At 36.2% G+C, this 68,406-nt stretch overlaps 1 protein-coding gene across 1 annotated transcript; it reads left to right on the forward strand.

Annotated features, from left to right (window-relative positions):
* Positions 1-31,817: 31,817 nt before the first annotated feature.
* On the forward strand, positions 31,818-60,569 carry SERPINI2 (serpin family I member 2). Its single transcript, XM_066347075.1, has 9 exons — positions 31,818-31,935; positions 34,276-34,530; positions 39,636-39,866; positions 41,268-41,462; positions 41,542-41,734; positions 48,343-48,440; positions 52,594-52,680; positions 55,633-55,722; positions 60,314-60,569. The coding sequence occupies exons 2-9, from the start codon at positions 34,284-34,286 to the stop codon at positions 60,388-60,390; spliced, it is 1,218 nt and encodes a 405-aa protein (XP_066203172.1). The 5' UTR covers positions 31,818-31,935; positions 34,276-34,283; the 3' UTR covers positions 60,391-60,569.
* The last annotated feature ends 7,837 nt before the right edge of the window (positions 60,570-68,406 follow it).

Genomic DNA, 68,406 nt, shown 5'->3' on the forward strand with positions numbered 1-68,406 from the left:
GATGCGCTTGATTCAAAAACCTGGAAACTACACAGAAGTGTCTCTGGGTCAGGCTTCACCAGTAAATTCACATTGTATCAGTAAATCTTTAAAACTTTCAGTACAGAGAAAATGCTGCATTTGTGTTTCTTTAGGTGAACTGTCTTGGTGTTGCTCTGTCAAAGACAAAAATGAACGGGGCAATTACACAGGTGATTTCAATTAGGCTATTGCAAAGGAGAGAATATCATTAAAGAGGAACATGTCAAAGAAAAGGAAGGGGTCTGAGCTGTTACAGAGGCAGGTCAATGAATCCATGGGTCTTATTAGACTTGTGAGGAAGGGCCTTATTGCAGAATAAAAGAGAACAGAGTGGTCCTTTTCTATTTTCTATTTTCTGAACAAAAAAGAGGTGGAAGGACTTCTTAACTGTTTCTGCTTTTCAGTAATGCTCAATATTGTTGGTCCTCCTATTTTGTTCATGATGAAGGAACATCACGCATAACTAAGTAACTCAGAGGTGATCACACACCTGGCTGAGGCAAAGCAGGATCTAAGAAATTGTCTCATAGGGATTCCTGTTGGCATCACTCTTGCAAAAGCACTTGAACTCTATGTTGCAAGGTGGTGGTAAAGATATTTTTTTTGGAGTCCTGAAATCCTAAGAATAAGGACAGCTGTAAGGCAGCCTAGAGTCTGGATGATATTTTGGCTGTCAGCTTTGAGTTTTCAGTTAAGTCAGATGTGAGCACTGGAAAAGTTAGTTTAGAGGATTGCAGTCAGATACTGAAGGAGAGTGGAAGAATTGAAAATTTCATAAAGGCTGTCAATTGGTGCAAGGTAAGTTTTCAATCTAATTTGCAGGTATTTCCAAAGACAGGAAGGAAATCAACTGAAACTACTAAATGACACAGCTAAGACTTGATCACATATCTACTAAAAACCTGCAGTTTACAAAGAGGTGGCAAGGTAGTAGACTGTCTGACAATACTTGGTTTTCCATTGAAACACAGAATTTCTATCTATCGTTCTTAAACTATAGGTGAAAAATATGCATACAGGCTTTCAGTAAAATCTAGGTTATTATATCTTTGCTTTAGAATATCATCTTAAATCTAGTGTCAGAAAAGAATCATTGATATTAAAAAAACTTTCTTGAACAAATAGTTAAAACACAAGAGGAAAACATTTATAAATATATTCATTTTAAAGAAATGAGATATTGCAACACGTGGTTCACTCCAGGACATTTTAAATAGCTGAAGATCAAGAATGAGTACAAAGTTCAGAGACGTTTCAGATGTAAAAATCTTCCTATAATTTTACATCTGTGTTCACAATAGATAGCACCAAATTATCTTAAAAGTCACATACACCCATCAAAATCTGGGTTGTACAAAATAGAATTCATTAATATTTGAAAAACACTTTTTAAAAGGTTCAACAGATGTTCCATATCAGATTTTATCAGGGAAATCCAAAGCAAAACAACAATGAGATATCACTGTACACCTGGGAGGAAGGCCAAACTCCTGGACACCGATAATACTGAATACTGAGGACGTAGAGCAACAGGAACTCTCATTCATTGCTGGTGGGCATGCAAATCCTGTCGAAGTCCGTCTGGGGGTTTCCTACAGAACTCTTGCCATGCAATCAAGCAATCATGCTTTTGGTTTTTACCCAAAGGAGTTGAAAAGCCTTGCACATGGATGTGTATTACAGCTTTATTCGCAATTACCAAAACTTGAAAGGAAGGAAGATGGCCTTCAATAGGTAAGGAATGGATAAATAAACTGTGGTCCACCCAGACAGTGGAATATGCCTCAGCATTAAAAAAAAAAAAAAAAAAAGAGCTATTAAGTTTTAAAAAGATATGGAGGAATCTTAAATGACTATAACTAAGTGATAAAAAGTGAATCTGAAAAGGTACACATGGTGTGATTTCAACTATCTGAAATTTTTGAAAAGGCAAAACCATGGAGATAGTAAAACAATCAGTGGTTCCCAGAGATTGGGGGAAAAGAGATGAGTAAGAGGAACACAGAGAACTGTTTAAGACAGTGAAAATCCTCTGTATGATAATGTAATAAGGAATATATATTATTATCCTTATGTCTAAACCTCCCAAATTATACAACCCTCAGGTAAACTATGCCCTTGGGATAATTATGATGTGTCAATGTTGATTCATTCTGGTAACAATTGTATGAATCTGGTGAGTGATATTGATAATGTGTAAGAGCAGAGGTTTATAAGAAATCTTTGTAACTGCCTTTAAATTTGTTGTCAACTTAAAATAGCTGTTAAAAATAGTTTTGTTTTGTTTTTAAAGAGAAATAAACCTCAAGAGATCATGAATAACAACCATTTAAGAGACATATGGAGACTGTTGCCGGATTATGATTAATCCTCACCACATTGTTGTTTTGTTACCTGTTACTGGATGATGGCTGACGCTGAATGGCAGCTTGGCAATGTTGATTCAGAGTCTAGATTTAAGAATGAGAACCTGGATGTCAAAATGTGGCAGTGGGTAATGGCATGGGCATCACCCGGAAACATGTTAGAAATGTAGTTTTACTGGCCTCAAGTCAGATCTATCAAATCACAATCTGCATTTTAACATGATTTTTAAAAATGCACATTGAGGTTTGAGAAGCACTTATCTAAAGGACTTAGAATAACATGGAGAATAAGTATGAGGAAAAAAGGTTTTCAGAATACTGTATACTCAGAGACTAACAACAACTGGTCATTGCAGTACTATATTTATATAGTGGCTAAATTTCTTCTTGCCAGGGTGACTTTGTGACTATTTTTTATCTGATTAGTAGCCAATCAGGAGGCAACAGAAGAATTAGATGCCAGAAAATTAACTTTGTTGTATTAAAATTACTGAATCAAGATTCAAAGATGGCAACAGAGTAGGCTGATGTTCCAACTGCCACCTCCCAGGACCAGATTGGATAACAGCTTAATTTAAGAACAATTGTCTTGAAAAACCAACTTTGGACTAAATGAAAAGGAGTCTATAACCAAGGATCACAGAAGAAGCCACACTGAGACTGGTAGGAAGGGCAGAGACATGGAGGGGACTGTCCCACTCCCAGGAGTGAGTGACAACTGAGGGTCCAGAGGGACTCTCTCTGTGGGGAGGGTCACCCTGAGAGGTGTGGGTGCTCAGCGCCAGGCCCAGAGCCCCAGCTTAAGCTCTCAGAACCTAGAAGAGTCACTCAGACAGCATTTGACAGTGAAAAGAGCCAGGTTTTTGTCTGCAGGAAAGAGATGGAGCTTTTGGAGATGCATGCTCTGTCTTAAAGGGACCATGCAGAAAATCTTGTCCACAGCCATTTGTCTAGGGCTCTGGTGGAGGGAGAGCTGAGAAGACTAGAATTGCATGAGAAAAGTGTAAAGTTGGAGGCCCAGGGAGAGACACTGTTGGGGACAGCCACTGGAACCCCTGTGCTGAGTCATTCTCCAGTACTGCAGTTGCCATCTTTCTTCAGTGGAGTAATCCCCTCTGAGCAGCACCAGCCTAAGGAGAAGCAACTGCTCTTCCCTCAGGAGTCGCTCCTGCTCCAGTCATGGCAACTGGGTCATGTTGAGAAGCCAGGAAGCAAGGGTGTGTTAGTTTTCTGGTGTTCAGGTTGGAACTTTACCCCCCACCTCCATACTCCTGAGTTGAAGACTGATAATTCCACCTTGCAGAGACACAGTGGAAAGTGTCCAGAGTGTGGGCAGACCACATCTCAGGGCCTCAGAAGCCACACCCTACAGAGGTCTGTGAAAACATCTTGGACAGAATGACATGGGGGGCTAGGGGCAGAGCCACACCCTTCCTAATCCCTGAATTGCCTCAGGCTCTAGACCAGGGGTCTCAAATTCGGGCCCGCGGGCCGCATGCAGCCCACCCACCAATTTTGTGCGGCCCGCAGACTGGCCCGCAGACTAATCCACGAAATTTGATTAGTCTGCGGGCCGCACAAAATTGGTGGGCGGGCCGCATGCGGCCCGCAGGCTGCGAGTTTGAGACCCCTGCTCTAGACTCTACCAGAGGTTTTTTCAGTGGCTGAGCCCAACAAGCAGCCAGCAGACAGAGGCTGCAGGAAGTGGGACTCAGGGAAACTTGGCCTTTTAAGTAGACCTTCCTACAGGCCCAGTGTGGGTAAAGGGTAAAAGCCAGTGTAAAGCCAGCAGCCAGGGCCAGGGCCACCATCACAGCCACCTGGACCATGCAGGTTCGCATTGGATTCGGACAGTCAGTAAAGAAACAATGGACCCAAAAACTGATAGGCCATTTTCTTTAATTCTAGCTTGCACCCGGCAGGCAAGTAAAAATACACACTGGGCTCCAAAACCCACTCACATTCAGTGCTCACAAAGCCACTGACTTATCCAAGTTTCCTAGAATCAAAGGTTTCTAGCTCACCAGCCTTATTCTCCTCAGTTCCCCATCTCCTTCCTTCTCTCTACACAAACTCTACACAAACTGGCATCTCACTCAGCACTCCGCCATCTTGGCTGCTTCTCCTGGCCACATGGCCTCTTTCTGCTCTCTGCTCTGCTCCCTCTGCTCTCTCATGCTAATCATCCCAGGAACCAAGAGCAAGCTCCCGTTCTGCCCCTATTTTATAGTGTAGATTCAAAACCTTTAATCCAATATACAAAATAGGGAAGTCTCTAATGCAAAGTAACTTCTCTGAGGCATGATTGGATTGTACCACCCCACATCAAAAAGGGTAGGAAAGGCTTAATCCCAAAACCAAGCCCCAGGCTACAAGGATTCTGCCTGCCTTTAGCCCACCCCAACACACATTAATATCACCTGGGCAACAGCCTTTACGTGGGCAGCACCATCTTTAACAAAGTGAGCATAATATATTTTATCTGCCCAACAGCCAGCCTAGGTGTGCAGCTCAGTATTTCCATGTGCACCTTGGCCCAGCAGAGGCAGCCATAAATTCTGGATTGCTTTTAATTCCAAGAAGGTTACTGAGGGCCAGTCACAGGCAGTGTCTCCCTCCAGTCTGTGCTGGGTTCCTGCCAGGGAGGCCCAGGGATGGCACATTGTAAAGCCAGTATCCAGGGCCACCATCACAGCTGCCTGGCCCATGCAGGTTTGCATTTGATTTGAAGAGATGGTAATGAAACAACGGAGCCAAGAACTGGTGGGTCATTAGCTTTAATCCTAGCTTGCACCAGGCGGGCAAGAAATACACACACAGTGGGAAAACACTTCCCTTTCCATTCAGGGTTCCCAAAGCCACTGACTTCTCCAAGTTTCCTTGAATCAAAGGTTTTTACCTCACCAGTCTTACTCACCTCTGTTCCCATCTCCTTCTCTCTGCACAAACTGGCTTCTCCTTCAGCACTCCACTATCTTGGCTGCTTCTCCTCTCCTCCTCCACATGGCCTTTCTCTGCTCTTTCCTCTAATGCTAATCTCAGGAACTGAGCGAGAGCAAGCTCCTGGTCTGCCCCACTTTATAATGTAGAAATCAAAACCTTTAATCCAATATACAAATAAAGAAGTCTCTGATACAAAGTCACTTATTTGAGGCATGATGGGATTCCTCATGAGAGTGCACCACCCTACATCAAAAAGGGTGGGAAAAGCTTATTCTTAAAACTAAGCCTTAGGCTATAAGAATCCTGCCCACTTACAGCCTGTCCCTCCACATCTAATGCAAACTATAAGTGAGCAACCATATATATTATATTTACAAACTTATTTGACCAACATATATCCAGTGGTCAGTTGCAGAAAGCATCGGTTCAGGACCTAACAACCCTTCCTAGAGTGATATCCAAAGGAAGGGCACCTCACACCTGGCCCAGCCAAGGCAAATTTTGCTCTATGTGATCAGCACCAGAACAGTGGCTCATGTGCATTGAATAGGGTGAAGCTTCACAGTCAGCTGGCCTAGGTGCTGGATATCCTGCCCTTTTGGGCTAGATGCCACAGGGGAAAGAGTAAGAGGCTTAGAGCATGGACATTTAAAGTGTGAGTCCCTGTGAACCTATTGATGGATCTGTTTGAGGGGCTTAGCCACTTTCTGGGGGGGTACAGTCAGCCCCAGAAGAGGACTCTCTCAGTCTTCCTCCTTGAGACCAGGGTCTCACCAGCTGTAAGAACTTCTGCAAAGGGGACTGTCAGCTCCACTTATCTCTGAACCTGCTGCTCAACTTGTAGGGGAGAAATAAAACTTAAGTATCCAGCAGTGGCTGAGGGATTAAGGTCTGGAGTAGGGGCCACATTCCACATAAAGAGCTCCTGACCAAGAGACGCCTGAAGTAGGGGGTTCCACTAATGTTGTATTCCCAACCTCAGCTGCCCTAACCAAACAAGATTGCAATCTGCAGAGGGGTTGGTAGAGTAAGGTCAGTCTGGGCTCATACTACAGTCTTTCTACAGAAGACTCTGTGGGAAGACCAGGCAGTTGCAAGAGGAAGTAGAACACCTAAAAACTGGAGACAAATCTAATGGAACATGAGATTTTTATGGAGCTGCTGTCATCTCTAAGCGGGAGGAAGCTGGTCCTTATACATAGGTTGGCCCCTCCCACACTACCCAGGCAAAGAAAACACAGACACAAAGAGCAAAAAGAGCAGTAGCTGCAGACTGGTAGCCCACAGTGGTTTACAAACAACAGCTGATGCCAACCCAAGAAGATCTAGAACTAACACAACTGGTAGTGGGTTGCAGACAGCACCAACCCTAGACTCAGCTAGCTACACAAGCAGCACACCCAAAGGAGGAGTCTAGCAGGCATCAGACACTGTGGAGAATAAATACACCCAACAAGATGGACATTGCACAGTGTGTAATACACATGATCAAGGTTGACCTTTAGAGCCAGTCAGCCGAAAAAAATAACTATACCTACCAAAGGACCAACTGCATTCAAAACTCATAGATGATAGGAGGGAAAGTAGTATGCTCAAAAAGCATTCCTAGAACAAGGAAAACAGGTGGCCTACAGATAAGTACCACTGAGCCCATCTTCCTTTTAAAGACCCACAAAAATTTCAAAGTCAGACAGCACTACCTAATACACAGGCAAAATGGACAAATAAATATGACTCAAGTGAATTAACAAGAGAAATCTCAAGAAGAAGAACTAAATAAAATGGAAGTAACCAAACTGCCAAATGCAGAGTTTAAAATAATAATATTTAAGATACACAGAATCTTTTTTTTTCTATTGTGACAAGAGACAGAGAGATGGACAGATAGGAAAATACAGACAGGTAGGGAGAGAGGTAAGTATCAATTCTTCATTGTGACACCTTAGTTGTTCATTGATTGCTTTCTCATATGTGCCTTGACTGGGGGGCTACAGCAGACTAAGTGACCCCTTGCTCAAGCCATGACCTTAGCACAAGCTGGTGAGCCTTATTCAAATCAGATGAGTCTATGCTCAAGCTGGTGACCTTGACGTTTAAACCTGGGTCCTCTGTGTCCCAGTTTGATGCTCTATCCACTGTACCACCACCTGGTCAGGCTACCCAAGGATCTTAGAGCAACAATGCATGGACATAATAAACACCAAAATAAAAGGATAGCAAGCATCAAAAAAGACATTGAAATAATAAAAAAGAACCAGTCAGAAATGACAAATACAATATCAGAAATGAAGACTGCACTGGAAGGAATCACCAGCAGGCTAGATGAAGCAGAAGATTAACTCAGCAATTTGGAAGACAAGATAAACATAAGCACATAAGTAGAGCAGCAAAACAAGAGGCGCAAATAGACTGAGAAAACTCTAAGAGACCTCGGTGACAACATGAAGAGAAACAAGATCCCCATCATAGGGGTTTCTGAAGGAGAAGAGAACAAACAAGGGATAGAAAACCCACTTGAAGAAATCATAGCTGAAAATTTCCCTAAACTGATGAAGAAAAGAGTCACACAATTTCAAGAAGCACAAAGAGTACCATTAAAAAGAACTAAAGGAGACCTACACTGAGACACATCATAATCAAAATGCCAAAGTTAAGAGACAAAGAAAGAATACTAAAAGCTGCAAGAGAAAAGCAGTTAATTACTACAGAGGAACCATCATAAGGATGACATCCGACTTCTCACTCAACAGAAACACTTGGGGCCAGAAGGGATTGGCAAGAAATATTTAAAGTGATCCAAAACAAGAACCTACAACCAAGACTTCTCTATCCAGCAAGGCTATCATGTAAAATTAAAAAAGGAATAAGAAGCTTCCAGACAAAACAAAAACAAAAACTAAAGAAATTTATTATAACCAAACCAGTACTGCAAGAAATGTTAAGGGGCCTGCTATAAAAAGAGAAAAGGGAGAAAAAAAGGTGAGAAAAAGAGGAATGTAGATTGAAAGAATAAAATGGCAATAAATAAGTACATGTCAATAATTACCTTAAATATAAATGGATTAGTACAAGGGGACAAACTGTAGTCAAGTTTCACTCTTTTGCATGAGGCTTTCCAGTTTTTCTAGCACCATTTGTTGAAGAGGGTTTCTTTTCTCCATTGTGTGTTGTTGGCCCCTTTATCAAAAATTATTTGACCATATATATGTGGTTTTATTTCTGGGTTTTCTATTCTGTTCCATTGTTCTGTGTGTCTATTTTTCTGCCAATACCATGCTGTTTTGATTGTTGTGGCTCTATAATATAGTTTGAAGTCAGGTATTGTAATGCCCTAGCTTTGTTCTTTTTTCTTAGGGTTGCTTTGGCTCTTTAGGGTTTTTAATAGTTCCATATAAATCTGATGATTTTTTGTTCCATTTCTTTAAAAAATGTCATAGGAATTTTGATTGGAATTGCATTAAATTTGTATATTGCTTTGGGTAATATGGTCATTTTGATTATATTTATTCTTCCTATCCAAGAACAAGGAATATTTTTCCATTTCATTGTATCTTTTTTGATTTCCCTTAACAATGCTTTGTAGTTTTCATTATATAAATACTAAAATTAATTCAAAATGAATCAAAGACCTAAATATAAGACCTGAAACAATAAAGTACATAGAAGAAAACATAGGTACTAAACTCATGGTCCTTGGTTTTAAAGAGCATTTTATGAACTTGACTCTGAAGGCAAGAAAAGTGAAGGCAAAGATAAATGAATGGAACCACATCAGACTAAGAAGTTTTTTCACAGCAAGAGAAACTGACAACAAAATAAACAGACAGCCAACTAAATAGGAGATGATAAATTCAAACAACAGCTCAGATAAGGGCCTAATATCCAAAATGTACAAAGAACTCATAAAACTCAACAACAAACAAACAATCCAATAAAAAATGGGAAGAGAACCATGAACAGACACTCCTCCCAGGAAGAAATACAAATGGCTAACAGATATATGAAAAGATGCTCATCATCATTAGTTATTAAAGAAATGCAAATCAAAACTACAATGAGATACCATCTCACACCTGTTAGATTAGCTATTATCAATAAGACAGGTAATAGCAAGTGTTGGAGAGGCTGTGGAGAAACAGGAGCCCTCATCCACTGTTGGTGGGAATGTAAAGTAATACAACCATTATGGAAGAAAGTATGGTTGTTCCTCAAAAAACTAAAAATAGAACTACCACATGACCCAGAAATTTCTCTACTGGGTATATACCCCCAAAACTCAAAAACATTGGTACGTAAAGACACATGCAGCCCCATATTCATTGCAGCATTGTTCACAGTGGCCAAGACATGGAAACAACCAAAAAACTGTTCAATAGATAAATGGATAAAGAAGAAGTGGTACATATATACTATGAAATACTACTCAGCCATAAGAAATGATGACATCGGATCATTTACAACAAAATGGATGGATCTTGGTAACATTATACTGAGTGAAATAAGTAAATCAGAAAAAACTAACAACTGCATGATTCCATACATAGGTAGGACATAAAAAACGAGACTAAGAGACATGGACAAGAGTGTGGTGGTTACCAGCGGGGGGGGGGGGAGGGAGGAGAAGGAGGGAGAGGAGTGAACTGAGGGGCACAAAGGAAACCAGATAGAAGGTGACAGAGGACAATTTGACTTTGGGTGATGGGTATGCAACATAATTAAATGACAAGATAACGTGGAGATGTTTTCTTTGAACATATGTACTCTGATTTATTAATGTCACCCCATTAAAATTAATAAAAATTTATTTAAAAAATGTAAATGGATTAAATGCTCCAATCAAAAGACATAGAAGAGCTGCATGAATAAGAAAACAGGACCTATACACATGCTGTCTGTCTACAAGAGATCCACCTCACAGCAAAAGATACACATAGACTGAAAGTGAAGGGATAGAAAAAAGTATTTCACGCAAATGGAAAAGAAAAAAAAGCTGGGGTAGCAATACTTATATCTGACAAAATAGACTTTAAAACAAAGGCTATAATAAGGGATAAAGAAGCTTTACATAATGATAAAGGGAGCAACCCAACAGAAGGATATAACCATTATAAAAATTTTGCACCTAAGATATGAGCACCTAAATATATAAAACAAATTTTGATAAACATAAAGAGTGAGACCAAAAGCAATACTATAATAGTAGAGGATTTTAATACCTCACTAACATCAATGGATAGATCTTTCAGACAGAAACTTAACAAAGAAACAGTGGCCTTAAATGGCACACTAGATCAACTGGATTTAATTGATATCTTAAGAGCTTTTTACCCAAAGCAGCAGAATATACATTCTTTTCAAGGGCTCATGGTACATTCTCTAAGATAGACCACGTTAGGACACAAAATGAGTCTCAATAAATTTAAGAAGATTGAAATCATATCAAGCATCTTCTTTGATCACAATGGCATGAAACTAGAAATCAAGCACAATAGAAAAACTGAAAAACATTCAAACACTTGGAAACTAAATAACATATTATTAAATAACAAATGGGTTAACAATGAGATCAAGGAAGAAATAAAAAATTTCCTTGAAATAAATGAAAATTAACATACAGAAACTCAAAATTTATGGGACACAGCAAAAGCAGTTCTGAGGGGGAAGTTCATAGCATTACAGGCATACCTTAAAAAGCAAGAAAAATCTCAAATAAAGAAGTTATCCCTGCATCTGAAAGAAGTAGAAAAAGAACAACAAATAAAGCCCAGAGGAAGTAGAAGGAAAGAAATAATAAAGATCAGAGTAGAAATAAGTGACATAGAAACTAAAAAACAATACAAAAGATCAATGAAACAAAATGGTGGTTCTTTGAAAAGGTAAACAAGATTAATGAACCTTTAACCAGACTCATCAAGAAAAAAAGAGAGAGGACTCAAATAAATAAAATTAGAAATAAAAGTGGAGAAGTAACAACTGCCACCACAGAAAATACAAAGGACTGTAAGAAAATACCATGAAGATCTGTATGCCAAAAAATTGGACAACCTAGGGGAAATGAATAAATTCCTAGAGACATACAATCTTCCAAAACTCAATCTGGAAGGATCAGAAAACCTAAACAGACCAATTGCAACAAATGAATTTGAAACAGTTATCAGAAAACTCACAGCAAACAAAAGTCTTGAACTGGCTGGCTTCACAGGTGAATTTTACCAAATATTCAAAGGGGAACTAACTCCTCTCCTTCTCAAGTTATTTCAAAAAATTCAAGAGGAGTGAAAACTTCCAAGCTTCTTTTAAGAGGAAAGCATGATCTTTATTCCAAAACCAGGCAAAGATACTACAAAGAAAGAAACTATAGGCCAACATGCCTGATGAACTTAGAGGCTAAAACTTTCAACAAGATATTAGCAAACTGGATTCAGCAATACATGAAAAAAAATCATACATCATGATCAAGTGGGATCTTTTCTGGGGAGGCAAGGCTGGAACAATATTCACAAATCAATCAATGTGATTCATCACATAAACAAAAGGAAGGATAAACATCACATGATAATGTCAATAGATGCAGAAAAAGCATTTGATAAAACCCAGCACCCATTCATGATCAAAACTCTCAGCAAAATGGGAATACTAGGAACATACCTCAACAAAATAAAGGCCATGTATGATAAACTCACACCCAACATCATACTCAATGGAAAATAATTAAAAGCAATCCCCTTAAGATCAGGAACAAGGCAAGTGTGCCCCTTTTACTAGTCTTATTCAACATAGTTCTGAAAGTCCTAGCCAGAGCCATCAGACAAGAAGAAAAAATAAAGGCATCAAAATTGGAAAAGGAGAAATAAACTGTCATTATTTGCTGATGACATGATACTGTACATAGAAAACCCTAAAGCAGGTGTCCCAAAACTACGGCCTGCGGGCTGCATGAGGCCCCCTGAGGCCATTTATCCGGCCCCTCCCCACCGCACTTCCGTATGTGGCAGCCCTCTAATGGTCTGAGGGACAGTGAACTGGCCCCCTGTGTAAAAAGTTTGGGGACCTCTGCCCTAAAGTCTCAGTCAAAAAATTACTGGACCTGATAAATGAATTTGGCAAGGTGGCAGGATATAAAATTAATATTCAGAAATCAGAATCATTTTTATATACCAACAATAAACTGAAAGAGAAATTAAGGGAACAATCCCCTTCACTATTGCAACAACAACAACAAAAAAATGTCAAGGAAGATATAAACAAGTGTTCATGGATAGGAAGAATAAACATCATTAATATATCTATATGACCCAAAGCAATATGTCAATTCAATGCAATTCCTATTAAAATACCAATGGCATACTTCAAAGATAGAGAATATTCCAAAAATTTATATGGAACCAGAAAAGAACACGAATAGCCTCAGCAATCTTGAAAATGAAGTGGGAGGTATCACACTTCTTGATATCAAGCTATACTACAAGGCCACTGTACTCAAAACAGCCTGGTACTGGCATAAGAACAGGCATATAGATCAATGGAACAGAACAGAGAACCCAGAAATAAACCCACGCCTTTATGTTCTATTGATATTTGACAAAGGAGATAAGAGTGTACAAGGAGTAAAGACAGTCTCTTTAATAAATAGTGCTGGGAAAATTGGACAGATATACATGCAAAAAAATAAAACTAGGTCACCAACTTACACCATTCACAAAAATAAACTGAAAGTGGATTAAAGACTTAAATGTAAATTGTGAAACCATAACCATCTTGGAAGAAAACATAGGCAGTAACTCTGATATTTCTTGCTGCAATATTTTTGCTGATTTATCTCCACGGGCAAGTAAAATAAAAGACAGGATGACCAAATGAGACTATATTAAACTAAAAAGATTTTGCACAGCAAAAGACACCATTAACAAAATAAAAAGACAACCCACACAACGGGAGAACATATTCTCCAATATGTCTGATAAGGGGTTAATAACCAAAATTAGTAAAGAACTTCTAAAACTCAGCACCACTAAAGTAAACAATCCAATTAAAAAATGGGCAAAAGAAATGAATAGACACTTCTCCAAAGGGGACATATGAAGAAATGTTCAATGTCTCTAATCATCAGAGAAATGCAAATTAAAACCACAATGAGATACTAACTCACACCTGTCAGAATGGCACTCACTGACAAATCAACACACAATTAGTGCTGGGGAGAATGTGGAGAAAAGAGAAACATCCTGCACTGCTGGTGGGAATGCAGATTTGTGCAGCCACTGTGGAGAACAGTATGGAGTTTCCTTTAAAAAAATAAAAGTGGAACTGCCTTTTGTCCCAGCTATCTAACTTTTAGGAATACATCCTAGGAATACCAAATCACTGATTCAAAAAGAAGATATGCACCCCCATGTTTATTACAGCATTGTTTACAATACCAAAATTTGGAAATAGCCCAAGTATCTGTTGGTGGATGAATGGATTAAAAAGCAGTGGTACATATACACAATGGAATACTATGCAGCCATGAAAAGGAAGGAAATCTTACCTTTTGTGATGGCATGGATGGACCTGATGATTATTATGCTAAGTGAAATTAGCCAGACAAAGAAAGATAAATATCATATCATCTCACTTATATGTGGAATTTAATGAACAAAGTGAACTGAGGAATGGAATAGAGGCAGAGGTGGGGTCACAGGGATCAGAGGGACAGTGTCAAAGGGAAGGGGGATGCGGGTAGGGGAATCAGAGAAGATGAAGGGAGTAATGAAATTATATATACATAACACAGAGATACAGATTACAGGATAACAAATCACAGAGGAAAGGGGGGAGCAAGTTAGGGTAAGGGGACAAGAAGGGTATAAATAGAGACACAGGGGTGGGATGTGGGGTGAGGGTGTTATATTCAGTGGGACACTTGAATTTATGTAAACACAATAAATTAAAATTAATAAAATATAAAATTAAATCACTTGAATCAGCCTGACCTGTGGTGACGCAGTAGATAGATCATCAACCTAGAAAGCTGAGGTTACCAGTTCAAAACCCTGGTCTTGCCCTGTCAAGGCACATATGGGAAGCAATCAATGAACAACTAAAGTGAGGCAATCATGAGTTGATGCTTCCCATGCCCCCTATGCTGTAAAATCAATAAATAACATCTTTTAAAAAATTAAAATAAAATAAAATCACTGAATCATTTTATTTAGTAAAAATCTTTTAACAGCTTTATGACAACCACATGTTTAATTTTTATTGCTTTAAAAATACTCTTTTGTTATTATTATAACAAATTTTGTCAGGCAGTCAACCTACAAATGAAGTGATGAATGTTTAAATATCATGTCTTTCCAAGTAGGAAATTGAAAATAAATGGCTACCAATAACACTAGATGTTGGAGAGCAGGGGTGAATGAATATAAGAATGTTGACATGAGAACTACCCTTCTATCATCAGAGCTGAGCCTTCGGGTCTCTGGAATGCAAGAATTCCAAAGTGTGAGGACTGAGTCCATCCTTGCATACCTGGAGATATTTTCATTCATTTCTTTATTTATTCAACAAATATGTTATTGAACAACTTCAGTGTACCAGACACAACCCTGGAGCTAGGGCTGTATGAGGCATTAAAGTCTTTGCTCTCACTGAATTTATCACCTAAGAAAAGAGAGAGAGAGAGAGAGAGAGAGAGAGAGGATGATGAATAAGTAACTATAAGAAGGTAAGTTTGGACAATGATATTGATAGAAGGTATGAGGAAAACAAAGCAAGGTAATGTGATAGGATGTGTTAGAGGGAGCATCTCTGGAAGTCTCTCTGATTTTTGAGCTAATCCTGGAAGATGGATGTAATTCCCAAATAATTGGGGGCAGAATATTCTAAAGACAGGGAACAGAAGTGTAAAGCTATTGAGGCAGGAATAAGGGTGACACATTCCAGGGACAGAAAGGTCTGATTTGCTTGAGCAGAGTAAGAGAGATGGAGACTGGTACGGGATGAGTTTGGAGGCAGGTTGGCAATTAGGCCATGTGGGGCCATGTAGCCTGGGTTTAAGTGTGAAGGGAAGCCGCTAGAAAGTTTGAAGAAGGGATGTGACCCTGTGACTCTACATACTGCACATTGGCTCTTGTTAATCCATCTAAGAGCACTACTCTCCAAGATGCTGAGTGAGTTGAACTCAGAAAGCAAGAAGTTTGACACTTGAAATTCCAATGCTAGCACCTATGTGAGAATATGAGGGTACTTTAAGATAAATTTATACTTAAATAAACACAATCTTTTTTTTCTTTTCTTTTTTCTTTTTTTTTTTTTTTTTTACCAGAAGCATCCATCAGATTCCAGTCAGAAACCACAGGAAACTTGGCAAACCAGTTTGTCTCAATAAGAACACATTAGCCTTTGCAATTGTCTTGTGGTAAACAGTGTATTTCATGGCAAGTGCAACAGTCAGGATTCCAGGAAGCAGAATCAGCAGGACCATAAATTGAAATTTATAACAATGAAATGGCTCATAGGATTGTGAGGGCTGGGTGACCATGTCCAAAATGAATGGAAGATCACGGGCAAGCTGGGCACTGGCAGAAACTGTTGTCCAGTGGTGGAATTTCTTTCTTTCCTTAGGGAAGAAAGCCTAAGCCCAATTGATTAAGTCTAGTTCACCAGATTACTCAGGATAATCATTGTGTTTTTTTCCCCAAAAAATTATTAGAGAGAGTTTATTTAGAAAGTCACAGAAGCAGAAAGAAGTGAACTGGCTGGGTTGCATGGGTTCAGGAAACAAGTTACAGAGGTAAAAGAATGGCCCTTGGAGCTTAGGAGAAAGAAAGGCAGAGGTAATGTGTGGGCGTGGAGTTAAAGAGAAGGGGGAAAGGCATGAGCGTGCTCCAGAGAGAGAGAGAGAGAGGAGGGAGAGAGGGAGAGAGAGAGAGAGAGAGGAAGCACCCACACTTGCTAGGTCCAGGATAATCTTTCTTTCTTAAAGTTCATTGAGTAGGGACTTTAATTACATCAGCAACATCCTGTCAGAGCAATACTAGATTAGTATTTGATTGAAAAACTGAGGACTTTAGCTTTGGCAAGTTAACTCATCAGGAAAACAAGTCATCAGGGCAAGGCTAAAGACATTCTTTTCTAATCTTAAATAAATTCAATAAGTGGTTAATGGCTTCTGACATGTATCATACACTGTGGCCTCACATCGTTATACGAAGACATTATACCACTAAGCTAGTAGATGTTGCTGCTCTGCATAGTGAGGAAATGCTTACCATTTTCCCATTAGAAGGGGTTAGGTTAATTTTGACATTGTTTTTGCCACAAAAAGGAGATTGCCAATGACACCAATGACAGTTACATTGTTTTATGGGCCCTCACCTACGAAGATTCTTATGAGTGTTAGGGAGGTGGCTGGGATTTTGAGAGTGTTCCAGGTGCAGAAGAGAGTGAGGGGGAATGTAGGAATCATTTCCAGACAGGTGTTTCAGGTAACTTCTCTAAAAGGGACTTTGGAAGAAAAAACCCCAACTCTACAAAGTTCCAGTAGTTTGCAGAAAATATTTTTTCTCATTCTAAATAAATGCCATGTTTATAAATAATTTTATATTTGTAATTTTATATTCTTTTTCTTAAAGAGATCCTAAAATTGTTAGCTTCCAGCTCTGAAAACAGGAATCTACTTAGCATACAAATTTTTTATCGTCTATTTTTGAACTGAAGAAAAAAAGAATTATCTCAGCAAAATAATCTTTCTCAATATCTTACAAGGGTCTATCAGTTAGTTATTGGTTTAATTGTCCTGAAAAGTGGTTAATTACATTGAAAATGTTTTGTCTAGTTTAGAGGCAAACCTCAGTAAAACAGAGTTTATTTCAGAGACAACATTTTGGTTCTGACTGTGAGTCTCCAGCAAGCCCTGAGGCATTCAGAATGCCTTATGATTCTTAAGTGCCAATCTATAGTCGATGGGACAGGATCAACTGCTACTGTGCAGAAATCCACACGATCTCCTACTATGGTATTAGGCAAACAGAAAGTGTTTTCATTTGTAGGTTCACTTATGAGGTAGGTCCAAGTTTATTCACTTTTGCTAAAAACAAATAAACAAACAGAATTCCACAACATATTCACATAGTTCAAACACTATAACATTAAAAAAATGACTCAGTAAGAAGTCTCTCTCCCTTCCATGATGTTGATCTGTTTAGTTCCTGTTACCATCTATTTATGGCAACCACAGTTACGAGTGTCTGTATTTCCTTTGAGGGTTTCTGCATACATTTATGACGCTGGATTTTGAGCCCTGTTTTCTTTTGGTCTTCATTTGCCTAGATACTTTTCAATCCTCTTATTTCACATTTTCTGAATCACTTCATTTTAAATGTGTGTTGGCTTTGACTGTTAAGCCAACTTAAAAATATTTTTTTAAATCATAAAATTGACCATATTTACCTTTATTAGTATGTTAGACATTTTGGTTTTGTATTTCTCACACTCTTTTATGCTATTTATTGTTTATGTATACTTTAAGATTTTCACTGGGTCTGTAATTATTTCCTTGTTAATATTTGGAGTTTTTTAAAAATTACATGGTTCTTCTAGTGGTACCTTTATAATCATAAATACATATAATTCTTCTAGCTCTTTATTTCTCTAAAACAGCAACCATTAGATCCATGACAATAAAATGAACGTTTCTCCATTCCTTTCTCCTTCTTCCATTACACAACTTATTAAATAATATAAACTTTCTTTGTCTTTGTTTTTATTTTAAATTTGCTTATATTGTTATTACTTAATTTGGTCTAAGTTGTTTGTCTCTTAACTATTACTGGTTTATCATGAATAAAGCTTCTTCTCCCTTACTGTCTCAGTGTTTGTTAATTAAATCATTTCTACATGTCCAGCATATGGTTTATACTTTCTATTTTGTTATCCTAAACACATTATTTTAGTCTCACTTCTGCATTTAAATATATTCAGTTCTCACCATCAAATATTTTATTCTTTTCTGTCACTTCTTGGTTTATTATTATTATTATTTGTGATTTTCTTTTTTTTTCCAACAAAATTTTATATATTTATTAAAAACTATATTTTAAAAGATAAGTTAATAATAAATTTGGAAAATGCTCACAATCAAATGCTAAATGTCAAAAGTTTTAATAATTTGGTATAAAACTTATTCCATTTAAAAAATATGCAAAGAAAAAATGAAAGTTTTCAAATGTTATTAGTTCCTTCTTCCTGGTAATATTACAGGTTATTTAATGTTTCTTTTTTTTTTTTAATTTAATTTATTTTGTTTGCATAGATTCTAGTGTTGCCCCGAATGCATTTTCTTTTAAAAGATGTTTTGTCAATAATAATCTCTGAATTCTTTGCATGTTGAAACTATTTGTCATTTTTAGATTTGAGGACATAAAGTCATACCTCGTATTCATCAGGGATTGGATCCAGGAGCCTGTGCTCAAGTCCCTTATGTAAAATGGCATGGTATTTGATTATAACCTATACACATCCTCCCATATTCATCTCTAGATTACTTATAATACCTACTACAATATAAATGTTGTGTAAATAGTTGACTTATTATATTGTTCTCGGAATAATGACAAGGAAAGAGTCAGTACATGCTCAGTACAGATTCAACCCTCATCAGCCTAACTACATTGTACATGTCAGCAACAACATAACCTTCTTTTCCTAGTATTTTCTATATGCAGATGGTTGAATGTGCAGATGCAAAAGCCATCAATACAGAGGGCTGACTGTACTGTGTATGAGGAATAATATACTCTGAATAGTCAAAATCAAGGTACAGCTTAGTAAAGTTATTAGACTTTGAATTCTTTGCATGTTAAAACTATCTGTCATTTTTAGATTTGAGGTATTTTTAGCTTGGATGTTTATAATATCCATAACTCTCATGTTCTTTCCATGATTATCTTGTTGGTGCTGCTCTATAATCTTCTGGTATTATCATTACCACGAAGATACCTACTGCAAGGTGTATTTCTCTCCTTTTAAGTGACGTAGTCATTTTTTCTGGCTGCCAAATGATTTTGTTTTAATCTTTAAAGTCTAATAACTTTACTAGGCTGTACCTTGATTTTGACTATTCAGAGTATATTATTCCTCATACACAGTACAGTCAGCCCTCTGTATTGGTGGCTTTTGCATCTGCACATTCAACCATCTGCATATAGAAAATACTAGGAAAAGAAGGTTATGTTGTTGCTGACATGTACAATGTAGTTAGGCTGATGAGGGTTGAATCTGTACTGAGCATGTACTGACTCTTTCCTTGTCATTATTCCGAGAACAATATAATAAGTCAACTATTTACACAACATTTATATTGTAGTAGGTATTATAAGTAATCTAGAGATGAATATGGGAGGATGTGTATAGGTTATAATCAAATACCATGCCATTTTACATAAGGGACTTGAGCACAGGCTCCTGGATCCAATCCCTGATGAATACGAGGTATGACTTTATGTCCTTTATATATATGTCAAATTGTTGCTTATATGGAGAAAGTTTTATTACGTTATACATTTAAATATTTGTTCAGCTTTTGTTTTTATTAAGGACTCATCCCAGTTATGTCTTTGTTAGATCTCTTTTTTCAATATCTGTCATTTGCCTCTCTAACTTGTTCTCTTTTTAATTTTCATTTTATTACATTGTTACATTTACAGGACACTATAATGTGAGAAACTATTACATTTTCAAGTGTCCTGATAGCTCACATTTCACCACTTCCTGTTGTGTCTTTGTTTCTTTCCCGAGTCTTCATTCCAGTGCTGTGACCTTCCTTTATAGAGGCAAACGCTCTTCAAGTTTTAAAATTTAATTTGAGGCAAATGCTCAGTAACAGTATTTATCTACCCACAGGTGGTGGTCCCTGTACAGATTAACTTTGCTGCTCTTTTAAAAATGTTCTGCTTTTAATTTTGCTTATAATTCCTTTATGTCTATGGTATGCCAACTATTTATTTTGTTAATTGTCCCTTTTAATTAATTAGCTTAATGAGTTGGCTTTTCTTAGACTTGACGTTTGTAGTAGGCCCCTGGGCGAGAGTTTGACAAGTGAGCTTCAATTTTTACAATCTACAGGTGTTAAGCCTAATTCAGAGGGACTTGAAACATTGAAGACATGAACAAAATCCGTGGATTATACACCAAAGCTTTATTGTCTAGCTTGGCCAAGCGGTGGCAACTCCGACAGAAATCTGAGGTAGAGTGCACCGGCCCTTTGTTTTACTTAGTTTTTATAGTTTTGTAAGTGGGAAGTACAGAAGTAAAAATTGCAATTAGGTGCCCTTTATTACTATTGGTTATAGTCATATGCTTTTTAATATGCTAGGACCATGTTCAATTTGTAAGTCATATATTATTTTGGAGAAAACAAAATTTATAAGTCAACATAATGATAGAAAGATGTTTCTTTACATATTAAAAGACATTCCTATATTTCCTAATGTTTATTTGCCATTTTTTTTGTCCAGAGTCACACACATTAACTATATGCATTTATATGGGAGAGGTAGTTTCCATGGGGACAAATGCCTGCAAATGGCTTATTACTATAAGAAAAGGTTTATTTTGACTTTTCTCTTCCTGCACCTGGCTAGCCATTCACCCTTTTCCCCACAGGTGTGGTGGAATGTCAGGGAATCCATGTTTTCCTTCCCTTTGCATTTACAATATAATGCCAAGGGCCATCCTGGTTTTATGCCAATCACACAGTACAGAGATTATTCACAAAATTTCTCTGCACACCTTAACCCAAATTAATAAAATGTTCTTTAAGCCTCTTAAAATATTAATATTGATTCTGTAGCTTTTGGCACTTTACAACACCTGCAGGTGAGGTGGCGCAGTGGCTCCTCAGGGCTCCTCACAGGGGCAGGCCGCTTTTAGCAAAAAAAAAAAAGAAAAATAATGGATCATGGGTGTGATTCTTATGTAGTCCTGCCTGGTCTGTTTTTCTGAACAAAAGAGGTAAACGATGGCTCTCGTGCCTAGCCTTGTTCACCTCTGTCTACATCCACAGGTTTATGGAAGATAGAGTGTTTGCACTGCAGGACGAGCCCTCACCTCTGCTGTCTTCTTGCTAGCACTTTCTCAGCTGCTGCTGCTGCTGCTGCTGGCCAATGTACACTCCATTTTCATTGCTTTATCTTGGGTAACTTCTGCACAATCTCACTGTTCGGCTGCTCTTCTTCTCAGTTTATAGGCTGTAAGTTATATCTTTGGGTTTTGCTGTATGTGGGTTTTATTTGCAGAGTTATTTTCCTGGTTATTCTTACATAATATTCAAGAGAAAAAGGAGAGAGATATATTGACTTATATAGTTATGTCTGTATGGGTAACACAGAGTATTTGGGGTTTTTTTTCAATTTAGTATATGTGCTGCCGAAGCGAGCACTGTTGTAGTTGTTTTTTTTTTCAAATTAAGTAAGTAAAGATGCCACTATACTGTGGAGTTGCTCAATGTTTACATAGTTTATTTCAAATTCCTTGGCTTGGTATTTCAAGCACTTCTCAGTCCAGCTCCAACCTCATTCTATTTTCATCTTCTTCGTATATTTTACACTTTCGTCAAATTGTATTGAATTATTTAGGGTTACCTAAATAGTAGTTCTTGTTTCTGCTTACCTTTATTCACTTTGTTCCATCTAGCTGACATTTCCTTTCCACCTTGTTAACCTGCCTCACCTCCATGGTTCTTATTCTCATTTAAAATTCTCTCTGGATTTCAAGTTCCCCTGAACCTAATTCTTAAAGCTTTCTCTTTAATTTCTGCATATTATTATAATCTCTTTATATGTTTACCCACAATTTCCATTGCTTTTATCTTCTTAAAACTGTATCAGATTGTGTATGATATTTTGGCTATTTGTGTACTGCTCCTACTTTCTACCAGTTGGAAGAAAGCCTGTTGTGACTTGGCTATATTTGTACCCAATTTACGTCTGACCAAAGAACATTGTGCATAATATATAAATACATTCAATAAACATTTGCTGAAATAATAAAATTAAGCAAAAGGCTAAAATTATTTTTTTTTAATGCATGGCTCAATTTTCTCTTACTTTTTATTGATGTACAATATAACCACTCATGGAAATAATTTGGCTCTTTTTTTTTCTGAAGCCACAGATCCCTGCAGATCTAAGCATTTTATAAGGATGTGTTTGCAGAAGCACTTGGTTAGTCATGCAGACAATCAAACTGTGTTTTGATTATTTTAATTGTCTTAGTTCCATACAGATTATTTGTTCTTGGCTTTTTATGAATCCTTAATAGTTCTTAGGTATTGTTAATCCAAATTCAGAGGGACCTGGAACATGAAAGACAGGAACAATGTCCGTCGTTTGCACATCAAAGCTTTATTGTCTAGCTTGGCCAAGCGGCAGGAACTCCGACAGAAATCTGACGGAGAGCGCGCCGGCCCTTAGTTCTACTTAGTTTTTATAGTTTTGTAAGTGGGAAGTACAGAAGCAAAAATTGCAATTAGGAGCCCCTTACCGCTATTGGTTATAGTCATATGTCCTTTAACATGATAGGACCACGTTCAATTTGCAAACCATACATCATTTTGGAGAAAACAAAATTTACAAGTCAACACAATGGTAGAAAGATGTCTCTTTACATATTAAAGGCTTTCCTATATTATCTAGTGTTTATCTGCTATCTCTCTGTCCAGAGTCACACACGCATTTACATAGGAGAGGTAGTTTTGGTGGGGACAAATGCCCGCAAATGGCTCATTGCTATAAGAAAAGGTTTATTTTGGCTTTTCTCTCCCTGCACCTGGCTAGCCATTCACCCTTTTCCCCACAGGTGTGGTGAATGTCTGGGAATCCATGTTTTCCTCCCCTTGCATTTACAATACAATGCCAAAGGCCATCCTGGTTATGCCAATCACACAGTACAGAGACTATTCTCACAATTTCTCTGCACACCTTAACCCAAATTAATAAAATGTTCTCCAAGCCTCCTAAAATATTAATATTAATTCTGTAGCCTTTGGTACTTTACAACACCTGCGGGTGAAATGGCTCAGTGGCTCCTCAGTATGTTAAAAAACATAAATGGAAAACAATCTTCTTTAGTCTTCTACTGTTAAATGATAGATCTTGATCATAATACTAATAGATTAATATAACCAACTCTGTTAAAATTTTACTTTTAAATTTATATTGAAGTCAAAGGAATAGCAAAAGCTTAAGAGAGAATTTCATCCCCAAAAGCTGGGTTTTAGAAACATACAATTTTTTAAGTGAAGTGAAACTTGAATATTTTCTCCCCACTATTTCATTTAATTAGGTCCCTTTGCAAATGTAATTTACATGTCATTTTCTTCACCATTTTTAGCTTTGAAATTGTATTTGTTGAGAAAAACCTGTTTCCCAAAGATTATCTGGAATGTGAAAGAAAAGCCAAGCAATTATATCAAGAAACAAATAGTAAAGAGAAGATAAAAAGAAATAAGAAGCAATTATAACTGAAAGAAAAATAAGTATTTCATTGACACATAAAGTATGTGCATAAAATGCAGAAAAAATGGAAATATTTTGCCTCTCCCTCCTTTTACTTCATGCTTCATCTACAGAAAGTTTTGTTTTCAGACAATTTTTTTAGCAATCACCTTTCAATTTCTATTTTCAATAAAAGAAAGATTGGACTAAATATGAGTCAGTATAATTGCTATTGCCTAGTCTCAAGTATTTTTATTTAAAAAATGTACAATTTCAGAACAAAGCATTCTGACCACTTATGCCTTTGATTGCTTCTACAGACAAAGGTCAATTTTTTATTGTAAAATTTGTATTGAAATTAAACACAAAAAGTACTAACAATAAATATCTACAAACTTGACTAAGAAAACCATGCTCACTTATGCATACTTTCTAGTATTTTTAAAAAATGATACTGATAATGCAATTAGACCTTGTCAGTAGCAGCTGTTCTATTAGTTCTTATTTACTTATACTCATTCTTATATGTATTTATTTAAAATTTACTGTGTAAGTTCTACTTCTATAATTTGTTATACTCTATAGTTGAGTGGCATAGTACAACAAAAGAGGTAATAGCTTTAAGAAAAAAAAATTTGAGGTTATATAAAAAACTCACTATATATGGAAGGTCAAGTAGAAAATATTTTTTTCCTGAAACACAATGCGTCACTTTTTTTAAACCATTTTTCTTTATAAATATCATCATCCAACTGTTGCAGGAAAGCAACCCAGCAGAGGATAGACACTCAGATAACTTCATAAGAGGAAAAGAGAATTTATTAAAAAGCCGCAGAGCACGCAAGGCTAGTGGTTCAAAAGACACATGCTCTCCGAAATTAGATTTCTTACATTAATATACCCTTTACAGAACTCAAGTTCACATGTAAGGAGCTCGTGATCCCTTTGTCTAGAGGAACACATGTCAATTACAGGAATTCAGGATAGGAAGAGGTTTTAAGCTTTGGAAATCACCCCATTAAGTTCTTAAAAACTTTTAAGAAAAGGAGAGAGGAAGGGGTTATTCAGATAATCTCCTGTGGGCTTTCTTCCCCCCTGCATTCCTCATTGCTTCTCTTCCTCCTTGGTGAAGAGGAGGGGGGGGGTCTGATTTCTCCTTCCTTCTTTCTTTCAAACCTTCTAGTATGAAAACCTCTCCATTAATAGCAAAATAATAGCCCTTCCCAAGCAGGAAGACAATCTGTAACTTCACTGACCATTTTAGCTGGTGTTGCCAAACCCTCATTATAAATCACACACAAGGATAAAAATCATATTTTACAAACTTATTTGGCCAACATTCTACCCCTTTTGCTTGCTTTGGCAACTACACCACAGGCACTCCAATGCAGAGAATGAAGTACAGTACAGTAACAGTACAAGTCATACAATTTCAACAATTACAAAGGTGTCTTTCACAAAATCTCTCTGTGTTGTAAAGTACCCAATCCATAATTCTGGTGTTCATAGAGGCATCAAGTCCAAATAAGTTTTTGAAAAGTTTTATTAAAGGAGGAAATTTGTTAAATATGCTGGCCGCATATGGCTGACACAGGGCAACAGATCCAAATTGTGCAGCCCCCCAAAACAGTTCAGGGGCTGTTTATATACTCCTACTTATACATGGGAGGGGAGAAAACCTGACATCACAGCATAAGTTTATACCTTTTGTTTAGAGATACATACATTAACTACATGCTTTCAGGAGGGGAGGGGTAGTTTCCATAGGGACAAATGCCTACAAATGGTTCATCAGTATAAGAAAAAAATTTAATTTAATCTTTTTCTTTCTGTACCTGGCTAGCTATTCACCCTTCCCCCATAGGTATGTGGGGAGGTCAGAGAATCCAAGTCTCCTTCCTCTTCTGCATTTACAACACAATGACATCAGCCATCTTGGTTTTATGCTAATCACACAAGTACAAAGATCATTTTCAAAATCTCTCTTTGCATGCCTAGCCCAAACCAATAAAATGTTCTTTAAACTTCCTAAAATATTAATATTAATTCTGTAGCTTTTGGCACCTTTCAACATCTGAATGCTTGGCCTAAAACATAAAATGTCTTTAAAGCTTCTTGGTTCAAAGGAGGGAGGGACTTCCTTCCCTACAACCAATATTCTTATGCTATTTTATTAATTCTGCCCTGTTGGAATAATTAAAAAATTCTTTTACATAACTTTGTTTATTATACATTCGTATTTTAAAGTATCTATTCAAAAATATTTGTATTTTAAGAATAATAGGGCAATAACACAAAATAAAGAAAATATTTAACAATATATAGGAGTCTACTCTGTCCAGTAGCTGCAGATATTCATTGTATTTATTTATTTATTTATTTATTTATTTATTATTAATTTTAATGGAGTAACATTGATCAATTAGGGTACACAGGTTCAGAGAAAACATGTCCAGGTTATTTTGACATTTGATTATGTTGTATACCCATCACCAAAGTCAAATTGTCTTTCATCACCTTCTATATGGTTTTCTTTGTGTGCTTCCCATCCCCCCACCCCCTCCCTCAAATTATTTAACCCCCAAATAATTAAATAAAATATATCTGTTTTAAGGTTAAACTCTGAGATTTGGATTCATTATAGGAGTGTCCAATTATTATTATTTTTGTTTTGTATTTTTCTGAAGTTGGAAACAGGCAGGCAGTCAGACAGATTCCCGGATGCGCCCGACCAGGATCTACCCGGCATGCCCACCAGGGGGCAATGCTCTGCCCATCTGGGGCGTTGCTCTGTTGCATCCAGAGCCATCCTAGCGCCTGAGGCAGAGGCCATGGAGCCATCCTCAGCGCCCGGACCAACTTTGCTCCAATGGAGCCTCGGCTGCAGGAGGGGAAGAGAGAGACAGAGAAGAAGGAGAGGGGGAGGGGTGGAGAAGCAGATGGGCGTTTCTCCTGTGTGCCCTGGCCGGGAATTGAACCTGGGACTCCTGCACGCCAGGCTGACGCTCTACCACTGAGCCAACCAGCCAGGGCCTAGGAGTGTCCAATTATTGATTGCATAGTTGGGACTGGAGCCCAGATCTATGTATTTTACTCCAAAACCATGGTTTTTGCCCTTTATCATTCTGTTTACTCACTTCTTATTACTTATAGAGTCAGTAAAATGAACTCTAATAACAGGATTTCCAGCATCAGTAGAGAAAATGTTTTAGTATGGTGAAGAGGATGGCAGAGTAAAAAATTTTAGAAGATAGTTGTTTATTCCATCTATGATTGAGTGCATCCTGAGTCAGGCATGTGACTTTCATGTATATTGCTTTTCTTCTCATTGAGTGACAATCATATATGGGGAAGATATAGAAAAATAATACATGTGCAAGAATCAATTAACAGATGTTGAGCATGTCTTCAGAGTGAGTACAGCCCAAGAATGTGTTAAGAGGAACAAAAAAATGGGAGGTCTAGTTTAAGGAATAGATTTCACATGGGAGATACAGCCTATCCTCAAAGATTTCAAAGCTGTCATGAAGAAAAGGAGTAAGTAGAACTGATGGGCATAATTTTAAGATGGCAGATTCTAGAATTGCTTCCTAATACCTGTCAAAACCTGAGAAGTTTCTCATTTTCTCTTTTCTTCCCATTGTCACTTCTCATTTGGGGCAGAGTAGTTGGCAGCAGGCCCACTATGTGATTAGGAAAGGAAGAAGGTGCCTAGAAGACCCACCAAAGATATGCTTACTGGACGCTAGGGTGTGGGAGGAGTGAGATGGAGGAGGGATTAGAGAGCACGAAGGCGGGGGGGGGGGGGTGAGTGAAGGAAATGACCAGCATGGTTGGGAAATTAATTACATTGAACAAATAAGAACTGAATTAATAAATGAATAAAATTAGTAAATATATTGAGGATAGTGAGTGCCAGTTATCTCACTGTTATAGAATGTAATTATGAAATTTGAAAGGAGGAAAACTAGAAAGAATCTTGAGATTTTGGATTGGGATCAAAGATATCAATCAGTGTAAACTCATGTTTTCAGATAGGTAAACAGATAGAATGGATTATTTAGGAATGATAGAAAATGATATTTGCAGCTTGCTCTCAAGTGATACAGAAAATACAAATTATAATGTATATATATAAATATATACATATATATACACACTTGCTTATCTTTATCCACACACACACACACATATATTATAGAGATAGATGGATAGATAGAGATTAGTTAGTTATATAATCAGAGCACACATATGTGATAAGATGTTAACAATCGGGGGAAACAGAGAGACGAGAGAGAGGTGGAAGTTCTTTGTATTAAATCAGTACTTTCTGTAAGTTTCAAAGTAAATTTCCCTGGAACAAAGGATTCCTTGAGATGTTCAGGCAGAGGCTGAATAACTCTCTCCCAAGGATATTGCAGAGAATTCTTCCTCTGGTTGGGAGATTTGATTAGACAATTTATTATTTCAAACTTTGAGCATATAATTTATGAATCATATATTGGTGACAGTACAGTGGAGTAAAATTTGAGCCACATTTCCAGAAATTTAAAGGAATATTAAGATGTTGAGGAGCTATAATATGGGTACCAACTACTTTGCAAAGTCTTTTTGCCCCTCATCCATTCACCCATCCAATTATTAACTGCATATGCAACAAGACAGTTTTGGATGCCAGATATTCACAAATAAATAGAATACATTTCTCCTGCCATCAGCTTTCTAAAGTGAAGGTGCAGAAACATGCAGTAGTTTATTAAGCAAAGATTGAATGAGCCTTCAACTTTTTCTAGTATAATTTAGAAATTATTTTACTAGACAAGTTTTACTTTTTCTGTCTCTAAGGATGATTTTCAAATGATTAGTCTGAAATAGTCTTGTTCATATAAACAGACTTTCTCTCTACAGCCCACTACATGTTCAAGGCCATACGCTATATATGTCTCTAATCCTTAATTCAATGATTTTTCTGTGAAAGGAATTGAGAGGAGTTGTCTCCCAAGTATATTTAGTGAAAAGAAAACATTTTAAAAGTATGAAAAGTCTCTTTTAAAATAACTGTTTCTAATACTTAGGAACAAAACATACACAAAAGGAAAAAAAAGACAATTTTGTCTTACTCTTCATTTATATAACATCCAATTGTGCTAAGCAGGTAGCAGGATCTTACCTATCAAATGTTAATAGAACTGAAGATTTTAGAAGCTATTTCTGAAATTAACATTTAGGTTTAATTATTTGAGATCCATTTTTCTACAGTAAAAAGAAATTGCCACATTAAAATAGGATGTGTCATACTTTTTAGGATGCTACCTGTAGTATGTAGATTTACACTACATATAATTTAACCTGTTCTCTTTTCAGAACATTTTCCTCTTATAACCCAAAATATATGGAGCAAACTGACAGAGCAATAAAATACCTGAAATTAATCTATTGAAGTCCTTTATTTATTGACAAAAGTACCTAATTGTTTCTTTAAACTTTGTAATTAAATAAATTTTTACTTTAGAAAAATTATAAAATACTAAGAAATGCTAAGAAAAATAATGAGATTGATTTTATAATCCCTTGCTATTATTTTTATATATATTTCCAGGTGTTTTTTTTATTTATTTATTTTATATTTTTCTGAAGCTGGAAATGAGGAGAGACAGTCAGACAAACTCCCGCATACGCCTGACCGGGATCCACCCGGCACGCCCACCAGGGGGGATGCTCTGCACCTCCGGGGCGTCGCTCTGTTGCGACCAGAGCCACTCTAGCACCTGAGGCAGAGGCCAAGGAGCCATCCCCAGCACCAGGGCCATCTTTGCTCCAATGGGGCCTTGGCTGTGGGAGGGGAAGAGAGAGACAGAGAGGAAGGAGAGGGGGAGGGATGGAGAAGCAGATGGGCGCTTCTCCTGTGTGCCATGGCCGGGAATCAAACCCGGGACTTCTGCATGCCAGGCTGATGCTCTACCACTGAGCCAACCGGCCAGGGCCTCCAGGTGTTTTTTGTTTTTTTTTTTTTTTACAGTAGGTACAGTGATGGTGCTCAAATTTATATCAAGACATTTTGGCTCTTGTTAATTTTTTTCTAATGCTCTAAGGGCAAAATAGACTTACAGAAAGAACTGATTTGTGAAAATATTTCAAAACGTTTGCAATAATATTTTGTGGACAATTGTATTTTTATTGTGTACTTAAAGACCTTAAACTAAGAGGGAGAAATTTATGGCCATTGTTTTTACTCCCCCAAAGAAAGGATAATATACAGTTTGCTTGAACTGCTCTAGCATAAGGTCCTTACACAACAACTTCATTAAGTAATCTTGCTAAGACAGAGTGTCTGACTGTGTTTTTGGACGGAGAAAATAATGGCCTGTTCCCGGGTAAATGACATTATGATCCCAGCCTTGTAGAAATAATAGTTCGGTAACGAAGTGTACTTGTGATTGATGTTTGATGCTGTCACTGCATGGGTAGGAAAACATTGACTGAATGATAGTCTTGGACATTCGGACTTATTATTTATAAATTGCAGAGGAGAACAAAAATGATAAGGGTTCTTGTGTTGCATAAGTAGGATTTTAGAAAATTATCTCTTACAATGTTAAGTTAAAAGCTGGAAATGTTTTTGCTTATATCTAAGTAAGTAATATTAGGCTATAACCCAACATTTAGAAAACAGAGATGAATGAATGGGCAACTAAAAACTGTGGTAAATTAGAAGATTATGACCAATACCAGTCATCCGACTTCTCAAGCTTCTTATTAAGTTATAGCCCTAGGGCTCTGCAAGACGTTAACAGAATCCTTTTAAAGATACCTATGCTAATTTTACCTCTTTTTCATAGCTTTATCAGAAATAATATTGCATTTGGTGATCAATAATAAATATTTGTTTAATTGTAACTGAAATAAATTTTCCATTCTCTTCTCAGAGGTCATTTATAAATAATGTAATATATTTAATAACTGATTGCCATTGATGTGATTGACCTGAACTACGAGAGTGAGATCAAAATTCTTTCAATTATGCATCAATTTATTGATTATTATCATTATCATTATTATTTTGTGTGTGTGGCAGAGACAGAGAGAGTCAGAGAGAGGGACAGATAGGGACAGACAGACAGGAAGGGCTCCTTAGTTGTTTGATTGATTTCTCATATGTGTCTTGACCAGGGGCTACAGCAGACCAAGTGACCCCTTGCTCAAGCCAGTGACCTTGGGATCAAGCTGGTGAGCTTTTGCTCAAACCAGATGAGCCCGTGCTCAAGCTGGTGACTTTGGGGTCTTGAACCTGGGTCCTCGGCATCCCAGTCTGACGTTCTATCCACTGCACCACTGCCTGGTCAGAGGTCAGGTTTATTAAATATTATTAATGAACTATCTGTAGAAAAGAATTATGTTAAATTTTAAGAGCACATAAAAGTAACACCAATGTTAACTATCGAATTACCTATGTTTAATAGTATTATCTTGATACAATTTGTTATATCTATAATCATAACTTGGTCTTTTTGTTTTGTTCAACATAAAGATTATATATTTATAACATCTAGTATTTTCTCTAAGGATTAAAATGGGCTTTTTGTCCACAGGAAATTTCTTTGACTAGTGTATAACTTGATGAATTGTTGAGAACTCTGTAAATGCAACAGTAATTTGTCTCTTCATTTTGGACTTGATTTAGCTTTATTCTTTTTCTCAGAGGCATTCTGAAATATTTATGATGGACTACATTGGTAATCTGATGTGGAAGTCCTATGAGAAACAAAAAAAAGTAATTACTAGAAAATTTACAAGCACCGGCACGTTTTTTCAAATCGTTTCTACTTATTATAAAAGAAGTGAAATAATAAGTGAATAATAACATAAACTTAATGATCTTTTAAAAAATTCTAGTATTGTTTTCTCTCTCAGTTCTTGCATATTTCATCATTGATAATTAACCTGATCATGTTAGTCCTTTCATACAAATGTGGTGAACACCTGTTTTGGTTTTAGAATAATTAATCTAGCAACATTCAAGATAAATAGACTTGGCCTTGACCAATCAGGTGTTCCATGTACTGGTGTTTCTCAGGAGGCATATTTTATTTATAACATTACGGTGAATGATCAGAAGCAAATTTTGAGTAAGTACCTTCAAATTTAATAGTGTATGAATAAAGTATGCATGCAATATTACTGACTATGAGTGTTTAGTAAAGTAAGAATTCCATTTCAATTCACTTTGGCAGATAGTATTTAAATTTATCAAATTAATACACTAATTTTATTCTTCTTAAAAGATGTCATTATAAATTTGATTATTAAATTCTTATAAGACTATTCATTTAATTGTTTAGTTCATCAGTACTGTATGATTGTTAATGAGATATGATCCAAAAGCCAATGAGATAGGTAAATATTTCAAATCAATATTATATAATCTACTAAGTACCTAGTTATTTTCTGGGACAGAGAGATCTTCAAAGAGTGTACACTTTAATTATTAAGATTGTTAATATTAATGAGAGGATAACTTCCAGATTCTACTCTAAGAGAAAAATACATCCTTCATAATATTGTTTATTATTCTAATACAAATCAAGAATATAAAGATGTGCCTAATCAATTGCCACTTGATGACTTAAAATACTGATAATATTTTGACTATATACCTACAAACCAATATTTTAGGCAGACATTTTCTGAGATTGTGAATATATAAAAAAATGATACACAGAAATTTATTTTGCACATTAAAGTTCTCTTACTCACCTGCTTTTACTATGGTTGCAGTGCTATTTACTACCTTATGTGCTAATTTAATCCTCAATAAAAATTTACCTGATGAGATGTATGTATCTATATTTTCAAATTAATAAAATATTCTTTTCTAACAATTATTTTAGATTAAACATTGAGATCTTTTCCCTTTGTAAATTGTGTATCAAAGCAAATAAAGTTTTTATATATTAGAAAAGAATTTAAAGTATCCAAGTATATAAGTTTTAGAGAATACTTGACTATTAGTAATCTTTATATATAACAGTGATTCCTAATGACTTTTTAAATCATTTGTGGGTCATGATGACCTCTCTAATGGTCTGCAATGCACTCTAGAAATATAGTAATTTAATTATTTAAGACTAGCAACACATTATTCTGGAGGCTTTTACCTTTACCCACAATGAAAAGTTACTTCTTAATAATCTATTCAACTTGGAGTTATTAAGGGTTACTAAATGTATTCTCTGTAAGGTTAAAATTAATGTTACTAAAATTTATTAGGCCTTCAGAGTTAGTATTCCACCAAGTCTTTGGTAAAATTACAAAACTCATTCTGCTTAAGATGTAATCAGGGTTGAATTTTCTGCAATTCAGTGAAGAACACTTTAATAGGGTGTTACTCATGTTGTTGTGACTGTTATAGATATTTTTTTTTTTTTGTATTTTTCTTAAGTGAGAAGCTGGGAGGCAGAAAGACAGACTCCCCCATGAGCCTGACCGGGATCCATCTGGCAAGCCTACTAGGGGTTGATGCTCTGCCCATCTGGGGTATTGCTGCTTCCTTACAACCAGAGCCATTCTGGTCCCTGAGGTGAAGGCCGTTTTCAGCACCCGGGCCAACTTTGCTCCAATGGAGCCTTGGCTGCAGGAGGGGAAGAGAGAGAGAGAGGAAGAAGAGGGGAAAGGATGGAGAAGCAGACGGGTGCTTCTCCTGTGTGCCCTGGCCAGGAATCAAACCTGGGACTTCCACAAACCAGGCTGACACTCTACCACTGAGCTAGCTTTCTTATATTTGTTATTTGTCAGATTTTTCTTTGATCTTTTTAAAATTGATTTTTTTCTTTTGATATTGTTGAACCATTTATATTTGCTTGTAGTTTCATTTCTTTATAATTTCTGAGATTTTTTTCTCCCTTTGAAAAGTACATGTAGGTGTGGAGTATTTTGCCCTACAAATTTTTTAACTTTTACTGTTTAAAAAGTTAGATTACTTAATTGATTTATAATATATTAACTTTCTAATCTTATAAGTCTAAATCTACGCTGGAGAGTGCAAATTTTTTTTAAAATTCCATTTCACTTATTAATCAATAAATAATTTTAGAGTAGTCTAGACAGAGTATTTCCTTGATATTGAGTATATTTTATTTAAAATCATAGAAAAAGATAGAAAATGGATCATATAGCTATTTAGAGATAGTATTACTACTGATAATGTTCCAGAATTATAATTTCTCTTTTGATTTCAGGAAATTGCTATATATTTTGAACTAATTTTGAAGGGACATAAAAATACCATTAGCACATAGTTTATCTGTCTTAATAGATGATGTTTATTCTAAAAACTGACATTAGAATATTTTTATGGTAATATGTCCTCTTATGACAGAAAGTTCTAATAGGTTGAAAGTTTTCTTTTGAGTGTGATATGATAAACTCTGATGTCTCTGAAAACTAATACATTTTTAATTAATACTCAGAGGTCAAAATGTTTAAGATTTTGTTGTGGAGTCTTCTAGTGACTTTTTCTGGAAATCAAGCCTCAAGGCACTTGGCTCAAAGAAATGCCGAATTTGCAGTGGATCTTTATAAAGCTATTAGTTCATCTCACAAGAACAACATTATATTTTCCCCACTTGGAACAACTTTGGTTCTTGCAATGGTGCATCTGGGAGCAAAAGGAAGAGCACAAGAGCAGATAAGACAAACTTTAAAATTTCAGGAAAACACAACTGGTAAGATTTTTTACATATGATTATTTAAACTGGATGAGATCTGGCCAAATTTAAAAAAAATATATTAGAGAGAAGTTCAGGGATATAGAACCTTTGGAAACTATTGCAAAAGTATATAATTATCATAAAATCAAGAGTTGTAATGTAAATAATATCCATTCATTTATAATTGTTTTTAATGAAAATGCTACCAAAATAATTTATTAAGAAATGAATTCTATACAGATATAAAATTGTGAGTATATCTGTATATTTTATTCTGATCTGTTTTGGATTTTTTAGTAATTGAAATTAAGTTTTGTATATATGTGTATGTTTGCATATGCTGTATATATATATATCCATAGGTACATATATACACATTCATATTCTTTCACTATCACTTACTATGTTGTGATCATTTTTCATGTCATGTGACAGTTTCAGAATATAATTTTTAATTGTTGCCTTATTATCTCTTAATGAAATATCATTACTTACTTAACCTTTTTTCATGAGGTTGTTTCGAATACTTCTATTAAAATACTTCAGTGAGCATCATTACACAGAAATCTTTGTGTTTATCTCTGTTCATTAGCTTTGTAAATTAGTTTTCTAAATAAGATTTAATTTCTCCACTTAAACGAGACCAAGAGAAGCATTATGTATACATTTTAAAAGCTTACATAGTTACTAGTTTTTAAAAAAATTTGAAAAAGAAATTCTGTGTGTGTGTGTAAGTGGTTGTTGTTTTGGAATCTTCCAAAGGTGTATCTGAAATAGCATATAGAAACTTCAGTGCTGGCAACCCATTTGAAGGGGTAATTGCTCATTTCCTTGGCTATTCTGTACTCACAATTTCTATAATAAATCTAAGTTTAAACTTTAAAAAAGTGTTTCTTTTTATTAGATTTTATTTATTAATTTTAGAGAGAGGAGAGAAAGAGAGAAGGCAGGGGAGAAGTGGGAAGCATCAATTTCATAGATGTGGCTTCCCCTACATGCCTTGATACACATTTGCAATCCGGGGTTTTGAACTGGCGACCTCAGTGTTCCAGGTTGACGCTTTATCCACTGCACCACCACAGGTCAGGCTAAGTTCAAACTTTTACATCTCTATCAGGTACAATATCCTGAACATCAGAGGAAACATTCAGGTTTTTGATTTGGGGATTTATTTATTATAACTACTTTCATTATGTTTATGCCTTAGCACAGAGTAGTCATGTTTAAAAATTTGTTTTTCTTCTCTACAAGGTTTTATGTAAGTCATTTAAAAAAAACAGTTTTATGTAAAAAGAAGTTGGTGAGAGTGTGAAGTTAACTGCAAGAGTTTTCCTTTGTGAATAATGTAAAAGAAAGCCACTATGTTCCAGATTCAGTCTTGACTGTCTGTTTTAATTTCATCAAATCCCACTACACAGTCCCAGAAACATTTAAATCACATAATACTGTTTTGAAAATTAGCAGAACATTTATGAAGATATGTAAAATTGACTCCATGATAAATGAACAAATTAGAGCCTCTGAAATCTAAATTATTTTAAATAGAATTAATTCTATAGAGAAATCAGATGTCTTAACAACTCTGGATTCTGAATGTAATAATTATAGTAATAATTGTGACACTATCATATATATATATATACATATATATATATATATATATGGTAGCAGACACTGTTTTATGTGCTGATACATGATCTCATTTAATTTTCACAAATACTCTGTGAGGAAGACATAACACTGATGCACAGATGAAGGCACTAAGGAAAAGAAATGTTAAGTAACTTGCCCAGAAATAATTTCAAAACTGATTCAGTGAGGGTTATAGATCATAAGAACAATAATGAACACTTTAATATTTTCCTTGGAAAAGTATACATGAACAATTAAACATTAATGTAACACATATAACAATATGTAACAAACTTGTTTTGTGTTCTACTTTGTTAAGGAGGAAGCACAGATGGAAAAAACTAGGAAGGAAGGAAGGAAGGAAGGAAGGAAGGAAGGAAGGAAGGAAGGAAGGAAGGAAGGAAGGAAGGAAGGAAGGAAGGAGGGAAGGAGGAAAGAAAGAAAGGAGGGAGGGAGGGAGGGAGGGAGGGTTAAAGGAAGGAAGGACAGTCAAAAAAGATTTGAAAAATGAAAAATAAAAATGGGGAGAAATTAAAGAAGAAAGAAAAAGGGGACACAGAGTTAAGGAGGGGAACAGTGAGCACACAAGGAGATGGATAAAATGTCAGGGGGTCTGGAGAGAGAAAAGCAAAATGTCCCTGAGGGCAGAGGGAGAGGGACAGGAAGGGAGTGTCTGGCAGCCACAGTGGGACCCAAGGTGCAAGGAAAAGTCAGTAATAATGATCCTGTCTCTTTATTTAAAGCTTTATATTTTGCTAATCATGAATTTATTTAAATTCTGTTTTTTAAAATGTATATTACAGTAAAATATCATTTGTCTTGATTTCTGAGTTCCTTGGCATCTCCTTAAATTTTATGCCCCATGTAAGTGTCTCATTGATTCATCAAGGTCCTGGCCTTCCCTTGAATTCACAAAAGATGCACTCTATTGCCAGTTGTTTCACTTTAACACCCAGATTAGTCTACAGATGGGCACACAGCTCCTGGCACCCTACCCCACTGAGGCTCTCAGTGTCCTCAGTCCTTCCCCCATTACCAAAACATCTGTTCATAATTTATCAAACCTGATAATGTTTCCTTTTTTAATTTTTAAAATTATTATTATTATTATTATTAGTTTTTGCCTCTAATAATTTTGCTTACTAATCAAAGACTAACATAAAAATGCTTCTTTATTAGAAGAGAGTTATAGAAAGGGACCTGGGCATGAATTCCTGATTCAGCTCTGAAATCAAATGACCTTGAGATTTGGCACCTCTCAAGCTATGGTCTCTCTCTTGATGTTAGATTCCTCACTATAAAAAGAGGAGCTTGGAGGAGATAATTTATATGGAATTTCTGGAAAAAATATTTATAATTCTATGACCATCTTTATTTTTATCTTTGGATGTCTCCTATTGCATGCACAATTGATCTTGGGGCCCTTCATAGCAAGAGAAGTAAATATATACTGAATTTTAGAACATTTTCTGAAAGGCTGATATAATTGAACCAAAAGTCATATTCACCCCATGACTTGTAAGGGTTTCCAAGGCTCTATTTTAAGAAATTAAGTGACCTTATTTTCATGGCTTATTAGGAACCATGTATATGTATTCTTTTTGATCGATTCTAAAAGAGGTTATTAATCTGTAAATTAAATCAAACTTATAAGGCAGGTAATTTTATATTCTCCTCCAAACTTGTGTTACTTGGTGACATTTTTTATTGACTTCTGAGACCAGTGATTTATCAAAGGGTAGCTGATTGTTTGTCACACAGTCTTAGATCTTAAGTGTATGACATAAATCTATTTCCTCTGACAAATGAGTTGCAACTATTCCACCCCTTTTTTTTTCCCCTTTCCTTTAAAGATTTTCATAAATTACAAGTTCCTGAAAACTGGTTTCCAAATTGCCACTTTATTTCTGACCTTAATTAATTCTTTTGGAGAAGCTCTCATCTCTTCTTCACTCAGGAAGTCTCTTTGTATTCTCCCAGCTATTGAGAACCTTTTTCTTGGCTTTAAATAGCAAGCAGTGATTGCCATCTGAAATCACTGCAGTAACAAGTAAAATAGATTCACTTTCTTCCCTTCTGTATGTAAAATATTCCAGGGTTTTTAAAGGATTACTCAAATTCTTCAAATAAAACTTTTGTACCTAAAATCTTTTCTATCTGTGTCCATGTTTCATGAATAGAGAATTATAGTTTGAAATATAATCAAATACACTTTCCTAAGCCTCCTGTATGGTTGTGTAGCCTGTACCCACACAAGAGTGCCAGGACAAAGAGGCAGATGGGGACCGAAATACAGTGTAGCCTCCACTCGGCTGATGAAGCGTGAGGCCATGGGCTTAATGCACTTCAGTGAAGGCATCTGTTCTATTTGCACAAATATTCTCTGGCTGATACAGTGTTAACACACACTCATAAGTACACAAACACACACACACAACATCCTATATTCAGCAGACATCAAGTATGTTTCTCTCAGTAATACTTTTTAAAATCTCTTTATTCAATGAGCATCTTACAATGATAAACCATTTATGTCTCTTCAACAGAAATTAATTGCATATAATGAACTTTAAAGTTAGAAAGGTTGTATTTTTAGTATTTAACTGAAAAGGAAACGAAGGCCTTGAATAAATCTTTGATTTGAAATATACTTCCCAGGCTAAATGATTGAGTTCCGGGATTAAGCCGGAGGGAATGAAAACTGTTGGTAGCCTTTGATAATAAATGGGAAGCCACTGAGCAAAGATCATAGACTTCTCTTATAGGCACATATACATTCCTGACAACACTATGGTCAGAATTATCCAACAATAAATGAATAGTTGGCCAACAGGGATTCTTAGCTAACTCGGATGGATTCAGTTGGCTAATAGTTATAGTTGGGTGCTCAAAAATTTGTATTGTGCATGTAGACAGCCAAAATATATAGACTTATGATCCTGAGAAAATAAGCAGTTCTGAGTCTCACACATCTATACAAATGATTACAGGAGTTGCCTAGTAAACTTCAAATCATGGACAGGTACAGTTGCTCATAACAGAGTAATTCTTTCTTTAGCTCAAACATAAGTATTATTGAAAAGAATTACTAATCACTGTCATATCCCCTAACAGCCTCCGTTAGCATTTTACTTTAATAAATATTGCATGTGACACAAAAAATGAGATTCTAAAGGTAAATTTCCAATGACTAGGAATAAGCTAAATTTTACTATAAAGGAGTTCTCGTCACACTGTTTAAATATATATTCTTCTTTTAGACAAATTTCAAATTTACAAGGACTTTTTCCCCCTATATATGAACTGATTTTTCTAGAAAATGCATATTTCATGGGAGATAAATGCTTAAAGTACTTATACTAAATTAGAAAGGATTATTAGTTATATCTAAGGGTATAAAAAGTGGTGATATGAATCAGATTTCTTAGAAGCAAAGCTGAAAAACTGTTGTTTTCAATATGTCAGTATACATTATAATTATTTTTTAGGAGAAGAATTTACTGCATTGAAGTCATTTTTCTCTGCCATCTCAGAGAAAAAACAGGAATTTACATTTAATCTTGCCAATGCCCTCTACCTTCAAGAAGGATTCACTGTGAAAGAACAGTATCTCCATGGCAACAAGAAATTTTTTCAGAGTGCCATAAAACTCGTAGATTTTCAGGATGCAAAGGCTTGTGCAGAGACAATAAGTGCCTGGGTAGAAAGCAAAACAGATGGTAAAGTTTCCCTTTTTCATACAATCATTATTTGACATTGTATTAATGATTTTTAATATCCTAAAATAAATGGGTGAATATTTTCCTACTAAATTGGTTCAGGGGAATAAATCTTTTATTTCTCTTTCCTGCTATTCAAATTAATACTAAATTACAAAACTGAGAGAAATTGTGAACTGCTTTGAAAAGTACACAGATCCTTTATTTTTGAGAAATATCTATTTGTGGAATTCTTAATGAAAGAATTTTAATAATTTTTGTTAAGGTATAGATTTTAGAAGTGTGGCAGCAGGAATAATATCTTTGGCCAGCTAAATATTAGATCATTAGATTTGTCAATCCCAAATGCTTTTTTTCCCACATAAACTATAAACATATAACACACCTGAGTTGGATGTGTTAATGTTTAATAATAGATTTTGATAGTTCTATTATGAACAAGGTAATCTTAACTTAAAGTAAATACAAGCTAGCAAAAATTGCAAAGGGAATATGGAATGGCAGAGTAGAAAGAACACAGTTTAAAGTCATACAGATGAGTTCACATTTTTACAAGTTCTAAGGTATGGCTTATTTAAAATTAGGATATTATTAACATTTCAAGATGATTAAAAAGTTTAATAATAACATATATGAGTTGACAAGTCCTCGATTAATAGCAGTCTGTCTCTTTGATTATTCATTCTGCTACAAAAAAATTGTGAGGGTGTTAGATGCTACTGTATTCTTTATGGAAAGTCTCATAAGGAAACATAGTCTGAAACTGTGGGGTGTTGTGAGCCATGTTCACAGGGTAATCCTACTAATAGGAACAAAAGAAGAACATCTCTAGGCAGCTCCATGCACCCAATCATGTTTCTGTTTTATAACTTTGAAGTACTCATTGGTCATAGAAATAGGAGACTGGATTTTGAGAAGAAAATGATACTAGCAGCTCCGTACTTGTCTCTTCCAACAATCAGTGGCTGTAGCTGCAAGAGTGGAAGACTGAGTGTCCCATTAATGTATTAATTCTGATGGACCTACTGCAGAACCTGGAAACAAAATTTGAAAAATGCCAATAAATATGCAGGAAGAGATATTTAGTTTTTGTTCTTTTTGTCTGAAAAACAATTTATAGAAATGATCTTACTAAAGAGAGTTTATCACCAGGCCAGTTCAAATTTGCCTAAAACAATCTTGTATCTCCTGTTTCCTAGTAAAAATCCCATTTGTGCCCATTTTTAAATAAAGCATTTAATAGTGCTCCCTTTTGCTCTCAAAACTGTCATTTTTAGGTGACAAAGCGCCTTGTTTATATGCAATCTGCAAAGTAAATTGTTGTTTTACTTCTATTAAAGCATTTCTACTAAGAGCTGTTGCATGTTTTTTTTCTGCTGTCCTGTTCCACCCTCTTCACAGGAAAAATTAAAGGCATGTTTTCAGGGGAAGAATTTGGTCCACTGACTCGGCTTGTCCTGGTGAATGCTATATATTTCAAGGGGGATTGGAAACAAAAATTTAGAAAAGAAGACACAAAGCTGATGAGCTTTACTAAGAAAGATGGTGCAACAGTCAAAATTCCAACGATGAAGGCTATTTTGAGAGCAAAATATGGTAATATGAGAAATCGCATTCTAAAGCATGACAGTGGGAATTGTCAAGTATATTTAATGTTTTATTTCCTCTATTACAGGTTATTTTTCTGAATCCTCCATGAACTACCAGGTTTTGGAATTACCTTATAAAGGTGATGAGTTTAGTTTAATCATTATACTTCCTGAAGAAAAGGTGAGCATGGACGAAATGGAAAAACAAGTTACTGCTCATCAAATCTTGAAATGGTTCTCTGAGATGCAAGAAGAGGAAGTGGAAATAAGCCTCCCTAGGTTGGTAATGTGTTATTATTCTGGTTCTTATGTTTTCACTTAATGGAAGAATTTTTATAGCCAGTTGAACAATGACAAATGCTTGAAAGGTCTATAGACAAAAATGAAAAGAAAAATGAATTCGAAAGTATTACTTCATTATGGATATAAAGACAGGTCTGAACAATGCCAGCAGTGCTTTGCCATGAGAGGATTGAATTTAAGTGCTCAGTATTCTTGCAAAGAAATGAAGAAATGTAACTATTTCAACTATAATGGTAGGATTAAAAGATATTATTATACAAAATTATTTTCCTAATTTTTCCTTAATTAAAATTTAAAATACTTATCTTCTATTATGTTTAAGAAAAATAAAACCTCCAAACACTTAAGATACCATATAATTGAAAGATATGTTAAATTATCATTGACAAATAATACTTTCCCAGTCACTGAATTATATCTAGACTCCTAAGGTTAGTTTCAGATACTCAATACAGAATGGAAGTTTCAAAGATGTATCTTAATAAGCAATAATTATAAACACTAATTTCTTAATGTCATGCTTCTAAGAGACCAGAGAGTTTTCAGATAGTAAGATGTACCCAAGTAACTCAATTTACACTCTATCTAAATTTTTAAAAAGACAAATGTCTAATAGATTATATTATGTCCTTTTATTTCTAAATTTTTCTTCAAACTCATCAAGGCTTAGATGATTTGTGCACCCCTCTTTCTGACCCTTGGTCTCTTAAACTCTTGGTTTTTACCTTCTTTCCTACTTAGCCAAGATCCAGTCAGACAGTTCAACCATTCTCTCACCAAACATTTTATGTGTTTTTGTCACTTTGTCTTTGTCCCTCTCTAATGCTCTCATAAGCCATACTCAATCCAAAGTCCACTCAAAAAGCCATTCAGGATTCTCAACTACTGATTTTATTTAGCAAAATCATGAAAGCAGTCACCTCTGGCCTTACTAAAGGTGGGGCTTGGGATTCAATGTTTATCTTCAAAGAACTTTCTTTTCTAACACCCACACCACTCCCAAAGTTTACCTCTATTCTCCATGCACTACTTTATATTGATTCCTCTTACAGGCAAGATGTCTCAACTTCCTGTTCCTTAAAGAGCACATATCATCAAGCAAACTCACCTCTTTATTATTCACCTCAAAATATGTTTAAAGGTTTGCTAATCATTTCTTCTTTTACCTTCCTTGATGTCCTGGAGAAAGAGGTAGCCTATGATTTTCTCATCCTAACTCTGGGCTCTTTATTCAAGTATTATTAACCATCCTGTTTTTTTGAAAATCTTTCTTTAATCACTGTGGTACTACTCTCCCTATTTTTTTCTCCCTGTAAAATTTCCCTGCTCCCTGACTTACCCTTTTTCTTTCTGTTCCCAAATAACAATTACCAGAGTTTTATCTTCAAATTTCTTCTTTTTGTTTCTATTTTTTGTCCTTTATTATTCATGTATCTAAAATCTAAATTTCTCTCTCCAACCTCTTTTACAATTTCCCTTCATCTAGACATTTCTATCCAGAGATTATTCAGTCTTTCAAAGAGTACTTTTTTTTAGCTTTTCCTATGTGCCAAATAGGGAAATATAATGGTGTATGTGACAGATAGTTTACTTTTAAGTAATAACTTTTGGAATTAACTTTTTTTTTTTCAAATTTATTTCTTTCTCTCTCATTTTTCTACCTTTAGAAAGATCATTGTTTGAGGAAAACAACAACAACAAAAACCTTGAATTTAAAAACTATCTATGCTGTGGACTAATGATGGGGTTTTAGGAGAATCACTTGACTATTTTAAGTGATTTCATTAACATAAAATGGGGATAATAATGCCTACACCCAAAGTGCCCCCAGCTACAGTAACCTAGATAGAAAATACCTGGAGAATAATGTGTAAATCATAAACTCCATTGACAACAGGAGTCACGGGTTTTTACCAGAATTCCCTCAACATTTAGAAATCCCCACAGGAATGTTTCAGAGTTACAAATCCTGCAATTTGAACAACCTTTTCAAATTGTTTGGCCATATTATCAGCCTCTCTAAACTGTCATACAACTCCTCCCATAGTGTGGACACAGACTACTCTTTTAATTCTTCTAAGAACAACTGTTGTGGACTGAAATATAGCCCCCTCAAATGGGGTGAGTGTGAACTATATGTTGTAAGAGAAAGTGAACCCAGGGAAAATGAGGCTGGGTATGAGAACAGATACGTTATGACCAGCTGCAGAGGTGATTACAAAATGTCTATTTGCTTTGGCCTATTAGACACAGATACACATTGGAATCCCAAGTTTACATTAAAGAGTGTCCAGGTATGTTTTATATGTTACAGAAAGCATTTTTTAAAATAAATTTTTATTAATTTTAATAGGGTGACATCAATAAATCAGGGTACATATGTTCAAAGAAAACATGTCCAGGTTATCTTGTCATTCAGTTATGTTGCATATCCATCACCCAAAATCAGATTGTCCTCTGTCACCTCCTATCAGGTTTTCTTTGTGCCCCTCCCCCACCCTCTTCCCCTCTCCCTCCCTCCCCCCCCATAACCACCACACTCTTGTCCATGTCTCTTAGTCTTGTTTTTATGTCCCACTTATGTATGGAATCATGCAGTTCTTGGTTTTTTCTGATTTACTTATTTCACTCTATAATGTTATCAAGATCCAACCATTTTGTTGTAAATGATCCGATGTCATCATTTCTTATGGCTGAGTAGTATTCCATAGTGTATATGTGCCACATCTTCTTTATTCAGTCTTCTATTCAATGCTGCAATGAACATGAGGTTGCATGTGTCTTTACGTATTAATGTTTCTGAGTTTTTGGGGTATACACCCAGTAGAGGGATTGCTGGGTCATAAAGTAGTTCTATTTTCAGTTTTTTGAGGAACCACCATACTTTCTTCCATAATGGTTGTACTACTTTACATTCCCACCAACAGCAAATGAGGGTTCCTTTTTCTCCACAACCTCTCCAGCACTTATTACCTGTCTTGTTGATAATAGCTAATCTAACAGGTGTGAGGTAGTATATCATTGTAGTTTTGATTTGCATTTCTCTAATAACTAATGAAGATGAGCATCTCAGAAAGCATTTTTAATTCAACTCTGAGGCTAATAGACTATTTCACACAGACACACACATACATACATGTGCACACACACACATACACACAGGTAGTTGGTTAGAAGTGAACAGAAACTATTATGTACTAACCTAATAGTCCAGGTTCACCAATGTGTGCAGTTTTAAAACTTGGTTTTGTTGGTTCTAAGACTGAGCATTCCAAGAATGACTCAAATCCAATGTATCAAAACTGGGTTTTCAAATAATAAGAGTAGGGACACCAAGAGAGACCCAACCAAGGCTTTGTTCATCAAATAAGAGTCCTGTGTATACAGGAAAAGGGAGGAATCTGCAGTAGGGCCTGCAGAAAGGTGTGGATCCATCTCAGAATAGTAATTCTGAATTCTCTTTCTCATTTTTTGTAGCTTTTATATGTGTAAGACCCTTGTAAGCATAGGTGGTCAATTTCTGTTTTGTAAGCAAACAGATAATGTTCATATATGCTGAAACATTTATTTTTCAATTATTTAATTGTTAATTGACTATCCAGTCTTTTGTTGGTTCCTTTATTTTAGGTATATTCTTTTGACAATTTTAGAGGAAGATCAAGTAAAAGAGAAAATGATGTAAATTTTGAATAAATATAATGACACAAAATTTGGGAGTGATTCATAATCAATACTATATACAGTATATGTATATAAATATATACAGAGAGAGAGATAAATAGAATATGAAGCTGAATTATATTCTTAGTAGGAAGAAATGAGAGGTAGCATTAGCTTTGTCTTGAATTGAACCTGAGTTTGAATCCTACTTTTGTCTCCTATCCTGATCTTGAACCTGAAAATCAACTTCCTCAAAACTCTACTCTTTAATATATTAATAGCAGTAATAATGAGAATGATAATGCTAACTTCCTAAGGGTTTTGTGAAGATTAAAAACTATATATTAAGTGCCTAACACATGGAAGTACTTCTTCCTACTGGCTCTAATAATTATAGATAATTAAAAATTTGTTGTAGATTAAAGTTTGTTAAGTGGTTAAATGGGTTTCTATTGCTCTAGGTTTCATTAGACTATTTTATAAGCAGGACTGTTACTTAAATGACTCTGGTGATAATTAGGCATTATTATAAGTTGTAATAAATTTTGTATTACTCTTGTTATACTAAAAATATTCCATTTAGAGATAAGACATTTATTCTTCACCTGTTGGAAGCTTATACTCTGTTCAGTTTAAAAATAGTGTGCGGTAATGAAACAAAATAAAACAAAACAAAACAAACCCTCAAACTCATTATCCTGCATATTATCTTTCTTAGCTGGAAGTTCAGATGAAAAGTTGAAAACAGTTGGCATTAAACAAGCTATTTTTATTATTGGTGGATTTTAATGTTTCTGTTGTGCCCATTCCCAGTTAACTAAGGTTTTGAATGCATTGATATCTTTCAAAAGTGCATAATATTTTACTAGAAATGATTTAGGCCCAGTACATTTCTGCCACAGCATGTTCATTCTTTTGAAAAATTATAATTAAGATTCTCATTTGTTCGTTATTTGGCAATTAAAACAATGATCTAATTAGACCAATTGCCCAAGCTAATTTCTAACCCCAGATGTCAGCCAACCTGCTGGCAAAGCACGAATTCTGTGCTTGAACAGTTGTGTTTATATCCAAACCTTAGAATACAAGGCCAAATGCCCACGAGGGCACAGACAGAGCAGCTTGGGCAGGATTTCCCTAGGAATTTGGCTAATGTAAGAATATACATAGCTCCCTGTTTGAGAACTGTACACTCTTCTTTCATAAACAAAGGTTCCAACCTGGGTTGTTGTTTTGTTTTTTTATTATTATTTTTCATTTTTTTAAAATTATTTTTTAAATGAGAAGCAGGGAGGCAAAGAGACAGACTCCCACATGTACCTGACTGGGATCCACCCGGCATGACCACTAGGGGGCGGTGCTCTGCCCATCTGGAGCATTACTTCCTTTGCATCCAGAGTTATTCTAGCACCTGAGGCAGAGGCCATGGAGCTGTCCTCAGCGTACGGGCCAACTTTGCTCCAAAGGAGCCTGGGCTGTGGGAGGGGAAGAGAGAGAGATAGAGAGAAGGGAAAGGGAGAAGGGCAGAGAAGCATATGGGTGCTTCTCCTGTGTGCCCTGGCCGGGAATTGAACCCGCATCCATACACCAGGCCGATGCTCTACCACTGAGCCAAGTGGCCAGGGTCCCAATCTGGTTTTTAAATTCAAATTGATGCTTTAAGCATCTATAAAGTCAGCAAACATTAGCTTTTATAATTATTATTAATTATTATTACTATTAAAATGGCGAAGTGAGGTTCAGTGATTGCTGTTGACTTGGAATTGTAGCTCAGAATCTAAGAGAATCTTTGAGAGTCTCTGTGTAAGTTCTTTCTTCAGAGAAGCCTGGAGAGGGGAGATAAATCTGAAGTCCTAATTTATGGCCCCCTTTTGGAAATGAGGCAGGAAACGTCAGAATAGAGAACAAAGACCTCATTCTCTATTCCTTCTTCTCCATCTTGGCTAGAACATTACAGACAAGACCTTCAATGACCACCTATTCCCCCAGAGTTGCCGTCCTCAGTTTCCTGTAACTGACAGGACCAAAAAGAAATCACATCTGGATAGGAGAGACAAGTATGAGCCATGTAGGCAGTCATCCCCACCCCTGCCCATGATGAATAAAACAGTTGCCACCCAGACTGCAACCATGTGTCTCTTTCTCTGAGATCTCTGTTCTCACTTCTCCAGTACATACTATTGCTTTTATAAATTTTTCTGTCATGCTCTTGAATACTTTTTGTTTTAGAGGATTGAGGCCTCCCTTGGCTTCCTCAGGTGCAGCCCAGCATCAGAAGTACTGGACATATTTTATTTTATCTTGTATAATTTTTATACTTTATATCATTTGTAAGGTATTTACTTCCCTTTCAATGTTTTAACCCCTTTACTGGACCTTTAGAAAGCTATGAGGTGTGCCCATAAACTGAGGGAAGTCACATTAATTATGACGATGGAAGGCAAGGATAATAGGTTATTAACACCTCTCTGTACCTGAGTAGTCAACAATTTCCTTCAAGGATTGTCAACTTTTGTTCCCTTCTCATAACATCTTCAACATCTGCCAGGAACAGTCTTAGAGGGTTTGACAACACTGAATGTGTACAGTTGCTGGAGGGAAACCTTTACACTTCTGGGGAAGGAGTCAAGCAGTTGAAATCTTCAAACTCTCACCCTGTTTAGCTGGGTAACTGTTACTTCAGAAAATAGAGTATTTTCTTCCTCCTTCCTGCCAACCTGGAAAAGAAGTTCTTAGTAACTTAGAATGGCTTAGTGGAGCTGGGCAAGTATGGTGTGTGGAAATGTGAGGGAATATAACTGTGGTAATGAAAACAAAAGATTTCACAATATAATCTCTTCCAAGTCACCCACTTAATAGATTAAAAAGAATTGGTGGCAACTGTGTGCAGTGTTTCAAGACATTTCTTCTTCTTTTTATAACAGATTTAAAGTAGAACAAAAATTAGACTTTAAAGAAGCTTTGTATTCTTTGAACATAACTGAAATATTTAGTGGTGGCTGTGACCTTTCTGGAATAACAGGTAATGTGATAAATAAGTCTTATATTATCATGTTAATATGTTTTTTTAGTAACTATCTTAACTGACTACTCTTAAAAATGGAAAGAGCATTCAGTCCCAGAAAATATATATGCGAAAAAATGTCAGTCATGTTGAGCTGCCTATAAGCAAGCACTCTATTTTGCATTTAACTACTTTTCCTTGATGAAAGTCAGAAAACATTTTAGAATGTTAGATAAGCCTTCCAAGCATGCCTGTAATGAAACTATGTAGGTAAAGTATTATAGGGGTTTTTATTTCGGTCCTATTTTGGATTTTTTTATTTGAACAACAGGAAATACAACTTTGAGTCTCTCATTTAAGCAGAGCTAATAAAATTCTCATAAGCCAATTTGCAAATATTAATTCAGTAATATCAGAGCCCACGAAATAGGCATTCAGAACATGCTGCATGATGAGCACAATCTAGAAAATGCAATGCCACGATTTGTAGATTTAGTTTGGGACTGAAAACAGAACTGAGGCAATGGAATTCTTATGCTAACTTGCACCTGGGAAATTGTGCAGGCTTAGGATGCTCACTTGCACAACAAAGCCCAAGACCGTCTTTGAATGTTTTTTATTCTGGCAGTGCTCTTTAGTTCAAACTTACACAATTAAAAGGAAAAAAAATGGATGAAGAAGGCAAATTAATTCCAACTTATTTACTTTCATTTAAATTCAGTCTTCTATTTTATAAAAAGAGTCCTAATAATACAAACCTATCTATCTGATGGATTTCTGTATCATCACATGAAAATTTTGTCTATTGCTATAAAAATATCTGGGCTTTGAAGAAGTATTCATAAATTTATTCACTCATCAATTATGCATATAAATGAACAGAATGAACTTTCTTGGTGGAGGAGTTGGTTGGGGTGACAAAGATGTAGACTGTCACTTTCACACATGATTTAGTTACTGTTCTTACAGTGACAGATAGATCTAACTTCTCTGGCAGTTTCATCAGCATCAGAAATGAGACAGTCAACATTAAATACTGCAGCAAGATGCTGTCTGCCTGTGCCCTGGAACACAGCCATCTCATCTACCTGAAATAAACCAAGCCATTTTTCAAGCACTTCATCTTAAACTTCTTTCTGGCTTTTGAAAACTTACTTGCTGTACCTCCGTCATTTCAAACAGCCACTCATTCTACAAATTCCCAGCAATTTGTGATTTATATAAAATCTCTTTTCAGGCAGAGTTGCTAAGGAAATACCTCTAAAATGTTTCATAAAAGAATTTGTAAAAGAGGATAGCTGTGAACAAGGAATTAATGACCAACATTTTCAGTTCTTTTTCTCCTAAATTACATATATGATTTATTTCAACTATATTGGTTCTGTCTTATTGCTTGAAATATAGAATAACCACAGCCAAGGCTGACACTAGCCCTGGTCATTAGGAAATTCTGTGCTATTCTTACCTTTCATTTGTGCAATAAACTTTCAGTAAAGGCTACTGTGCACCAGCCCACCACTAGGTCTATGGGATACTTACACAGAAGAAGTACTACTTTATACTCATGTATTTCACAAGTTTAGAGGAAATGTTTTCAGAAAGTGATTTTGAAAGTTTTGTGATGAAGATTTGACTTCTAACTGCTATTACTTTTTATGTCATCTTTAATAAAATATTTAGCCTTTCTGAGCCCAATCATACAAATATGTTAAATGAGATTATTATCTTAGGGAAATAAATAAATAAAAGACTGTATGTAAATCACTTTATTCAACATCTGGCACTAACAGTGTGCTGCATCACTCAATTAATGTTGAATTACAAAAGGCAGGTGGGGCAATGGCACATTAGTATTACTTGCACATCTTCCAGCAGAATTTGGGAAGGTTTTTTTATCTTTTTAATTTGACAAAGACATATGTGGAATTTTTATAGAAAATTAAGGGAAAAAATTGTTACAAAGATGGAGAAACCAGTGAGTTTATAGAGTCCAGATTTCTTGTTTTGGCCAATACCTCTTGCGTCCCGTTCTTTTCCCAGGACTGGGCCCGCTCTGTGGCAGAAGGGCATGCACAAGGCCACGCTGTTCAGTCCAGCAGCCAGTCACGTGGTCTGGTGACATTGTGAAAATGGCTGGAATTCTCTACTCCTCCTCTAATTCGTTTTTGGTCTTTGTTCTTGGTATGGGAGCCTGGTTATCTACTCTGTGTGGTCTGTGTAAATCCTATAGTATTCCAGGCAAATCCAGAGAAAGAAAGTGCCTTTTTGCCAGACCTTAAAGACCTTCTGCATTTCAGTTCATCTGCCCCCTTTTCTCCGTTTGTGTGTCAGAATTACAGAGTGAGGGAAGACTGCTGTTAGGAAGTGATGCTTTTGCTGACACCTGAACAAGGAAACTGATCAGGGAGAGTTCTGTGGAAGGAGTTCTAAGCAAAGGACAGTTAGGCTCAACCTTGGTGCTTGACTGTACTTGGAGCTACTGGTGAGGACAGGAGGGCAGGTAAGGATAAAAGCAATTAGGGCCAGATACAATTATCATAAGTGATTTAGAGTTTATTCTTAGTGAGATTGGATGGGAAGCCATTTCTTTTGCAAATGTACCTTTGATGATGTGTGTCTATGTTGACTGAGGGATTTTCTTCTCAGAGAGCTTTCCAAGCCGGGCCCTGTACAAAGGTGTTTCTTTAGGCATCCTTTTACATTGGGTGGTTTTGGTGGAGTCCACCTGCATCACATCAGCTTTCTCTCTCAAGAGACACAAAGCTCTTTTTCCTTCTTTCTCTTAAAGTTTCAAGGCCCATCTTCCTCTCCTCCATTCTCTTGTCACTGCTGGATGCAGGATCGCATTTCAGTTGTCTCACTGCAGAACATTGTCCGAGCAGGGAGGGCTGATGGCCCTCTTTCCCCTTCTGGTTCCTCTTTCCCCTTCTCAAAGAGCCTCTCCTCGCAGGTCGCTGTATCAGAAACGCTTCACACATACATCAATCCCAGGGAGGAGAGAAGAGGCGGTTCTTGCTCCACTTGTATCCACACTAGAACAAAGCGTTCTACCGCACTATCTTACACTGAACAATTGGACAGGTTTTAAAGCATAGCTCTGAAGTGATTTTGTAACATACCACAAAAGCTCTTTAGGTTTCCACAGTCTCACCAGTCTTAAAGGAAAGTAAATTCTGTTTTAAACTCAGATCAAAACTGAATACAGAATTTAAAAGCAAGTTGGCTTTGAGGTTGAATACATAAAGTGGGATTAACTCAAATCTGTAAAGCCTCTTTCATCTTGTCTGTAGACCATGACTAAAGGGAGCAAAAATCCCTGTTCATGCAAATATTTCACTTAATGGGATATCTGATTTGAGGCTTATATCCTTCTGTCTTTACCTTTTATATCTGGGCTAAGCTTGGTCTCACTGTATCTGTCTCTATGTTATTTCTGCAAAAGCTAAAACTAAATCACCTTTATCTCTAGCAAATTAACCTAACTTGGAAAGAATCTGTTCATTCTTTTTGTTCATTTCAAAATGTAATTAACCTGGGACCCAACAAGCAATAGCTCTGAATTTTTATTTTTAATAATTTTATTTTTTTAATGGGGCGACATCAATAAATCAGGATACATATATTCAAAGATCAACAAGTCCAGGTTATCTCGTCTTTCAATTATGTTGCAAACCCATCACCCAAAGTCAGATTGTCCTCTGTCATCTTCTATCTAGTTTTCTTTGTGCCCCTCCCCCTCCCCCTTTCCCTCTCCCTTTCCCCCCTCTCCCCGTAACCACAACACTCTTATCAATGTATCTTAGTTTCACTTTTATGTCCCACCTATGTATGGAATAATGCAGTTCCTGTTTTTTTCTGATTTACTTATTTCACTTCGTATCATGTTATCAAGATCCCACCATTTTGCTGTAAATGTTCCGATGTCATCATTTCTTATGGCTGAGTAGTATTCCATAGTGTATATGTGCCACATCTTCTTTATCCAGTCATCTATTGATGGGCTTTTTGGTTGTTTCCATGTCTTGGCCACTGTGAACAATGCTGCAATAAACATGGGGCTGCATGTGTCTTTACGTATCAATGTTTCTGAGTTTTTGGGGTATATACCCAGCAGAGGGATTGAATAGCTCTGAATTTTAACTCCTAAACACACTTTCATATTTTCCAACAGACTCATCTGAGGTGTATGTTTCCCAAGTCATGCAGCAAGTTTCCTTTGAGATAAGTGAAGATGGCAGCGAAGCTGCAGCATCCACTGGTGAGATGAATGGCTTCCCAGCGAGCTGCCAAGGAATTTGGGGGCAGTGCACATTAAGATGCCAGCATTCGGCAGTACTCTGCACTTCTTACTCCTGCTGTCTAGTACTTCATAGGAAGAAAAAGGAAATTGGTTATATAAAATGCTTGTGCATCTCTGCGGCCCGAGCTTAATGCAAAAGGAAGGGAAGGAATTTGATTAGAAGTTGAGGCACATCTACTGTTCTATGCTTATTTGCATATTGGAATACCTGTCAATTAGCAGAAAAGATGTGTGGAGAAAACTTTGGGCTCAACTATAAAATCATTATTGTTCAGAAATGCTCATTCTGTAGTTGTATTGTTTCATTCTTCCATCACACCAAGTTAATGCTTTGTCACTGATCTTCGTCATCTTCGTGGCAGTGGTTCTTAAACTTACCTACACATTAGAATTACCTGGAAAGCTTTTCAAAAGCCTGTGCCCAGCACAGAGCCCAAAATAATTAAACCTATCTGTCTGGAGATAAGGTCCAGGCTCCAGCATTTTCTACAGTTTCCCTGATTGTTTCTAACCTGCCTCAGGCTGAGATCTGGTGCTGCAGGGCAGCTGGCAGCCTCTGTCTGCCTCTGCAAGTGTAGTCCCTGGACCTGCAGCAGCAGCAATGCTCGGGAACTTGTTAGACCTGGAGGCCCTCAGGCCCAACTGCACACCTACTGAATCAGAGAAACGCAAGGTCTGCAGGTGATCTGAGTGCATACTCCAGTTTGAGAACTACTCCTCTACGCTCTATTTCCTCGAACCAATGAAATTTGAATAGTAACTATGGCGCACATAAGAGATACTTAAAAATAATTAAAGAAATGTCTTAAATTCAATTCAAAACGAAAAGGTACCTTTAACGAATCCCTCACAGGCCTATTTTAATCTTTTCTTTAGAGTACTTGGATTGTAACCAATAGGTAAAAGATATGTACTATTTAAATTGTCTTATTGATAAATGAAGTTTATATACATGCAAATTTCTTGATTAATTTGTAATGTAATGCCATTGGAAGTGTGACACACTTCCACTTAGTTATTTCCTGAAGGATTTTACATTACTATACTCAGGAAACTTACATTGGAGGTGGTGCAATATTTCAATTCTTGGAGAAATTGCATTGGTATGAGGTTATCCCCATGAAAACATATTTTACATCTACTTTTACATAGAACCAAAAGAGTTTTTACAGGTCATTATCTGATCCTCTTATTATATTGGTGATAAAACAGGCCCAACAATATGAAATGGCTTGCTGAGGTCAGACTATTAATTGGCAGCTGAGTTTGGACTGAGACAGTTTCTTAACTCTATGTTTAGATCGCTCTGTGCTATTGGCCACTGGCTCTCACTTGAAGTCTAGAGTTCTCTAAGAGGCTGCAACAACTATAAAGGGAGCAGCAGTGACCCTGATGTGTCACACCCCAGAGTAGCCAGTGTCAGTATTTTAACTTTCAGGCATCTGATCAGGGATTGCTTAAGAACGAAAAAGTTCAAGTATTCACCTGAATGAAAATGGAGTTATACTAACTATGTTTTTCTGATTATCTCTTTAATTAAGACATGAGCCTGTAATTTGGGCAACATAGCCCTGATAATCCAGGTAGGACAATGCTCTGCACTTTAAGTTGCTAAGTTTATGTTTTATTGTGAAGGGGAGCAGAATGTGCCACCCCAAAATAAGCCATTTCACAGAAATGCTATTTTGAGCTAAAGGCAACTGAGAAACAAGAGATATAAAAAGAGATTTCTACCTGCCCTTTTCTATCTAAAAGCAGGGCAGAAATTGCACCTTTATCACTGGAGCCTTGTTGGCCATGTAATGACACTGCATAACAAATCTTACAGAATAAGCCTTACCCACCACTAATTTCCCCCATATACTTACCACTCCGCAATTTACCACCCTGGAAGTCCAAACCGTTCTTTTGTCTGGTTACTTCTCCTCAATTCGCTACCCTTTGTAAGTATGGGATACAAGTGTTCAAGGCTAACCACTTCTTTGTGTATTCACGTCTTTTCTGTGAGGCTCCTGTGTGGATAAAAATAAACTGGGTCTTCTGTTAATCTGTTTTTGTCAGTTTAATTTGCACACCTCAAACAAGAAGTGTAGAAGACAAGTTTTTTATTTTCCTATAATTGTTTTTCAATTCTGAACACATGTTAAATTTTTTTAATTGTTTTTATGGGTCTAAAATTGTACAAAATCATTGTATTATTAATAACGAAAACATCTGAGTTAAGTGTGCAAATATTTAATCTAGAGAGAAAAAAATCAATAATTTAAATTTATCCTCTCTAAATATTGACAAATGACATAATAGAGCAGCAAGGTATAAGTTTTGATAGTAAATAAGTGTTAAGGCAGTAAATCTCTTCTTCTAATCTCATAATAAAACCCCAAACACATTGACAGCACACATCCTAAAAACTTGGAGCGCACAGAATTATTTTGAAAAGGTAAGTTAAAAAATAAGTTTAATCTTAGATGTGATTACTGTAAGCCTGGAGAATAGAAATAAAGTGGCAAACATATCTGCATAGAAATTAATGTTGAAGTATTTTAAGAGTAAATCATATAATATAAATAAAAAGTGAGCAGAAAATTGCTATTTAAAAGATGAAACATATTGACTGCTTTCACTAAATTGAATCTAGTATCTGCCTTTCTTCTTCATTGAGCATAAATGTGAAGTTAGAATTAGTTCATAAATGAGCCAATATTTATTCTTCTGCTCTTTGATTTTTAAATTTATTCAGAACTTTTCTGCATTTAGAAAATGGTAATTTTTCCACATGTTAACTCCTCAAACATGATGACCTTTCCTGTCTACAAAAAGTATTATGTTTATGTTTTCTTCACTGATTTTTTAAAGACTTTCTTTACTTTTAATGTGAAGATCTAAATAACTATTCTCTCTGTTTTATAGGAGTACATATCCCTGTGATCATGAGCTTGGCTCGAAACCAATTTATAGCAAATCATCCATTTCTGTTTATTATGAAGAATAACCCAACAGGTACATTTTTGAGAATTCCCTGGAGAAACTGCTTAGGTTAAATGGATTTATTCTTAGCTACTAATTGCAACCTAAATATCTGAATCACTTATTCTTTCAATGGATATTTGTTGAGTGCCTGTTTTGTACCAGGCATTCTATATTAAGCGATGTCAGGTGCCTAAAATAAGGCACTGGTAATAATAGCTGCCAATATAGCTATTATATGTATTAACCATTGTAAATCTCTATGTCTAAAGCTGTTAGATATTTGACTAATAAAGACATAGACACTTTGACAGAGGTTATGTAATTTGTTTAAGTGGCAGAGAGAGAATAAGATCTGTTTATCTTTGAAGTCAACTCTCTCTGATGCTACAACAGAAGTAGAAATTGGGAATTGTAGAGTTGTGAAAGGTTTCAGAGGTAGATTCCAAAAGAATTAGTGACTAGGTATAAGCCTTGTGTAGGAGGGAGGGACCAAACATATAATAATTTCAAATCTCAATGTCGTCATTTGGTGAAAGATAATACAGTTAGGTACAAAAGGTTGAGTTGGCATCTGACACAATGTCAATATGTGGAAAGCAGATTGTCTGGGTAGATATTTCTGCACTTTCTCTTATGAAAAAAAGAGAAGTCAGGAATGTCATACAGCAGAGAACTTTCTTTATATTTAGGACTCCAAAAGTCATAATGAATATGTGAAGGTTATAAACCAAAGGAGAGCAGAAATCATTTTTTACTCACTTCTCTATCCAGTCCAGTATTTGGCAGAATGCCTTGCATATAATATCAGTATCCCCAGAGTTGGAGAGTACGGACTTGGGTGTCAGGACTGGGCTCAAGTCCCAGATCAATTAACTAATAGTTGTAACATAATCACTTATACTTTCTAGGTCATAGTTTCCCTATTTCCTATATGAACATGATATTAGCACTCATCTGATATAGTTAAATGGTAGATATATGAAGCCTATAATACTGTGTCTGGCACTTAGTGTTTACTATGAACAAATCAATAAATATAATTAAGTGAATAACTGAATAAGTAAAGGAAAATGAAAAAGTTTCTCTGTATAAGTTGGTTTACATGGAAAAGAAAAATGGTTAATTTCAGAATTTGGTTGCTGTAAAGATACGCCAGTCTCTTTTTTTAGGATCCATGAATCTAATGCTGAGTGACCCATCTAAAAGTTATACCTTAGAAACAGTGGAACAGCTTTAGATTTGCTGAAGTTGCAGGAACACAGCTTCAGTTCCAGGAGTAGATGTGTCAGTGTTAAAAGATATTCTGAGTATGTCATTTGATCCACACATCTTTAACTTTTGGGTAACTCTAATTTGTATGCAATTATTGAGTGTGAAGAACTGAAAGGAATGAAGCTACATTGGGCATTGATGAACAAGAAAATAGCAGCATATAGAATAGTGATGTTTGATTCTCATATTTTCCAAGTTGATGACTAAGGCCATCAGTTAAACAGTAGTGACATTCAAAACCCAAAATAAAGTACTTAATTATTTATTTGTGAGAGGGCTTCATTATCAGAATTTAAAGACAATTTTTACTATTCTATGACCTCAGTTGTAATGAAACTTTCTAAACTAGTGTACTTCCTTAAAATATTATTTAAAATGAACGGTCACTCATTTATCAGGGGTTGTAAATTATTGCCATATAAAATGTAGAATGAGCTATTATCTTAAGACAATACATATTCAGAGATTTATTTATTTTTATCTCACAAATGAATCAAGATATCATTTCAATTAATAAAGATGGTAATTTTGCATTTCATATTTGGCTACTAAGTAGCTTAATGCTCTACAAAAAATATATTCATTTGATAATTTCTGAATTACGAGAATGAATAATTTTAGATTTATTTTATTTTATTTTTAGTGAGAGGAGGGGAGGCAGAGAGACAGACTCCTACATGCACCTGACTGGGATCTACCCTGGAAGTCCACCAGGGGGCATATTTTCCAGGTTGATGACTAAGGCCATCAGTTAAAAATATGCTCTTGCTCAATGGCAACCCTGAGCCATTTTAGTGCCTGAGGCAAGGCTATGGTGCCATCCTCAGCGCCCAAGGCCTACTCCCTGGTACCAATCTAGCCATGGCTGGGAGAGATGGAAAGAGAGAGAGAGAGAGAGAGAAGGGAAGGGGAAGGGATGGAGAAGTAGATAGGCGCTTCTCCTGTGTGCCCTGACTGGGAATTGAACCTGGGATATCCACATGCCGGGCTGATGCTCTACCATTGAGCCAACCAGCCAGGGCCGATTTTAGATTTAATACAGCCAATTTTTGTCTAGAATTAAAAACTGTTTTGAGTCAAACAATTTTCTCATGCAAAATCCATAAATTATTTGTATTTTTCTATCAGGTGAGTTTTATATATTAGTATAATCTTTCAAAGCTTTTACTAAGTTTAACTGCCAGGGAAATAAGGGAGTTTATTATTTTTTAGGCTGAGGGATTGAAGATATAGGACAATTTTAGAGACTTGATGAAGAAAATTATGAAAGCTGCTACATGAAATGTGTCATTTCTGAGAAAGTAGTGAATTGTGATTTTGAAACTGACATGACCACACACACATCAAAAATGTGTTTAGAACTCTGTCAGTTCTTGAGTTAAAAGGAAAAACAGACTGCAGCAAATTTATTAAGAAACAGTTTCTTTTAAGCCATTAGCTTTGAATATGCTATTGTATTTTAATATAAGTAAGCAAAACTTGTTTCCATTTTATATGGATTTTGTATAAATATATATAATAGTTAAATATGGAGACACCTCTGGAAGAAAGGGGCATGAAGAGAAAAATGGAAAGAGTAGTGATTTACACTTCATCTCGCCTCTAAATCCATTGCTATTACGTCAAAGAAGATTTCACTAACCTTTCCAATTAATTTGTGAGTAGGTTGGTGACTGCATGAAGACTTAATTAAAAATGTGGTTTTTCTTAGTCAAATAAACAGATTGGAAAGGCTGTGACAAATGGCTTTTTATATAATGTCCTAGAAGTCTTTAAAATTTTAAACTATTGTTTTCAGTTATAAATTTCTATAAAAGTTACCTAAAAATTTTCTTTTTTTTTTTTTTTTTGTATTTCTCTGAAGCTGGAAACGGGGAGAGACAGTCAGACTCCCGCATGCGCCCGACTGGGATCCACCTGGCATGCCCACCAGGGGGCGATGCTCTGCCCCTCCGGGGGCGTCGCTCTGTCGCGACCAGAGCCACTCTAGTGCCTGGGGCAGAGTTCAAGGGGCCATCTTTGCTCCAATGGAGCCTCAGCTGCAGGAGGGGAAGAGAGAGACAGAGAGGAAGGAGAGGGGGAGGGGTGGAGAAGCAGATGGGCGCTTCTCCTGTGTGCCCTGGCCGGGAATCGAACCCGGGACTTCTGCACGCCGGCTGATGCTCTACCACTGAGCCAACTGGCCAGGGCCTAAAAAATTTCTTGAACAAATAATTCTGATAAAAATGTTGATGCCATAGAATTATTAGAACACAAGAGTCACTGATAATTCCTATTGTAACTAAATATCCTGAGAAAAGTTAATTATGCATCCCTATCTGTCTAAAAAATAGAAATATTAGTTTTTTCTTTTTGCAGAACTATTTTGATATTTTTTTACTATTATTGGTTATAATTTTTCACAAAGGTATTATTGAGTATAATTATTCATAAAAATAAGAAAAAGCTTGCTTGAGATTATGTCTATTTCCATGTTTCTGGCTCATTTAAGAGTGTGTCAGTCTTCAGACTGAACAGTAAAGAGTTAATGAAAAAGGGCTCTCCTATTCTTATTCAAAAAACATTTAAAAACACTTTTCATCAGTTTTAAAATGATGTAAAACTTACTTTACCACTTTTGAAATTAACCTTTATTACATCTGACTATAAAGAACTTAAAGCAACACTTGACATGGATACACTCAACTCATTCCCTTCACCTGTATTGAAAGAAAGGAGAATGGATTTTGACACATCATTTGTTTCTGTTTTGTCCCGTAGTTCTTTGTTCTTTTCCACTTGCAAACACAGGATGATTGGAAATAGGTGTTCGCATTTATTCTGTTACTATATCAACTCCATGAGGTTTTCAAAACACTAGAGATATGAAAATATTGTCTGAAGCATTGAGTTTTGACTCAGAGCTGAAGATCTGAGAAGCTGTGCTTTTTTAACCCTAAAGGTTTATGTTACATGTGTGAAAAGAGGACTGCTGATACCTTACATTTAAAACTCTACCCTGCTCATCATTATTTTATTAGGCTGTGCTTGCCTGACAGACTCTCTATATTTAGAACACCTCTCATTCACTTTAGTTTAGCTTTTCTATACAAAAAACAAGACTAATATCATTTTTTTTATGACAAGCTGTTGTGGGTGTTAAGTTACTTTATAAATTACCAGAAAATAATTAATGATGATATAATTATGTATTTTAGACAAAGGAGATGGCTTTGCTGTTAGATATTGCTTATTTATCTTATAGAGAACAAAGACTAAATGATTTGTTAAAATATTAAGAAAAACTAATTATTGCCAACTTTTATTTTTTTCTCCAGAAAGTCATAAAGTATTCTTTTTCCTTTCCTAGATTCATTTTTGTTTATAGGACGGGTAACAAATCCTGACACCCAAAACATGACAGGAAGAGATTTTGATTCATTGTGAATGAAATGCACAGAATATAAAATGATTACTGGAAAAAGATTGATTGACAAAATACCATGATCTAAAAAGATATTCTATATATCTTCTGCTTTAAATTGTGCCTATGTTAATATTTGTAAACATAGACCTGTAATAATGAATAAATGAAATTATTAATAAATAAAAATTTATTCACTGTTTCTATTTTTTATGTTTTATAAAGTCTATATGTAATAAAAGCCATAAACTTGCATTAATATTATTATTTACATGTTGAACAATCCTGTCTAGGATACTTTAGATATAAAATTTCTGTCTTAGATATAAAGTGTCTATAGTGCTAAAAGACTGGACTAGTTGACTCCCAGGTATAACAGCACCACCCAGAACATAGGGAGAGGGGTGCGATGGAGTGGGTGTTGTGTGTGCCTCTCTGGGGTGTTAATTAAGATACAGAGACCCAGTATCTAAGACAATAGATAGGCTTTTGAGTTTTGTATTATTTTGTTTTGTTTTTGCTAATCTTAAATTGGTATTCTGTCTGTTACATTTAATATACACCTTGTTTTAATACCTTTTGGAACATATCAATTTTTTTGTTCTGATTTATGCCTTAAACATATCTAGAAAGTAGAAAAGATGAGGACTTTTATAAAGCTTTCTTATACATGAAAGTGTCAGCTAAATTAGCATGATTCAGAAAGCTGACCTTCCAAGATTTTACAACACTGAGCTAAGAAAGTGTTAGAATGAAGGTTGTAATCTATAAAGATTAAGTTGAAGAAACCTTCCTCTTAATACCCTAAAATGTCACATGGAAGTATCCAAGATAATACTACATTCCAATGACTTGATATAACATGTTTCACAGTTTTTTCTATTTACATGTTAATAATGGACAGTGTCTTTTTTGTTTGTTTTTCTTTGCAGTTATTGGCAGAGAGTTTAATGATAATGGCCTCCCATTGTTGAGCCCTAATTATAAATCAGACACTAAAGTAAACAATTTATATTATGTTAATGTATTAAAACTCTGATGAAATACTTTTACCCATTTTTCTGATGAAGAAACTGAGATTCAAAGATGTTATATAAATCTGTGAAGAATATATAGCAAATAAATATAATTATCTTACCATATTTCAATGTTTGAACACTTGACTAGAAGCTTATGACCATAATCACTGAGTTATAATTCCTTCTATGTAAGCCCTTCAATGTAGTATACAGGTCTCTCCAGAAACACTATGGAGTCTAGTTCCCTTAGTCTAGATGTCTCTATACAGGGAAACCTAGAACAATATTCAAGATATTATAAAAATAATTGTAAAATTAGTTGTGACTGCTCAAAACCATAATATAATGAAAGCAATGTTCATTTTCCCAGACTATCAACTCAAGCTTACTGTGTTATATTGCAGAGTAAATGCTAACTTATATGTTAATGATATACCATAAATATGTTCTTTACCATAGAACTGATTTTAAAATATGCTTGCTCTGTTCAGGAGGAAGAGATTAATCAGCTGAGTTAAGAGTATTATAGTTTTATTCAGGCCTGGTTCAGACTCTTGTTTTCCTGGGATTGCCCAAGTTCTTATGATTTTCTTCCACGTGTTACAAGTTAGCTCTGGAGATCCTTCCTTCCTTCCTTCCTTCCTTCCTTCCTTCCTTCCTTCCTTCCTTCCTTCCTTCCTTCCTTCCTTCCCTCCCTCCCTCCCTCCCTCCCTCCTTCTTTCCCTCCTTCCTTCCTTCCTCCTCTCCTTCCTTCCTTCCTTCCTTCCTTCCTTCCTTCCTTCCTTCCTTCCTTCCTTCCTTCCTTCCTTCCTTCCTTCCTTCCCTCCCTCCCTCCCTCCCTCCTTCTTTCCCTCCTTCCTTCCTTCCTCCTCTCCTTCCTTCCTTCCTTCCTTCCTTCCTTCCTTCCTTCCTTCCTTCCTTCCTTCCCTCCCTCCCTCCCTCCCTCTTTCCCTCCTTCCTTTCTTCCTTCCTCCTCTCCTTCCTTCCTTCCTTCCTTCCTTCCTTCCTTCCTTCCTTCCTTCCTTCCTTCCTTCCTTCCCTCCCTCCCTCTCTCCCTCCCTCCCTCTCTCCCTCCCTCCCTCCCTCCCTCCCTCCCTCCCTCTTTCCCTCCTTCCTTCCTTCCTTCCTTCCTTCCTTCCTTCCTTCCTTCCTTCCTTCCTTCCTTCCTTCCTCCCTCACATCAAAACTGAGCTTCCACCATGACCCAAGCACCGTTCTAGATACAGGAGTATCTAGAGCAAAACTGTCATCAGTGAGCTCATCAGTGAGCAAAACTGCCCTCAAGAGGCTCACATTTTACTGGTGGCAAAAAACCCCAGTAAACCAATGAACAAATACAAAAACAAGTTAACTTCAACTGGTGAAAATAATGACTATAATAATGACTAATAAAACAGGTTGAGTAACTAAGAAGATTTTATAAAATAAGATAATGTAATGTGACAGCCCAAGTTTTACTTCAAGTACATTTTTTAATGCATTCCTAATGTATTTGCTTTTCTACAATAAGATATGCTAAATGTCTGTCTTAAGTTTCTTACTTTGAAGCCTGACTTTCAATTGCAGGGTGACTTTGGCTGTTGTTTTTCTCTGCTAATGTCATGCTTTCTGTCTGGTGGTGTTACTTGCCTTAAAAAAGGAGTAAGTTTAATACCTTATAGAAGAGAAGGTAGCATTCTCATATGGATTTATGCTGGAAATCTCCACTGCTACCTTCTGGAGATGTAGTAGCCGAAGCACTTCCAAGTTTAAAACTTTAGTCTTCACTTTTAGCTGCAATGAACTCAGTAGTTATAATAGCTCCATATCATAAAGGATAAAAGTGTTTGAAGTGAATTTATAAAATATGTATCTATTATAAAATAAAATAAGTATAAATAATTTTCTTTGTCAAACTATATAAAAATTTAAAGATACACAATAGTACAAAATTTTGTGAAAAAAAAACATTGTAAAATTAAAACCCCTTGTAAAAGTCTACTACATCACACATATTTTTTTCCCTCCTTGAAGCAAAATCTCCATTGTAGCAGTAGTATTTGGGGGGAAAACTTGATATTGGATTTTACTGACTTCATATGGTTAAAATTCATAGTATGTTTTAGAGAAGTCTGCTACATCAGACCATGGGACTAGAGAGGTCCAAGGGCTGGGACAGTAAACAATTACTTTTTTGGGCATGAAGTTTATAGAATTCTCCTGAATTAGACAATAAAGATTTGGAAACTTTGAAAGATACAGAAACTAGTTTAGGCAGATTTTAGTAGAAGTTAGTGCTTCGGACCTCTAAAAATAAGATATTTTCTCACATCATGGCCTCAAATCATTGAAGAATGGTATCAAGAGGTGTTTTCCTGAGCTGTGGACCCAAGACTGACTCTACACACGGTGTAGGAAAGTGAGCCCACTGATCTGTTTGCTTGTACGGGTTTTATTTTTGACATTCCCCCCTTTTCTCCTGGCTTCTTATGAGATAAGCTCTTTATCTGAAGCCTGCAATCCAAGGGTTCAAAAATTTAGTTCCCCTTTTGATACCTCAAGTGACCTCCCTGATGGTATGTTAAAAAAGGAAAAGATGTGATATTTTTCATTGTCAAACATTCATTTTTGACTTGTCATCTCAGTTCTCTGGAGCTTTAATTTTCTCACCTGTAGAGTGAAGGGTTGGATAAATCCTATTTAGAGTATTCCAAAATACTGTTTATAAACTTTGTACTTCTCAACATATACACATTTTTAGAATAATGTAACTTGAATCATTACTGTCTGTAAGCAACTTTTTTTTTTCTTTTGCATAAAACAAAACAAAAAAAATTGAGGAGATACTTCTCACTAGGATCTTGGCCCATTTTATATATAATCTTTAACTATTTACAGTGATCTTTTAATAAGTTTGAGATTAAATTTTAAAAAATAAAGTATATATAAATCAATACTACTGTTATGGAGATACCAGAAGATTTTTTTTTACTGTGGTTTCCACAATGTAGACTTCCTGTTGGGCAGTGGAGACCTGGCCGGAGTCTGCATTTCAACCACTGTTGCATTTACTGAATTTCCTCATGTATAAGATGCACCCTTGTTTGAGAAACTTGGGGTCTAAAACCTGAGTGGATCTTATACAGTGGTTATAGATTTTTTACTTACATTTCTTGTTTTTTTTTGCACTTGTCTTTGTGCTCATTGTTTCTCACTTGTTACCGGTATATTACGGTAGGTTACGTTTTGACATATTGTACCCAGAGATGGTTCTGAAAAGATTTTAATACAGTGCTGAATTCAAGTAAAAAGTGATCCAGTTTGCAAAAGTGAATGGAAATTATGCTGCTGGTTGCAAGTTTGGTCGGCCTCCAATTGAGAAATCAATCTGAGACTGGCTATGGGAAGGAGAAACTCTATTGAAAATGCCACACAGAAGAAGGCCATGAGAGGCAAGTCAGTAAAATGGCCTGATTTAGAGAGAGAACTGAAGATATGGATTGAAGAGCAAAGGGCAATTGTAATTCCTGTGTCCACAAAGAGGGTTCAGCATGAAGCAAGAAGAATTGCTGATGAAAAAGAAGTTACTGATTTCAAAGGAGGATATAACTGGTGCTTCAGTTCATGAAACAGAATGGACTAAGCATGCGTACACTCACCAGACTTGCCCAAAAGATGCCTGAAAGCTATGAGCAGAAGATCCTTGAATTTCATTGTTTTGTCATTCAATGTGGAAGACACATCAGTTTGAGTTTGAACAGATTGCAAATATGGATGAAGTCCCCCTTCAATTTGATGTCCCAAGTAACAGAACTGTTGATAAGAAGGGGGTGAAAACTGTAACTGTGAAGACAAGTGGACATGAAAAGAGCCATTATATGGTTGTTCTAGCTTGTTGTGCCAATGGGACCAAGCTGCTTCCTATGCTGATTTTCAAATGCAAAAGTAAGCCAAAAGAAAACATTCCTTGAGGAGTGATTGTCCTTGTTCATGACAAGGGTTGGATGGATCAGGATGGGATGAAAATCTGGTTTAGAAAGTTTGGAAAAGGAGTCCGGGTGGGCTCTAATGCAAACCTGCCCTATTGATGCTTGATCAGTTCAGGACACACAGAACAAAAACACAAATAAGATTGCTGCAGAGTGAAAAAAAAAACTTGCCATCATACCTGGAGGCTTGACATCTCAGCTCCAAAAGCTGCCATGAGAGTCAAATGGAATCAATGGATAAAATCTTCTGGGGACAATTTGACACCAGCAGAAAGAATGAAGAAACCAACTATAGGAGAAGTTTGTACCTGGGTGAAAAGATCCTGGGATAATGTCAAGATTGAGATTGTTGTCAAGTCATTTAATAAGTGTGGCATTTCAAATGCCATATTTGGCACTGAGGATGAGGCAATATATGAAGACAGTGTTTTGTCATCAGACACAGATGAGGACAAGTTAATAGAGGGGAGTTTTTACAGTGATGAGGAGTTGTATGGATTTTATGATGACTAAAACTTGAGTTCAATAACTTTATGTAATACTTTTTTTTTTTAAATTTGGGCCCCCAAATTAAGGTGAATCCTTTACATGGGGAGATACATTATCTAAATGAAGCCTCATAAATTGGTCTCATCAAAAGAATGTGAATGTTGTCACTTATGAGTTCAAATGATAAGAAACAGTGTCCTGGCCCTGGCCAGTTGGCTCAGTGGTAGAGTGTTGGCCCAGTGTGTGAATGTCCTGGGTTTGATTCCTAGTCAGGGCACACAAGAGAAGCATCCATCTGCTTCTTCCCCCTTCCCCCTCTGTTTTCTCTCTATCTCTCTGTTCCCCTCCTGCAGCCAAGGCTCCATTGGAGCAAAGTTAGCCCGGGAACTCAGGATGGCTCCATGGCCTCCACTTCAGGTGCTAGAATGGCTCCAGTTACAAGGGAGCAACACCCTAGATGGGCAGAGCATCGCCCCCTAGTGGGCATGCTGGATGGATCCCAGTTGGGCCCATGTGGGGGTCTGTCTCTCTGCCTACCTGCTTCTCACTTCAGAAAAAAAAAGAAAGAAACAGTATTCTTCTCCAAATGTTCTATAAGTGATCCTGGAAACCCTAAATGATGACAGAGCCACTCGTAGTCTGGATTCCTTTATCACTGTGCATCACAGATCCTCTCTGCTGCTTGGATCAAAGCCAAACAGGAGTACATACTGGCATTGGAGTATGATGTGAGCAGGAGTTATATTTTCACTAGAATTTTAGGGGTTTGTTAGTGACAAGAGTGAATGTTAGTTTTGTACCTTTAACATGTGCTTCTATAGCAAAATACAAATCATGTAGCATAATTTTAAGTTGTACAGCAACAATAATAATAACACAATTATAGCAGGCTAGAAGGCAGGAAAGATTGTTAAGCTGTGGAAATATTTGGAGAAATTGTTGCCTATAATAACTTGGAAAGTAAACCATGTGCTTACTGACATAGTACCCACCCAGAGACTATATTTTACATCTCTCTTGAACTTGGTAGAGTACTTGGCCTGTTCTTACAAGATGAAATATGAACAGCAATGCTGTGTTACTTCTGGTTACAGTGGTTAGAAAGCAACTTTGTTCACTTTTCTTTCTCTATTGTTCACTCTCTTGGCCATATTTCTACATTAAGGATGACCATGGAAGCCTTCAAGGCACCTGGAGGATGGCGGAGGCTTCACCAGCATGGGTCCCTGTATGCCTGAATGGGTTACATTCATCCTATTCTCTACCTTACTATCATTGTCCAGAGTTTTCTATACTACATTCTGCTCTGTGTAAGATATACACTACATGATATTAGGCCATAAAAACTGAGTATCTAGTCTCACCAAAATAAAATAACTATGTTCTTAATACATGTTTTCTGCACATTAGCCTGCAGTAGATGTTTTTTCATGCTGGTGCTTGACACCTGTTAAGAAAAAGTTCTGCAATGCTATTTCAATATGCCTAATTCTGTGAAACAAGTTCAGGAAGGATGTTCCAGTATACTTTTCTATGCACATTGCTCAACTTCATGATAAAAATGTATTTTTTGAAAAAGAGAGAGAAGAATGTAAAATCAAGAAAATCCACTAATGAGATGTTTTTCTGGCTGCCACACAGCTCTCTTGATTGAGACTCTTCATTATAAAAAAATCAACTTTTACCCTTTATTTATGGCCAGTAGTCACAGCCATTGTGGCCATTCACATGCAAATTCTCATAGAATTCAGGCAGATGGTAAAGAAACAGTGGAGCCAAAAAATGGTGGGCTATTCCTTTATTAAAGTGTTGCACCAGCCAACAAGCAAACACACAGGGAAAACACTTCCCTTTCACTCATTCAGAGCTCCCAATACCACTGACACATTCTCCAATTCCACAACCAGTAGAAACTTCTCCAGTTCCTCCTAGAATCAAAGGCCTCACTAGTCTCAGTGGAGTTCATAAAGCCCCTTAGCTCTGGTTCCCCATCTGCACACCTTCTCTCACTCTGCAAACTGGCTTCTTCCTCAGGACTCTGCATTCTCTCTCTCATTCTGCAAACATGGCTTCTTTTTCCTTCTCTCTCTTTTCAAAACTTTCTGGTATGAAAACCTCTCCTCCAGCAAACATTAGCAAAACAGTGACCACTCCCAAGCAGGAAGGTAATTTCCAATTTCACAGACCACATATACCTGGTGCTGCCCAACACCCAATACAAACTATAAGTGAGCAAACATAAAAATTGTATTTTACAAGCTTATTTGACCAACATTCCATCTCTTTTGTTTACTTTACAATTCATACCACAGGCATTCCCACGCAAAGGATGAGGTACATCACACAAATTACCACAATAATACAGGTCATACAATTTCAACAATTACGAAGGTACCCTTCACAATGTCTTCTGAGCACTTTGCCCAAAGCGCAAAATGTCCTTGGAACGTCTCTTCAACTGGATGAAAAGCTGTCCAGTGCAGGAGGGCCATCAGAGTCCTGGCCCCACCAGGGTCTCTCATCTTATTCCACAGCTGCATGTCCATCCAACAAGGGAGGTGGT

Source organism: Saccopteryx leptura, chromosome 8 (assembly GCF_036850995.1).
Source record: "Saccopteryx leptura isolate mSacLep1 chromosome 8, mSacLep1_pri_phased_curated, whole genome shotgun sequence".
Lineage (NCBI taxonomy): Eukaryota > Metazoa > Chordata > Mammalia > Chiroptera > Emballonuridae > Saccopteryx > Saccopteryx leptura.

Excerpts from the sequence above, each read along its gene's own strand:
- SERPINI2 (XM_066347075.1), top strand. The coding sequence starts at position 34,284 with ATGTTTAAGATTTTGTTGTGGAGTCTTCTAGTGACTTTTTCTGGAAAT. Across the intron at positions 39,867-41,267 it reads GGTAGAAAGCAAAACAGATG|GAAAAATTAAAGGCATGTTT; the intron begins GTAAAGTTTCCC and ends CCCTCTTCACAG. Across the intron at positions 52,681-55,632 it reads CGAAGCTGCAGCATCCACTG|GAGTACATATCCCTGTGATC; the intron begins GTGAGATGAATG and ends TCTGTTTTATAG.